At 56.0% G+C, this 68,526-nt stretch overlaps 4 protein-coding genes across 4 annotated transcripts; 2 read left to right on the forward strand and 2 right to left on the reverse strand.

Moving 5' to 3' along the window:
* Positions 1 to 7,675: 7,675 nt before the first annotated feature.
* FHIP1B (FHF complex subunit HOOK interacting protein 1B) lies at positions 7,676 to 15,058 on the forward strand. Its single transcript, XM_029057775.2, has 12 exons — positions 7,676 to 7,889; positions 8,021 to 8,683; positions 9,303 to 9,461; positions 9,720 to 9,806; positions 10,444 to 10,611; positions 10,865 to 10,944; positions 11,287 to 11,459; positions 11,769 to 12,111; positions 12,149 to 12,645; positions 12,912 to 13,090; positions 13,736 to 13,898; positions 14,332 to 15,058. Exons 1-12 carry the CDS (start codon positions 7,752 to 7,754, stop codon positions 14,643 to 14,645), a joined length of 2,964 nt encoding a protein of 987 aa, XP_028913608.1. The 5' UTR covers positions 7,676 to 7,751; the 3' UTR covers positions 14,646 to 15,058.
* A 175-nt stretch (positions 15,059 to 15,233) lies between these two features.
* Positions 15,234 to 16,966, reverse strand: C2H11orf42 (chromosome 2 C11orf42 homolog). The gene is made up of 3 exons (XM_029057774.2): positions 16,771 to 16,966; positions 15,603 to 16,410; positions 15,234 to 15,497 (listed from the first exon to the last, which is right to left on the reverse strand). The coding sequence occupies exons 1-3, from the start codon at positions 16,837 to 16,839 to the stop codon at positions 15,364 to 15,366; spliced, it is 1,011 nt and encodes a 336-aa protein (XP_028913607.1). The 5' UTR covers positions 16,840 to 16,966; the 3' UTR covers positions 15,234 to 15,363.
* A 2,353-nt stretch (positions 16,967 to 19,319) lies between these two features.
* Positions 19,320 to 54,788, reverse strand: LOC103166957 (ankyrin repeat domain-containing protein 50-like). The gene is made up of 6 exons (XM_039914631.1): positions 54,630 to 54,788; positions 48,354 to 48,414; positions 24,121 to 24,610; positions 23,752 to 23,984; positions 20,746 to 22,166; positions 19,320 to 20,702 (listed from the first exon to the last, which is right to left on the reverse strand). The coding sequence occupies exons 1-6, from the start codon at positions 54,786 to 54,788 to the stop codon at positions 19,320 to 19,322; spliced, it is 3,747 nt and encodes a 1,248-aa protein (XP_039770565.1).
* Positions 54,789 to 55,893: 1,105 nt separating this feature from the next.
* Positions 55,894 to 56,838, forward strand: LOC114805474 (olfactory receptor 52L1-like). Its single transcript, XM_029046696.1, has one exon. It carries the CDS (start codon positions 55,894 to 55,896, stop codon positions 56,836 to 56,838), a length of 945 nt encoding a protein of 314 aa, XP_028902529.1.
* Positions 56,839 to 68,526: the final 11,688 nt, after the last annotated feature.

Raw genomic sequence — 68,526 nt, forward strand, 5'->3', positions numbered from 1 at the left:
TACAGATGAGGTAACTGAGGCCCAGAGAAGTTAAGTGACTTGCCCAGAGTCACACAGCTGACAAGTGGTGGAGTCGGGATTAGAACCCATGACCTCCGTCTCCCAAATCCGGGCTCCTTCCACTGAGCCACGCTGTGCCTCAGTTACTGTAAAATGAGGATGAAGACTGTGAGCCCCACGTGGAAGAGCCTAATTCCCTTGTATCTACCCCAGCCCTTAGAACAGTGCTTGGCACATAGTAAGCGCTTAACAAATACCAACATTATTATTATTATTGTTATCCAGCTTTCCCTTCCTCTCTGTGGGGAACCGGGCTTGCTGGACAGAGGTCAGTGGAAAGAGCCCGGGCTGGGGAGTCAGAGGTCATGGGTTCAAATCCCAGCTCCGCCACTTAGCTGTGTGACTTTGGGCAAGTCACTTCACTTCTCTGGGCCTCAGTTACCTCATCTGGAAAATGGGGATGAAGACTATGAGCCCCTCGTGGGACAACCTGATCACCTTATATCCTCTCTAGTGCTTTGAACAGTGCTTTGCACGTAGTAAGCGCTCAACGAATGCCATCGTTATCATTATCCTCTGTGGCTACTCTGGCAGGGGGTAGGGCGGCAGGCTGCCTCCCCTATAATGTGCCTGTGACCCCCTCCCTCCCCCAGGACTGAGGGCAACTGGGTCCGGCAGGGAAGGAAGTGGAGGCGGGGTTTGGTAGCCGGGATAATTATAATAATAATTATGGTATTTGTTAAGCCCTTACTATGTGCCGAGCACTGTTCTAAGTGCCGGGGTAGGTGTGAGGTAATCAGGTTGTCCCCCGGGGGGCTCACAGCTTTAATCCCCATTTTACAGGTGAGTTAACCGAGGAACAGAAAAGTTAAGCGGCTTGCCCCAGGTCACACAGCAGACAAGTGGCGGAGTCGGGATTAGAACCCATGTCCTCCCAAACCCGTTCTCCTTCCACTAAGCCACGCTGGGTCTGTGTCTGGGGTCAGTGGCCCGGGGGACCCTGAGCAGACAGGGAGGTCATTGGGACGAAGGAGAGGAGCCCGTCTGGGTCTCGGGACTCCATCTGGATCTCGGAAGCGCTTTGCCCTTCCCGTTTCTCTTTCTACCTGTGGCGGGTGGCAGGTCGAGAGCGGGCATGGCCCGTTTATCCATCGAGGGCTCTGGGGGGTCGATCAGCCTTCCTTGGGGGTTGGAAGTCGGCAAGAGCCGGGAGCGGTTAGGGGGCTGACCCTGGAGGGGGGCTCCTGACTAACCCCTTCGCCCCTTCCCCCCTTCACCTCCCCTCAGCTAAGCCCCCTTTCCCTCTGCTCCTCTCCCTTCCCCTCCCCTCAGCACTGTGCTCATTTGTATATATTATTTATTACCCTACTTATTTTGTCAACGTGGTGTCCATCCCCTGGATTCTATTTATCCTGATTATGTTGCCTTGTTTCTGTCCGTCTGTCTCCCCCGATTAGACTGTGAGCCCATCTTTGGGCAGAGATCGTCTCTATCTGTGGCCGAATTGACCATCCCAACTGCTTGGTACAGTGCTCTGCACATAGTAAGCGCTCAATAAATACTGTCGAATGAATGAATAGCTCTGGAGGGGGGGCTCCTGAACTGCTCGGACCAGTCCCCGAAGAGGGGCTCTCTGAGGGGCCCGGTACGGGACTGGACAGGGTGGTCTGGGTTGGGGCCGGAGGGAGAGTGTTTCCAAAACAAGGGCCAAGTCCCTGAGGCCGGCGGGACCCCGGGGCTGGGGGAGGGCAGCGTGGCTCAGTGGAAAGAGCATGGGCTTGGGAGTCAGAGGTCATGAGTTCGAATCCCAGCTCTGCCCCTTGTCAGCTGTGTGACTGTGGGCAAGTCACTTAACTTCTCTGTGCCTGTTACCTCATCTGTCAAATGGGGATTAACTGTGAACCTCACGTGGGACAACCTGATTACCCTGTATCTACCCCAGCACTTAGAACAGTGCTCTGCACATAGTAAGCGCTTAAATACCAAAGTTATTATTAGGGTTCGTTTTCCCCATGATGCGCCAAGCTGGGCAGAATTTGCCCAAGTCCAATCCCCAGAATACATTCCTTCCTTGCTCCTTTGGTCGCCCGGGTCCCGCTCCGAGAGCCCGCTTCCGAGAGCCCGGAGCACCCTTGGGTTCGGGCCCAGTCCGTCGAGCGTCTCCTTCCCTGGCGGGGCGTCCAAAAAGCTGGCCCTCCAGATCCAGCCCCCTGCAGCCTGAGCCCCCAGTGCTGTCCACCCCATGGCAAGGGTGGGGCGGGGCAGGGGGAGGCTCGTGGCTCACCCTCGCCCAGCCTGGGCAGGAGGAAATGCCCCCTCAGAAGGGGACATCCTGCTCTGAGCGCCGACGGACGTTGGGCCCGGATGCAGCTTGGCCCCCGCCGCCGGATTGAGGAAGGGCCCCTCCCTCAAGGGATGGAGGCACAGAGGCTTGGTCGGACGTCAGTCAGTCAATCACTAGTATTTATTGAGCCCTTACTGTTTGCAGAGCACTGTATCCAGCACTTGAGACCCAGATTCTGCCCTCAAGTCGTTTATGGTCTAGGAGGGAAAGACAGGCATTAACATTACAGAGAGGATTAGTGGCAGAGTGGAAGGAAATGTACATAAATTCTCAGGGGCTGGGAGTGGGGTGATTATAATAATGTTGGTATTTGTGAAGCGCTTACTATATGCAGAGCACTATTCTAAGCACTGGGGTTGATACAGGGTAATCAGGTTGTCCCACGTGAGGCTCACAGTTTATCCCCATTTTACAGATGAGGGAACTGAGGCACAGAAAAGTTAAGGGGCATGCCCACAGTCACACAGCTGACGAGTGGCAGAGCCGGGATTCGAACCCATGAACTCTGACTCCCAAGCCCGGGCTCTTGCCGCTGAGCCACGCTGCTATCAAAACGCTTAAGAGATTCAAACCCAAGTGTTTAGACGACACCGAAGAAATAATAATAATAATAATGATGTTAAGCACTTACTGTGTGCCAAGCACTGTTCTAAGTGCTGGGAAATCAGTAATTACCAGTAATCAGTAATGGCAGTATAAGGTAATCAGGTTGTCCCACATGGGGCTAACAGTCTTAATTCCCATTTTCCAGATGAGGTAACTGAGGCACTGAGAAGTGAAGGGGCTTGCCCAAGGTCACACCGCAGACGAGTGGCGGAGGCGGGATTAGAACCCACGACCTCTGACCCCCAAGCCCGGGCTCTTTGGAGTAGTAGGGGAGATGGGGAGTAGGGTGGGGAGGTGAGGGGGTGGTCAGGGAAGGCTTTCTGGAGGAGGTGTGATTGTAGGAGGGCTTTGAAGAGGGAGGCAGCGGTGGTCTGTTGGATGTAAAGCAGCGTACTCATTGGAAAGAGCCCGGGCTTGGGAGTCAGAGGTCATGGGTTCTAATCCCGGCTCTGCCTCTTGCCAGCTGTGTGACTTTGGGCAAGTCACTTAACTTCTCTGTCCCTCAGTTACCTCATCTGTAAAATGGGGATTTAAACTGGGCATCCCATGTGGGACAATCTGATTACCCTGTATCCCCCCCAACGCTTAGAACGGTGCTTTGCACATAGTAAGCGCTTAACAATGTGAAGCGGGAGGGAGTTACAGGCTTGAGAGAGGGTTCGACGGCGACAGAGACGAGATGAAAGTTCCCTTGGTGAGTACTTTGGGGTTAGAGGACCGAAGTGTAGACTGTTGGGTTGTAGCCCATTGTGGGAAGGGATTGTCACTCTTTATTGCTGAATTGTACTTTCCAAGCGCTTAGTACAGTGCTCTGCACACAGTAAGCACTCGCTAGATACGATTACATGAATGAATGAACAATAGGAGAGAAGCGAGGTGAAGTATGAAGGTGAAGGCGAGGGTGGGAGGCAGCAGAATGAAATATGGACTAGAGAAGGGCGAGGCTGGAGGTGAGGAGGTCAGTGAGGAGGCCGTTGCAAGTCAAGGCGGGAAATGTTGTGAAGGTAGACGGGACAAGATTTGGTGACAGATTGAATGTACATGTTGAATGAGAGATGAGTTGAGGATAAGGACAAGGTTGCGGACTCGCGAGACAGGAAAGGTGGTGGTGGTGATGTCTACGGTGACGGGGAATGTCGAAGGGGGGGTTGGGGTGGGAAAATAACGAGTTCTGCCTTGGACATAAGTATGAGCCTCACCGACGCATCCAGGTTAGAGAGATTCTGAAGGCTGGAGGAAATGAGAGACTGTAGAGGAGGAGAGAGATTGTGGCTGGGGTAGTGGATTTGGGAATCATCTCTGTAGAGATAGTACTTGGAGCCTTGGGAGCGAATGCGTTCCCCAAGGGAGTGGGTATAGATGGAGAATAGAAGGGGACCCAAAACTGAGCCCTGATGGACTCCCACAGTTAGAGGGTGGGAGGCAGAGAAGGAGCCCACAAAAGAGACTGAGAGGTAGGAGAACCAGGAGAGGACATTGTCAGCGAAGCCAAGGTTGGATAGTGTCTCCGGGACAAGGGAGTGGTCCACGGTGTCAGAGGCAGCCGAGAGGTCGAGGAGGATTAGGATGGAGTAGAGGCCATTGGAGAAGCAGCGTGGCTCAGTGGAAAGAACATGGGCTTTGGAGTCAGGGCTCATGAGTTCGAATCCCAGCTCTGCCACTTGTCGGCTGTGTGACCGTGGGCAAGTCACTTAACTTCTCTGTGCCTCAGTTCCCTCATCTGTAAAATGGGGATTAAGACTGTGAGCCCCACGTGGGACAACCTGATTCCCCTATGTCTACCCCAGCGCTTAGAACAGTGCTCAGCACATAGTAAGCGCTTAACAAATACCAACATTATTATTATTATTTGGCAAGAAGGAGGTCACTGGAGACCTTAGAGAGGGCAGTTTCCATTCATTCATTTATTTATTATTCATTTATGTATTTATTAAGCGCTTACTATATGCAGAGCACTGTATTAAGTGCTTGGAATGTACAATTCGGCAACAGAGACAATCCCTGCCCATTGATGGGCTTACAGTCTAATGGGGGAGACAGACAGACAAAAACAATAGCAATAGAATCAAGGGGATGTACATCTCATTAATAAAATAAATAGGGTAATAATACGTACAAATGAGTGGATGAGCACAGTGCTGGGGTGGGGGGAAGGGAGCGGGGGAGGAGCAGAGGGAAGGGGGGGGAAGGGGGCTTAGCTGAGGGCAGGTGAAGAGGGGGGCAGAGAGAGAGCAGAGGGAAAAGGGGAAGCTCAGTCTGGGAAGGCCTCTTGGAGGAGGTGAGCTCTCAGTAGGGCTTTGAAGAGGGAAAGAGAATGAGTTTGGTGGAGGTGAGGGAGGGCATTCCGGGACTGCGGGAGGACGTGGCCCGGGGGTCGACGGCGGGAAAGGCGAGGACGGGGGACGGTGAGGAGGTGGGCGGCAGAGGAGCGGAGCGTGCGGGGTGGGCGGTAGAAAGAGAGAAGGGAGGAGAGGTAGGAGGGGGCAAGGTGATGGAGAGCCTCGAAGCCTAGAGTGAGAAGTTTTTGTTTCATGTGGAGGTCGATAGGCAACCACTGGAGGTTTTTAAGAAGGGGAGTGACATGCCCAGAGCGTTTCTGCAGGAAGATGAGCCGGGCAGCGGAAGGAAGAATAGACTGGAGCGGGGAGAGACAGGAGGAAGGGAGATCAAAGAGCAGGCTGACACAGTAATCCAGCCGGGATATTATGAGGGCCCGTACCAGTAAGATAGCTGTTTGGGTGGAGAGGAGAGGGCGGATCTTGGCGATGTTATTAAGGTGAGACCATCAGTCTCGGTGACGGATCGGATGTGTGGAGTGAACGAGAGAGCCGAGTCAAAGATGACACCGAGGTTGCGGGCCTGGGAGACGGGAAGGATGGTCGTACCATCCACGGTGATAGGGAAGTCAGGGAGAGGACAGGGCTAGGGAAGGAAGATGAGGAGCTCAGTTTTGGCCATGTTGAGTTTTAGGTGGCGGGCAGACAGCCAGGTGGAGACGTCTTGGAGGCAGGAGGAGATACGAGCCCGAAGGGAGGGGGAGAGGACAGGGGCAGAGATGTAGATCTGTGTGTCATCTGCATAGAGTTGAAGCCGTGGGAGCAGATGAGTTCACCGAGGGAGTGAGTGTAGATGGAGAACAGAAGTGGGCCGAGGACTGACCCTTGAGGAACTCCTACAGTTAGAGGATGGGAGGGGGAGGAGGAGCCCTTGAAGGAGACTGAGTGAACGGCCAGAAAGATAAGAGGAGAACCGGGAGAGGACGGAGTCCGTGAAGCCAAGGTGAGATAAGGTGTGGAGGAGAAGGGGATGGTCTACAGTGTCATGGAGTGGAGGGGCCAGAAGCCAGATTGCCGGGGCTTGGAGGAGAGAGCCCACTCCACCCTCTGCTCCTCCCCCTTCACCCCCCCTCAGCTAAGCCCCCTTTCCCTCTGCTCCTCCCCCTCTCCCTTCCCCTCCCCTCAGCACTGTGCTCATTTGTATATATTATTTATTACCCTATTTATTTTGTGATGAGGTGTCCATCCCCTTGATTCTATTTATTGTGATGATGATGTCTTGTTTTTGTTTTGTTCTGTTTTGCTCTGCTGTCCGTCGCCCCCGATTAGACTGTGAGCCCATCATTGGGCAGGGATGGTCTCTAAGTCTTGCCGGATTGTACATTCCAAGCACTTAGTACAATGCTGTGCACATAGTAAGCACTCAATAAATACTATTGAATGAATGAATGAAAACTTGGTCCAGTGGGTGTAGACCGGTCATTAGCGTGCCTGGAGGGGTCCTTGAGGAGGCTCAGGAAGGAGTTCAGCCGGGAAAATCTTCCATCTCCTTCGCCAGGCCACTTGCCCGGTAGAGGTACACTGGGGTGGGTAGGCTGGAGTCCAGCCCTGAGTGGTCCTGAGGGGTCTGAACCCTAGGCCAGTCGTGGCCTGGTGGTTGCTAGAGGGGAGGAGGGAATCCCATCCCCAGGATTGAAGCCAACAACTCTGTCATGGACCCTCACCCCATATCCGGTCTTCCAGTGGAGTCCCGGGACTGTGCCTCCATCCTGGGGGAGAGGGGTCTCCCCCAATTTTGCGTGCCCCCTCCTCCTCACCCGTTACCCCTCGGGAAGCTTGTGCCTCGATGACAGCCCAGCCACTACTGTCCCACGACGTATTGGGTCAGGGTCCCACGGAGACCGGATACTGGAGGCCGGATTTCAGCGTGGGGTCGGTGCTGGGCCGTCTGGGCTGGGGCAGGGCCGGCTGGGACCCCTTTGCGTCGCCGCGGCTGCTGGCGAAGCTGCCGGTCCCGCCTCCCGCCGGGCTCCCTCGGGGCTCCCACTGCCTCAACAAGGGCCTGAACCGGGGAGCGTGGCCACAGGTGCCAAGGGTGATCCGAGCGCGGCTCGGGGGCGGACCGGGGGCAGTCTTGGGGGGTGGGAAGGCCCTTCAGAGACCTTCCCTCCGGGTGCGTTCTCTTGTGCCCCCAGCTCGGTGCCCAGACATGGCGGGCCGACGGCGCCTTCTCGCTGGTGGATGATGCTACCTGGAGTGACGTGCGCCTAGGCCTGAAGTGACTGCGCCCTCCCCCCCACCCTCCCCCTCTCTTCCCCGCCCTCCCTGACCCTTCCCCGCCCCCCTGGCCCTCCCCTACTCTTCCCGCCTCTCCCCTGCCCTCCCCTACCCTTCCCCTCTCTCCCCGGCCTCCCCTCGCTCTTCCCTGCCCTCCCCTACTCTCCGCACCTCTCCCCTGCCCTCCCTCCCCTCCCCCTGCCCTTCCCCTGCCCTTCCCGGCCCCAGCAAGCCTTGGGCTGGTCCCCATGGAGAGGATGAGTTGGCTCAGCAAGCTGGCCCCCCGCAGCGCCGGCCACCGTGCCCCCCGCGGCGCCAGCCTGCAGACCCCCGTCACCGCTGACCCCGAGACCTGCCTCATGGTTTTCAAGAACCACTGGGCCCAGGTGAGTCCCTCCGGGCCCCTCCCTCGGGCCCGGCACTGCTGGTGGGGCGGGGGCCCGCGGGCCTGGGCAGTGAGGGCGGGAGGAGGGCGCCCCCGGTCGGGCTCACGGTCCGGCCCGGCGGCCCCGGTCAGGTGTTGCGGATCCTGGAGCAGCGGGGCCCCCGCCCGGCCCCCGGCGGCCCGGACGACGCCAGCGCCGTGCGCAACCACACCTACCAGATGCTGACCCTGCTGGCGGAGGACCGGCCGGCCCCCGAGGCGCCCCCGCCGGGACCCCTGCTGGACTTCGCGCTGCGGGAGGACGTGCTGGAGCGCGTCCTGCGCTGGCAGCTGCAGTGGGACGGGGCGGAGGAGCGGCGGGCGGAGCAGCTCAAGCTCTACGAGATGCTCATCAGCCAGGCCCGCCAGCCGCTGCTCCATCACCGGGCCGTGCGTGAGCCCCTGCTGCGCCTGCTGGCCGCCTGCGGCCCCGCCCCCTCCCCTGCCGCCCCCGCCCCGGCCCCCGCCCCTTCCCTGGACGCCAACCTGGTGCTGCTGCTGAACCAGCTGTGCGTGTGTGTGGCCCGGGAGCCGGGCCTCCTGGAGCTCTTCCTGCAGGGAGCGCCGGAGCCGGGCCCCGGCCCCGCCCCCGACGGCCCCCCCAGCCTCCTGCTCTTTTCCCGCCTCGTCCCCTTCATCCACCGCGAGGGACCCCTAGGGCAGCAGGCCCGGGACGCTCTGCTCCTGCTCATGGCCCTCTCCGCCGGCAACCTCACCGTGGGCCGCTACATCGCTGACCATTCCTACTTCTGCCCGGTCAGTGCCTCCCCGGGGCGGGGGGCGGGACGGGCAGCCGACTCACCCGCCCCGGGTCCAGCCGGGTCCGAGCGGCTTCTGGGCTCTGTTTCTTGTCCTGATCTTGTCCCGGGGCCTGGGCCGGGTCGACCTACTGACCCCTGACCCCCACGCCCCGAGTCCCGAGGGCTCACGGGAGAGACTCCGGCGAGTCGATTGTCCGAGTGGGCCCGGAGGGTAAGGGTAAAGGATCCGGGTCCACCGTCTGCTTACCTGAGGACTCCCCTCCCCACCCTCAACCAGCTGCCCACCTCCCGGATGGAACCGGACGGGGGAAGGTGGAGGCCGGAGGTCGCTCCCCCGATCCCTGTTTCCGGCCCCACGGGGTCTCTGCCAAGGTCTCCGGGCGCTGGGCGGGCTCTGAGGGACAGAGCGACCCCCTCCCCCCCTCCGCCCAATCCCCAGCCCCTTCCTCCCCCGCCCCCCACACCACACACACATCCGGTGAGGTTCGGGCCTGGGGTTCGAGCCCCGGGTGGGAGCTGAGACTGGAGAAGCGGGGGCTGATCCCCTCCCCCGTCTCCGCTCCCCATGAGGAACCAGTGTTGGACTCTCTTTCCTCCCTCCCTGTCCCTCCCAGGTGCTGGCCACGGGGCTCAGTGCCCTGTACTCCTCTCTGCCCCGCAAGATCGAGGTGCGGGGAGATGATTGGCACTTCCTGCGGCGGGAGGATTGGCTGGGCGTGTCCCCCCTCGCGCTCTTCATGAGTTCCCTGGAGTTCTGCAACGCCGTCACCCAGGTGGGGCCGGGGACGAGGATGGGGCCGGGGGGGCGGCGTGGGGAGCTGAAAGGGAGGCTGGGGGTCAAGGCGCTGGGCTCCTGAGTGATGCGGTCAATTAAGCGTGGCTTAGTGCCAGACATCCTGCTCAGTATCGGGTGGGGAGCATCTCGCGAAGTGGAGCTCTTGGAGGGGGTGGCCTTGGGGAACTGAGCGCTGAAGAGAGGGACCCAGCAGGACTCCCTGTGACCTCCCCGCTCCCCCTCCCCACCCGGCCAGGTGGCACACCCCCTGGTGCAAAGGCAGCTGGTCGATTACGTCCACAACGGCTTCCTGGTGCCCGTCATGGGGCCCGCCCTGCACAAGGTAAGGATGGGGTGTTTCAGAGGGTGAGCCGCATCGTGGGGTTGGGGCTAGGGGGATGGGACCCGGAGACCTTGTGCCTTATGTGAGGGGCTGGCAGTGTCCCCGCTGCCTGGCCCGCTCCCCTCCAGAGTGACTCCCCCCCCGCCCTGCTTCAAGGGTCGGGTTCTCGGAGGCGAGTCTGCCCGCCGGCTAGGCATCTGTGTATCTCGTCGGCCTGCGTCTGGACGTGCTGAAAACCTATGTAGGTTGGAAGTGTCCGGCCTGGCCCAGTACTGGCCACGGGCTGCCCGGGAGGAAGTGGCCTCTTCCAAATAGGAAGTAGCAGGAAATCCACTCGCACCGGTGCAGCCTTCCCCGGGAGATGCCCCCGCAGAGACCGGTAGTGCCCCCGGACCTCCCGGCCACTTGAGGTTCGGTGCAGGTCGCTTCTGGCCGGGAGCGCCGCAGGACCCCTAGTCCCCTCCTTCCCCCCTGAATTTGAGGGTCGGGGGAGCCAGGCGGCCGTTCGACTCGGAGCCCCGGGGAGCGCGGGTGGGGCTCTGGGACGGCCGGCCCGCGGGCGCGCGCGCGCCCTCCGACTCGGCGGACTCTCACGGCCTCCCCGTCCCGTCTCGTTCCGTCCCGGCCCCGGCCCCAGAGCTCAGTGGAGGAGATGATCGCCAGCACGGCCTACCTGGAGCTGTTCGTGCGCAGCGTCTCCGAGCCGGCCCTTCTACGCACGTTCCTGCGCTTTCTGCTGCTGCACCGGCACGACTCCCACACCATCCTGGACACCCTGGTGGCCCGCATCGCCAGCAACTCCCGGGTACTCCCGCGCCCACCTTCGGGCACGCTTCCCGTCCGCCCCGGTCTGCCCGGGGCGCCCGCGGCCCCCGTCCCACCCGGCACCCCGTCCTCATCGTCCCCGCCCCCTCCTCCATATCTTCAGCCCCTTCCCCGTCCCTCTAGCCCTCACCCCGCCGTGCCCCGGGGCAGGATCTTGGACCGGCGATCGGGGTCGGGGGGTGGTCCGAGGTGGCTGTGAATGTGATGCCCTCTCCTCTCCCTCCCCGTCACAGCTCTGCATGGTTTCCCTCAGCCTCTTCCGGACGCTCCTCAACCTCAACTGCGAGGATGTGCTGCTGCAGCTGGTGCTCAGGTACGGGCCGGGGAGGACCCGGTGGGGACGCCGCCGGAGGTTGGGGGGCCGGGATTGAGCCCCGGGGCCCCCCCGGGGTGACTCCACCCACCGGCCGCCCAGCGGGCTCCCCACCTCCCCCTCGGGTCTGGGGTTCGGGCAGGGTCATCCCTTCCGTTCCGCCTGGGGAATCGAGCCGGATTCCCGGGGCCCCCTCCACAGCTGGTCCGCCCCCCTCCCCGAACCTCCGCCAGTCCGTCCCCGGCGGTGTCACTCGCCCCCATCTCCTCTCCCCGCTCTCTACCCCCTCAGCTAGTGCCCCTCCCCGCTGGCTCCTGACCCCCCCGCCCCCGGCGTCTCCAGGTACCTGGTCCCCTGTAACCACGTGATGCTGAGTCAGAAACGCGCCGTGCGCGATGTGGACCTGTACGGCCGGGCGGCCGACAAATTCCTGTCCCTGATCCCCCGCTGCTGTCGCCACCGCCCCCCCAGCCCCCCGCCCCCGGGGCCCGAGGAGCACGCCGGCCGGGCCCGAGGTGAGGAGGCCGGGCCCGGGTGGGCGAGGCCCCTTGGGAGCAGCCGCTTCGGATCCGGGCGGACTCACCCGCCCGGAAAGGGTGGCACGGGCTCTCCGCGTCCGGCCCCCGGCCCGGGGTTCCACGTCTCCGCCGGGTAAAGGGTAGAGCCAGGCCGGAAGAAGGGGCGGGTGGGCGGCTACGGGGCTGAGGCGGGGATGGGGGAGCAGCCCGGGGCGGGCCAACCTGGCCCTCTGCGGGCGTGGGGGCTCCTCCCTGTCCCCTAGGCCGCCCGGCCCGGCCCTCAACCGCGGTCCGTCCCTCCCCCAGGCCCGGACAGCCCCGGCGTGGACTTGTCGTCTGCGGTGACGGTGCCCCGCCCCTCCACCCCGTCCCGACTTGCCCTCTTCCTGCGGCAGCAGAGCCTGGGCCCCGGCGAGCCCGCCGGCCCCGCCCCTCGCTCGCCGGGCCTGGCCGCCTCGCCCGGGCCCAGCCCGGGCCACCGGCCGGGCCCCGGGGCGGGAGGGGGCGGGGGGGCGCTCAACGAGGAGCCCGGCGAGCTGGAGGGGAACTACCTGGAATACCTGCGGGAGGCGCGGCTCGGCGTGGACCGCTGCGTGCGGGCCTGCCGCTCCTGGTCCGCCCCCTACGACGGGGAGCGGCCCCCCCCCGGGCCCCCCGGCCCCCGCCGCCCCCTGCGGCTCCGGCAGCCCCGGCCCCCGGACAAAGAAACGGAGCCTGCGGGAGGGACAGGGGGAGGGCCGGGAGGAGGAAGAGGAGGAGGAGCAGCAGCTGGGGGGCTTGGGCGGGGCTGGGGGGCCGCTCTCGCTCGAGGCGGGGGACTCCAGCCACCTGCCGCCGCCCCCTCAACTCAACGGGGTCCCCGAGGCCGCCAAGAAGGTGTGTCGGGGGCCGGGGGCGCTAGAGGAGGAGCTGCCGCTCGCCGGTGGAGGCCCGGGGGCCGGAGGGCTGGAGGGCTTCGGACGGGAGCTCCGGGAGCTGGAGGCGGCCCTGAGGAATGGCGGGAACGGGCTGCTCGAGCTGCCCCCGGACCCTCCGCCGGGCCAGGGGGAGGAGGAGGAGGAGGAGGAGGAGACCGCGGCGGCCTACGGGAGCTTCACCGCCCAACCTGAGGTCGAGCCCCCCGGTCACCTGCTCGGCAGCCCCCTGCACACCCCCAGCCAGGTGCCCAGCCAGCCCTTCACAGGTGAGGGCCGCCCCAGGGCGGGCCCGGCAGAGGGAGAGGAGGGGGATACGGTGGTTGGGCGCGAGAGGGCCGGGAAGACCCCGGGGACCCCGCGAACACATCCGTCCCCACTCCCCCTCCACCGGTCCCTCCCGCGGGATCGAGGTTTCTCGGGGCTGCAGCCTCCGGGCCCGACGGGGCGGGGGATTGCCCGTCCGCTCCGGGTCGGGACCGGTGCCCGGCCCGGACCCCGGGGGCATCGCCCTTGTGCCCTGTGCCCGCCGCAGGCCCGTTTGTGGCGGTGCTCTTTGCCAAGCTGGAGAACATGCTGCAGAACTCGCTGTACGTCAATTTCCTGCTGACGGGGCTGCTGGCCCAGCTGGCCTGCCACCCGCAGCCCCTCCTGCGCTCCTTCCTGCTCAACACCAACATGGTCTTCCAGCCCAGCGTCAAATCCCTCATCCAGGTGTGTGTCCCTCCCCGGGCCGACCCCGGGGGGACGGACGCGGAGGGGGGTGTGCGGGCCACGGGGGCCGGGTTAGAGCGGACCTCTGGAGAGCAGCGGCGGAGAGGCGGCGTGGCTCCTAGAGGGTAGGGCGGGGAGACTGAAGGACCTGGGTTCTGGTCCCGGCTCCGCCACCGGTCTGCTGTGTGACCTTAACTTCTCTGGGCCTCGGTTCCCTCGCCTGTAAAATGGGGATCGAGACTGGGAGCCCCATGTGGGACAGGGACCGGGTCCAGCCCTCAGAAGAGCGACACGGAGTAAGCGCTCAACAAATCCCGTTATCATTAGAGGGGAGAGTCGGTGGGCGAGGGGCGTCTAAGGACGCGGTCCGAAGAGGGGAGATGCCCGACGGGGTAGGGACTGCAGCGGGGCTGGGGCGCAGACCTCCTCCGGGGAGCTTGGCCCGAGTCCGGGGGGAGTCCCGACCGGAGCGGGCCGGGGTTCCTCCTGTCCCCGAGGCCCTGCGTAGTCAGAGGGGGAGCCCAGAGGGGAGGGAGGTGCTGGATCCTGGGTCGGGGAGGTCGAGCCAGTCGGCGGCGGGTGGAGGGGTCGTGGGGGCGGAGCTCTGACGGCGGCCCCGTCGGGCGCCGCGTCCCCCTCCGGCAGGTCCTGGGCTCGGTGAAGAACAAGATCGAGAGCTTCGCCGCGATGCAGGAGGACTTCCCCGTGCTGCTGTCCAAAGCCAAGAAGTACCTCATCGCCCGCGGCCGGCTGGACTGGGCCGAGGGCCCCGGGGCCCCGCCCGCCCTGCGCCGCACCGACGCCCTGGGTGAGCCACCCCCCAGCCCGGCCCCTCCCGGCGGCGCGGACGCCACGGGCGGGCCTCGCCTCGCCCCCCAAACCCATTTTCCTGCGTGAACCCACCCCCACCAAACCCGCCCGGGTCCGCTCTCCCCACCCCGCTCCTCCCCTGCCTGCACGAGTCCCCTAGAGGATTCCTCTTCCCGGAATGCCCCGAGTGGAGGGTGAAGCCCAGGCCCCCTGGGCTCTCCCGCCCTCGCCCTCCGGTTGGAGCCTCCTCGCCGAGCCCTGGGTCCCCGAGGGCCTCCGTGACCTCTCCTCTTCTCTCTCCACACCCGCGGGGTTCTCGCGTCGGTCCCGGGGTGCCGCCAGGGGTTCTGAGGCCCGCCGCCGTAACGCCTTAACGCGCCCCGTCCCGTCTCCGCCCCCCGCCTCCCCTCCTCCGTCCCCCCGCCCCGCAGCGAAGAGCCGGAAGCCGTCGCTCGGAGAGCTGCTTCTGCGGCACGCCCAGAGCCCCACCCGGGCCCGCCAGGCCGCCCAGCTGGCGCTGCAGCACATGCGGGAAGGGCCGGTGCTGCAGGCGCTGGCCGGCCCGGGCCCACCCCCGGCCCCTCCCGCCGCCAGAGGCCCGGCCGAGCGGCAGAGCGAGGCGCTGCGCGTGAAGAACGCCGTCTACTGTGCCGTCATCTTCCCCGAGTTCCTCAAGGAGCTGGCCGCCATCTCCCAGGCCCACGCCGTCACCTCTCCCTTTCTGCTGGACGCTCCCGAAGAGTGAGGGGCGCGTGGCCCCCTGCCCCGGTCTCCCCGGGGGAGGGAAGCGGGGAGAGGGGAAGGTAAAGGGGCGGGGCGGGGAGTCCTGTTCTCCCGGGCTCCGCCCCCGCCTCCTTGGGCCCCCCCATCCCCCTCCCTCCCACAATCTCAGCTGCACACGGTGGGGGTCGGACCCCGCCCCTCCACCTCCCCCCCACCCCCCGGGCCGTCTCCCGTGCTGCCCTCCGGCTGTCCCCTCCCCGCCGCCGCCTCCTTCGCTGGACAGTCAGGAGCGGGCGGCGGGGCGGGCCGCGGGCGGCGGCCTCGGCTTTTTTTAAGGGCGGAGGCGGTGGAGAGGGGACTTTTTAATTTATTTGAAATGAATGTTTTATGGAGAACTTGTTGCAATATGTATAAAAGGGAAATCTCTATCCTGCACCGCGTGCCTCTTCCCTAAACCCGCAAGCCGGGCCTCCCTTGGGCCGGGCGGGGTCCGAGCCGTAGAAGGAGGCGCGGGGGCCCCTCCCTCCCCGGCCCTTCCCGCCCCTGCCGGCCGGGGTCCCCGGGAGGGGCCGGGACGGGGGAGGGCCTCGCGGTAAGGAAGAGGCAGGGAGCGGGGGCTAGAGCCGGAGGAGCGGCAGTCGTGGTTTATTGGGGCCGTGATCCGCACCCCGTCCCGCCCCTGGGTCCGGCTCCCGGCCCTCCCGGCCCTTCCCCCCGCTCCCCCCAGCCGGCGGGCCCCCTCAGTCGTCGCTGTCCAACTCGGCGGACGGCCCCCGCAGCAGAGGCAGGGACATGGAGTGGCGGTCGGGGTCCGGGGGGCTGCCGCCGGGGATCCTGGCCCGGGAGCCCCGGCCGCTGTTGAAAGGCCAGCTCTCTGCGGGGGCGGAGGGACGGGGGTCAGCGCCGCCCTCGGGGGCGCCCTCCCTCTGCCCGGCCGGCCCCCGGCCCCCGCCCTCCTCCCCCGGCCCCCGCCTCGTACCCGACGGCGGGCGGGGGACCCTCCGGAAGGGGTTGCGGCCTCTGTAGGAGAGCCTGGCGGAGGGCCCGTCCGAGGGCCCCGGGCCGGGAGAGGCGGGCGGGGCGGCACCGCCGGGGGGCGAGGTCCCGGGGTCGGGGGGCGGGGTGGGCGAGCCCAGCCGGAGCCAGGTGGCCCCGCGCAGGGCCCCGTCCTCCAGGACCTTCTGCGGGCCCAGCGCGCCCCGGGGGCCCAGCGCGAACTTGAGGCAGGAGAAGGCGAGCGGCAGGGCGCGCTGCAGGCGCAGGCGTCCCGGCGGGCGGGCGGCGGGCGCCCAGCTGAGCTGCAGCCAGGAGCAGCAGAAGACCTCGTGGATGAGGTAGAGGCTCCGGAGCCCCCGCGTCCAGGCCGGGCCGGGCCGCAGCGCCAGCTGGCCGGGCCGCAGCAGCAGGAAGGCGGCCTTGCGGTGCAGCCCGCCCAGCTGCAGGCTGATGCGGCACGGCTCCCCGCCCACCAGGCGCGTCTCCTCGTAGCCCGCCTCCCCCCGGCCCTTGGGGCTGGCCTCCCGCGTGCAGTGGGCGAAGGCCTGGCCGGGCCCCCCGCCGCCGCCCCGGCCGCCGCGCCGAGGCGAGCCCTCGTCCCCGGCCGGCGCCAGCAGCCCCGGCAGAGCCCCGACCGGCAGCAGGCGGCGGCGGCGGCGGCCCCGGCGGAGCAGGCGGCCGCCGGGCGGGAGCGGCCGCTTGATCAGGACGCCCAGGAGGTCGTAGCCGCCGACGGCGTCCTCCAGGAAGGGCACGGGCACCACGGCCGGGCCGAAGCACTCCTCGATCACCTGCCCCGGGGACCGACGGCGGGAGGCTGGGCCGGGGCCCCCGGGCGCCCCTTCCCCTGAAACCCGGCCGCCTCCCTCTCCCTCCCCGCCGCCCCGGCCCCTCGGGGGGAGGGCCCTCCTGTGCTGCTGCCGCCTTCCCTGCCCGGGGCAGGGACCGACCCATCTCGAGGGTCGTCTTGCATCTCTCCCGGCGCTTAGTACAGGGCTCTGGCACACGGTAAGCGCTCAATCGGTGGCGTCACGATCGGTTAGGCCGGGAGGGGGGAGGACTCGGCGGCCTCTCCGGCTCTCCCCGAATCGTGGCGGGCCGGGAGATGCGGCGCTCTCGTGTCCGTCGCTCCCCGCACCCCCCCTCCTCACCTTGTCTTTGATGAGGGTCCAGTGGGCGTCGGCCTCGCCGAGCGACAGTGGGTATGAGGCGCCGGCCATGGGCGGGGCTGGGGCTGGGGCTCGGGGGAACCGGCCCCAGTGGGCTGGGGAGGGGGGAGCGGGGCAGAGAGAGGCACCCCGGCTCCAGCTCACTCTTACCTCCCAGCCCCACCCTCGCCCGCCCCTTCCCCTCTCCCCCCCCCCCCCCACCACCCGCCGCCTTCTGAGGTCACAGAGCAAGCCGTTGCCGGGCACCGGGCCTGGGGATTCGGGGCCTCCGGGTCCCCGGCCTTCCGCAGAAGTCATCCTCGCCCTCCCCTTGCCACCCGGCCCCGCCCCCAGCCCATTTCTGCCCCTTTCCAATGTTTTCGCTATCCCTTACCCCTCCTCCCTCCCACTCCCCCAGGTGGAAAGTTCTTCCTCTTGTCACGCCTAGGCAGTTGAGCAACCGAGCGGCAGTTGGGCCCCATTCCCGCTGGTTCTGCCCTTGGCAGACTCTGCACCTCCTGCTCCACCCTCCCAGGGGACCAGCAGTGGCCAGGCCTGACCAGGGCGTCTGGGACTCCGCTCCCCGCCCTGCTCCGCCCCTCTCGCCCCGGAGCGGAGCTTACGGGCCAGGCACGTGAATGACTGAACGAGAACGTAGAGGTCAAACGGGGTCTGCTCCCCCGGGACGGGCACGGGCTTCAGGGCAGCCGGGGAGGGAGCCGACCCTTGGCCCGAGGACAAAGGCCTGGATGCAGAGGCTGCGGTTGGGTGCGGGGGGGGGGGGGGGGGGAGAGGGGCGTAAGGGAGAAGCAGAGCGAGGGGTGGGAAACTGGGCAGGGAAAAGGCCACGGTGAAGCCAGATCCCTCGGATCCCTTCCAGCAGGACACCCCGGACCTCCCCCGGACCTTCTTTCTCTCCCTTCTCTATGTCGGGAGCTCTTGTCGCCGCTCCTCCCGAACTTCCGAATCCTCCCCCTCCCCATCCCCTGCCCTCGGGGCCTGCTTTCTCTGGACTAATCATCTGGTACCGGCTCCCGTCAGGTCGGGGGCGGGTGGGAGAGGAGCAGGCTGGAGGTGGCAGGCTACGCCCCTAGCATGCCCCAGGATAAATGCGGGCACACCAAGGCATGGGGCGCCGGGAATAGGGAGCGAGGGTTGGGGTGGCATGACCGACGTGCATTTCAAAGTCAGTAAGGGTCTTAAGAAGATGGTAAATACAAGGCAAACTCGCACTTCGTTTATGACTCCAGAGCACAGGTGCTTCTCGCGAGGGGGCCGCCGTCCGAGACCCCCGGCAACTTGCGGTCGCCCCGCCTCCCGGGGCGATTCCCCGGCCCTTCCCGCGGGCACTCGCGCACGTGTCGGTCCTCTGAGAAAAAACTAGAGAAATGCGTAGGCATCTGCGGCGACAGCCTCCGGGAGAGAAGGAGCACCGGGAGCGGAAGGAGCGGTCGGCCCCCAGGAGCCGGAGCCGGAGCCCGTGATCCCTCAGGCCGCCTCCCTCCTTTCGGCACCGGATTTGAGGGTGGGGAAAACTTGTCGGAGAGACAGGTCGGAACCTCGAGCTGCCTTCGGTCGACTGGGGAGACTCGGTCCGCTCCTACGGGGCGGATCGGTCGGTCACGGGTACCGAGGAGTGCTCTCGTGGGGGGCTGTAAAAACAGGCCCCCGAAATCCAGGATGGCCACCAGACCGGCTAGGCACGGATTCGGTAGAAGACGACCCCGGTGGATCACAGTGGACCTCAGGACGAACGTGAGATAACTGGTGTTTCGTCAGTGGGACGGAGCAACGGGAGTACGATAAGGCGGAGACGGTCAGAGGTCCTTCGGCCTACCCCAGCCCCAAGCCGGACGCGGGCCGGACCCACCGGGTCGATTTCCAGGCTCCGCAAACAACGCCTGGGGACGGAAGGGGGGTCCGGCGGGGACGAAAAGGATGGCACTGTCGACGACGACGACGACGGAGGAACATCGGCGAAGAGGCCGAGGAGGGAAATGTGAAGACCGGCCAAGAGAAAGCCGGAAGAGGAGGCGACGGCGCCGACCGGGCGGTCTCCGGGGACCGAATCGGAGAAAACCGTCTTGGATTACAGCGGGAGAGATCGCAGGTGGACGTGAGGAAGAACTTCCTGAGCATCAGGGGAATAAGACGGCGGCCGAGAGAGGGCGCAGAGTGTACGTTCACGGAGGTCTTTAAGGGAGGGACGGACGTGGTCGATCCTTGTTTGGGGAGGGGTGGGGTCTTGTCGTTAGTCCGCTCGGAGACGGGAACGGTTTGTTGGCTGGGAGAGATGACGTCTCGGAACTCCGTCTGGCCCCGGGGGTCTGTGCCTCCGGATGTCCTGAAGACCCCTCCCGCTGCCGGGGGTGCGAGGAGGAGGTCGAGATGGAGCGGGGCTCTCCCCTTCCCCCGCAGTGGCGCGGCGTCCCGCGCCTTTGGCCCAGACGGTCTCGAAAGAACGGGGCGCCGCTCGGCTCCGTGGTTTCCGGGGAGCCGCGGCCGGAGCGGCGTCAGAGTCGTCGGAGGCGCGACGGTCCCGGCCCGCTGCCTCACATGGGCGTCTCTCGCAGGGGGCCGGCCCCGTGCGTAGGTCCCTCGAACCGCAGCTTGAGCATCTGCTTTCGGTGCAGCCGAGGGTCCAGCACGCCGAAGGGGTCGAGGGGTCTTTCCTCCCCGCCGCCCTCGTCCCCGCTGCGCCGCGCCGGGCTCGGAGGCGGGGGTCGGCCCGGGCTCGGCTCCCCGGCGCCGGGCGGGAGGGCCGGGCCGCCGCCCGCGGCGGCGGGGGTCTCGGCCGCCGGGCGCCCGCGGCCCTGCAGCAAGAGCCGCACGAGGTCCCCGTGCCCGCTGCGGGCGGCCACCCGCACCGGGGTGCGGCCGCGCCCGTCGGCGCGGGCCGGGTCCGCCCCGTGGGCCAGCAGCAGCCGCGCCACCTCGACGTGACCCTGCTGGGCGGCCAGCCCCAGGGCGGTGGCGCCCTGGGCGCAGGCCTGGTCCACGGCGGCCCCGGCGTCCAGCAGCAGCCGGGCGAGCTCGGCGTGGCCGGCCCAGGCGGCCGAGTGGAGCGGGGGGCGGCCGCCGGCGTCCAGGGCGTTGGCGGCGGCCCCGTGCCGCAGCAGGAGGCGGGCGGGGCCCGGCTGGCCCAGCCAGCAGGCGGCGTGGAGGGCCGTCCGGCCCTCCGGGTCCCGGCCCTCCGCCCCGGCGCCCCGCGCCAGGAGCAGCGCCAGCGTGTCGGCCCGTCCCGCCAGGGCCAGGAGCTGGGCCACGGGCCGCCCGTCCGCGTCCCGCGGGTCCGGGTCGGCGCCTCGGGCCAGCAGCAGGCGGGCGAGGCGGCCGTGCCCGCCCAGGGCGGCCAGACAGAGCGCCGAGCGGCCGTCGTAGCCGCGCTGCTCCACGGCCGCCCCGAGGTCCAGCAGGAGCCGGGCGGCGTCCGTGTGGCCGTCCTGGGCGGCCAGCAGCAGGGGCGGCCGGCCCTCGTTGTCCACCTCGCCCAGGCGGGCGCCGCGCTCGGCCAGGGCCGAGCACACGGCCGCGTGGCCCCCGGCGGCGGCCAGGTGCAGCGGCGTCCAGCCGCGGTCGTCGCGGTGGTTCTCGTCCAGCCCGTGCGCCAGCAGGGTGCGGACGGCCTCCTCGGCGCCGCCGGCGGCCGCCAGCCCCAGCGCCGTGCGGCCCTCGGGGTCCAGGGCCCCGGCGCCGGCCCCGCGGGCCAGCAGGGCGGCCACGGCCTCGGAGTGCCCCATGGCGGCGGCGGCCAGCAGGGCCGTGCGCCCCTCCGCGTCGGCCTCGTCGGGGTCGGCGCCGGCGGCCAGCAGCAGGCCCAGCACCTCGGCCCGGCCCTCGTAGGCGGCGGCCAGCAGCGGGGTCAGGCCGTCGCGGTCGCGCAGCCCCGGCCGGGCCCCGTGGGCCAGCAGCAGGCGCACCACGGCCGCGTGCCCGCCGCCCGCCCGCCCCGGCCCCCGGGTCCCGCCCGTCGGGCACCCCCAGCGCCGCCACCCAGAGCGCCGTGCGCCCGTCGGCGTCGGGCCGGTCGGGCCGGGCCCCGTGCGCCAGCAGCAGCTCCACCGTGCCCCGGTGGCCCATGTAGGCGGCGGCCGTCAGGGCCGTGCGGCCCTCGGCGTCGGGCAGGTCCACGGCGGCCCCGGCCCGCAGCAGCGCCCGCACCACGGGCTCGTGCCCGCCCCAGGCGGCGGCCCGCAGCGCCGTGCGCTCGCCGGCGTCCGCGCGGTCCACGGCCGCCCCGGCCCGCAGCAGGGCGCCCACGGCCTCGGCGTGCCCGCCCCAGGCGGCCGCCCGCAGCGCCGTCCAGCCCTCCGAGTCCGGCAGGTCGACGCGGGCGCCGTGGGCCAGCAGGCAGCGCAGCACCCGGGCGTGCCCGCGCCGCGCGGCCAGGGTCAGCGGGGTCTGGCCCTGGCCGTCGGGGGGCTCCACGGCCGCGCCGCGGGCCAGCAGCAGGCCGGCGGCCTCGTGGTCGCCGCTGAGGGCCGCGCTGGCCAGCAGGGTGCGTCCGTGCTCGTCGCGCCGGTTGACGCAGGCGCCGTCGTGCTCCAGCAGCAGCCGCAGGGCCCCGCCGGCCACCCCCCACGCCGGCCCGCCCGCCGCGGCCGGCCGGGCCCCGGCCCGCACCAGCAGCTGCAGCGCCTCGGGCTCCCACGGCGGCGTCCCCCGCGGCGGGGCCAGGCAGCCGTCCACCGGGGCGCCGCTCCACACCAGCCACAGGGCCCGGTGGCAGGGCCCCAGCCCGGGCAGGCGGGCCAGGGCCAGGTGGCGGGCCAGCCGGCGGACCCCGGCCGGCGCCAGGCGCGGCCCCCGGGCGCCCAGGGCCAGGGCCAGCGCGGCGTGCCCGTCCCCGGCCCGGCACAGGAAGGCCGGCGTGCAGTGCTTCACGTCCTGCAGCCACTCGGCCAGGCTGTGGTGGAACAGCAGGACGGAGCCCCGCGGCCCCTCGGCCAGCAGCGGGGCCAGGGCCGCCAGCCGCGCCTCGAAGTCTTCCCGGCCCGTGCCCGGGTGGCGGGCCCACAGGGCCGCGTAGAGGCGCTCCGGGGGCAGGGGCCGGGGGGCGGCCAGGAGGGCGTCCAGCAGCGGCCGGACCCGGGGGAACCCCCGCCCCGGGAACAGGCGCTGGCACAGCCAGAGGTAGAGGCCGTTGAGGGTGGCGGGCACGTGGCGTGCGTCGCCCAGGCGCAGGCCGCCCGCGGCCACGGCGTCCAGCACCCGCTCCAGGTACAGCAGGCAGCCGCCGCTCTTGACCTGCAGCTGGGCCAGGGCCTCGGCCGCGCCGGGGCTCAGGGGGCCTCCTCCCTCCAGGGCCGCCTCCCGCTCCAGCCGCCGCAGGATGTAGGACTGGCAGTCCCGCCTCGTGCTCGCCTGACGGGGGTCGTCCAGGCTGAGCCGCCGGGCCTCTGGGGCCGGCGGCAGGGACGGAGGGCGAGACGCAAGGGGAGGGAGGGAGACAGACACACGGAGGGAGAGAGGGAGAGGGAGGGAGGGAGAGAGAGAGAGAGAGAGAGAGACACGGGAGAGGAGGGTCACCGGGGCCGGGAGGCGGCGGGGTGGGGACCGGCGGGCCGGAGGGCAGTTTGGCGCCTTGGGGGAGGAGGCCCGGGCGGTCACGATATCGGCCGCGGCATCTCTTAAGCTCTTCCTACGTGCCGGGCGCCGTACCGGGCGCCGGGGCCAAGGCGGGCACCACGGGTCGGACGCGGTCCCCGTCCTGCACGGGGCTCACCGTTTGAGTCCCCGTTTTACGGATGAGGTGACCGAGGCCCAGAGGAGTGAAGTGACTCGCCCTAGGTCACCCAGCGGACGGCTGAGTGGTGGAGCCGCGTTTGAACCCAGGTCCTTCTGACTCCCGGGCTACATCCCCCCCTCCCCCCGGATCGTGCCCCTTGCTCGGGAGTGGCCAGTTCTCCGAAGAGGAGGGGACACTGGGGCCCCGGGCTGGGCCGGCAGCCCCACCTGGAAGCCCCTGTGCTGTACGGCACGTGTGCGCACGTGTGTTGTTCGCCTGCGTGTGGGCGTGCACGCGTGCGCCTTTACGTCCGGGAGGGGAAACGGTACGGGCCCGGGAGTCGGAGGATCCGAGGCCTAATCCCGCCTCTGCCACCGGCCCGCCGCGTGACTCTCGTTAAGTCACTTAACTGCTCCGTGCCTCGGTTCCGTCCCCTCTACGGGAGGGACTCAACCCCCGTTCTCCCTCTCCCTTAGACTCTGAGCCGCGCGTGGGACGGGGACCGGGTCCGATCTCCCGGACCCGGGTGGGTGGGTAGAGAAGCAGCGTGGCTCAGTGGAAAGAGCCCGGGTTCTGGAGTCAGAGGTCATGCGTTCGAATCCCAGCTCTGCCACTCGTCAGCTGGGTGCCTGTGGGCGAGTCACTTCGCTTCTCTGTGCCTCAGTTACCTCATCTGTAACATGGGGATTAAGACTGTGAGCCCCACGCGGGGCAACCCGATTCCCCTGTCTCTACCCCAGCGCTTAGAACAGTGCTCCGCACATAGTAAGCGCTTAACAGATACCGACATCATTATTATCTGAGCGACCCGGCCGTGCCGCGGCGCTCAAAGTGCTGCGCGTAGCGCACTGTGAGCTCTCAAGAAATACCACACGAGTCATCGTGATCTAATAATGTTGGTATTCGTTAAGCGCTTACCGTGTGCCGAGCACTGTCCTAGGCGTTGGGGTAGACACAGGGGAATCAGGTGGTCCCACGTGGGGCTCACAGTCTTCACCCCCGTTCGACAGATGCGGTAACCGAGGCACCGAGAAGTTAAGTGACTCGCCCAAAGTCACACAGCTGACAAGTGGCCGAGCCGGGATCCGAACCCATGACCTCTGACTCCAGAGCCCGTGCCCTTTCCACTGAGCCACGCCGCTTCCCGATCTCCAGGGGGAATCTCTCTCCGGGGGAGGCAGCCCGGAGCCCCGGGGTCGCTGAGGGGCGGGGGGACGGGCGGGGGGGGCGGGATGGAGGCCGGGGGGAGCTCTCACCGGGAAAGGTGGCCTGGCCCAGGGCCCCCTCACTGCGGGCAGAGCAGACGAGCAGCAGCCAGGGCGGTAGCAGGCGGAGGTGCGAGGAGAGCAGCTCGGCGATGCCCCCGCTGCGGCCCGGCGGCCCCCGGCCCCCGAGCCCCTCCCCGTCGGCCCCTTCGTCCACCGAGTCCACCAGCAGCAGGAGAGGCCGGGCCGGGGGCGGCAGGGCCAGGAGGGGCAGCAGCACGGCCCTGCGGAGAGAGGGAGAAGCGGGAGGTGAGTTGAGGCGGGGCGGGGAGGGGCGTCTCGGGGCCGGGGGGGTGAGCCCGGCGGGGGGGGGGGGGGGGGGACCGGGCCGCGGGGTGTCCCGATCTCCGATCTCTTCACCTCTTGAAGGCCTCATCGGGGTCCCTGTCGCAGACGTCAGGTTCCAGGGCGGCCTCGACCTGGGGCTCCGCCAGGCGGCGGCGGTGCTCGGAGGGCAGCAGCCGGCAGCGGCCAATCTGGTCCGCCAGGCTCCGGACGAAGCCCGGCACGGCCAGGGTGGCGGCATCCTGGGCGCGGCAGAAGTGCCAGGCCAGGGCCCGGGCGCCCAGCCCCGCGCGGCGCCCGGCCTCCGAGGTGGGCCACAGCGCCTCGGAGCACAGCGCGGTCTTCCCGCTGCCGGCGGCGCCCGTCACCAGCACGCAGGGCGGGGGCGATGCCCCGGGCGGCTCCCGCTCCCCGCTCGCTCCGTCCAGCCAGTCTTGCAGCTGCTGCAGGGCCCACTCGCGCCCGTAGAAGCTCTTGCCCCGCAGAGGACTGTGGACGGGCATGCCCGAGCTGGGGAGGTGGGCCGTCGGGGGCCGGAAGCCGCAGCATGTCAGGGGGCGGACACCTGGGGAAGGTGGAGTGGACGGGGTCGGCGCGGGACGGCGGAGGAGCCACCTCCCCGAAGCCCCTACCGGCCCCTCGCGCGGACCCCGTCCTCAACCTGGGTGCCCCGAGCGGGGAGAGCCTGGGCCTGGGAGTCGGGACACCTAATGATGATAACTGTGATATCAGTGCGTGCTGAGCGCTGTACTAAGAGCTGGGATCGATAGAATACAATGTTGGTATTTGTCAAGCGCTTCCTATGGGCAGAGCACTCTTCTAAGCCCTGGAGGGGAGATACAGGGTCATCAGCTTGTCCCACGTGAGGCTCACGGTGAATCCCCATTTTACCGGTGAGGTCGCAGGCCCAGAGAAGTGAAGTGACTCGCCCACAGTCACACAGGCGACAAGTGGCAGAGCCGGGATTCAAACCCATGACCTCTGACTCCCCACCCCGTGCGCTCTCCACGGAGCCGCGCTGCTTCTCTAGTAGACTAACAAATCTGCCTCAGTATACCTTAGTGTAGTACGGTAACGAATCGTGGCTCAGTGGAAAGAGCCCGCGCGCGGGAGTCAGAGGTCATGGGTTTGAATCCCGGCTCTGCCACTTGGCGCCTGTGTGACTGTGGGCGAGTCCCTTCACTTCTCGGGGGCCTCGGTTACCTCATCTGTAAAATGGGGATGAAGATCGCGAGCCTCACGTGGGACGACCTGATTGCCCTGTTACCGAACAGTGCTCTGCCCACAGTAAGCGCTTAACAAATACCGACATCATCATTATTATTACCGTGAGAAAACCAAAATAAAAACCAACCCAGGTCCTCAGCTCCGTTTCCCCGGGCGCACGGGTTCTGGTTGGGATGTGGGATCACTCTTCCCCCTTCTCTCCATCTCTCCCCCTTCTAACTGGGCCTGGCCCGGGTCCTCACCCGGCTTTATTTTAGAGCCTCCGAGGACGGAATCACCTGAGACCCAGCGGCGACGGGTGGGGCGTGGGCGAGGCTGACCTTCGACCCGGAAGCCCGGGGGACCAATGACTTCTGCCCTCACCCCAGCCCCTGCCTCAGTTTCCGAAGTAGGTGGGGCCCTCGGGATGGGGTCTGCGGCGGGCGGTCTGGGTATAATAATGTCGGTATTCGTTAAGCGCTTACTCTGTGCAGGGCACTGTTCTAAGCGCTGGGGGAGATACGGGGTGGTCAGTTGGTCCCACGTGAGGCTCACGGTCTTAATCCCCATTTTCCAGATGAGGGAACTGAGGCACAGAGGAGTGAAGGCACAGCTGCCAAGTGGCAGAGCCGGGATCCGAACCCGTGACCTTCGACTCCCAAGCCCGGGCTCTGTCCACTGAGCCACGCTGGTATCTAGTTAGTTGCCCAATTGTACGTTCCCCGTTGCCGAAACGTCCATTCCGAGCGCTCGGTACGGTGCTGGGCACATAGTAAGCGCTCAATAAATACTTTTGAAGGAAGGAATGAATATCCGGCTCTCCGACGGCTGGGCCGTTTCAGAGGTCATCCCATCCATCCTCCTGCCTCCGGGCCAGACACCTCTCCCCTTCCCCTCCGTGGCCCAGGCTGAAGCGCTGTCCGACCCCATTGGCCTCTCTCTACCCCGGCGTTTAGAACGGTGCCTGGTACGTAGTAAGCGTTTAACGGGTACCATTCAAAGACAGAGGGTGGGGGATTGGAACCCAGATCCTCTGCCTCCCGGGGCCTCCCTGCCCTTGTCAAATGGGGATTAAGACCGTGAGCCTCACGTGGGGCGATCTGATGACCCCGTATCTCCCCCAGCGCTTAGAACAGTGCTCTGCACAAAGTAGGCGCTTAACAAATATCAACATTATTATTTCCCCTAAGCCGCACCGCTTCCCGCGGCCTCTCATCCTGACTCCCCCACTGGCCCGCTACGCGACTTTGGGAAAATCACTTAACTTTCACAGGCCTCAGTTTCCTCATCTGCAAAAGGGGGGCTGAACATCTTGTCCGACCCACTCAGGGACGGCCTCTCTCGATCCCCGAATTGGACTCTCGAAGCGCTTCGCACAGTGTTCTGCACACAGCCGGCGCTCAGTAAATAGGATGGAAGGAATGAATCGGGTTGCCTTTTTTGGGGGGGAGGGGGAGGGCTGGGGGTTCTTCCTCAGGCCCGCGGACCCTCCCTCCTGCAGCGGGGTCACCCCAAGCGTCCGGGGGTCCCCCACCCTGCTGCCGGGCAGGGGGTGGGGGTCCGGCAGCCCCCACAGGTGACCCCTCGGAGGGCCCGGGCCCTTGGGACGCGAGGCCGGACAAGGCCGAGGACCGTGTCCCAAGACCATGTCCCCCCCCCCCCACTGCCCAGCTGCAGCCCCCTCCTCTTCCTCGCATCCATTCCGACCCCTTCCCCCCCGTCCCCATCCCCTTTTCCCCGGATCTGCCCGAGGCACAGAGGGAGCAGGGCAGCACCGAGCCGGAGGGGGAGGGGACTCTGTCCTCCCCCCTCCCCCGCGCAGCCCCCTGCGGGGAGGTTCCGGAGCCACGGGGTGGACGCCCGGAGGGGGGTCCGGTCCCGGCCGGGCCCCGCGGGGCTGAGGGGGGGTCGGGGGTCGGGGGTCGGGAGCGTCTTACGGGCGGTGCGGTGCGGTGCGGGGCCGCTCCCTCCTCCCGCCGCCGCTGGTCCCTCCTGCTCGGCCGGCCGGCCTCGGCCCAACCCCGGGGCGGGGCCCCCTCTGCCTGCTTCCCTCCGTCCCTCCCTCCCTCCGTCCCTCCCGGCCTCACCACCCCCGCCCCGCCCCGCCCCGCCCCGCCGCAGCCACCCGCACCATCCCCGGACACAGCGGGGGCTGGGGCCGGGGGCTGCCGATGGGCTAGGGGCGGGGACTGGGGGCTGCCGATGGGCTAGGGCCGGGGGCCGGGGGCTGCCGACGGGCTAAGGACGGGGGCCGGGGGCTGGCGACGAGCTAGGGCCGGGGGCCGGGGGCTGGCGACGGGCTAGGGACGGGGCTGGGGGCTGGCGATGGGCTAAGGACGGGGGCTGGGCGCTGCGATGGGCTAGGGACGGGGGTTGGGGGTTGCCGATGGGCTAGGGACGAGGGCTGGGGGCTGGGGACTGGCGATGGGCTAGGGAAGGGGGCTGGGGGTCGGGAGTGAAGGGTCGAGGGCTGGCGATGACCTAGGGACGGGGGCTTGGGGTCTGGCGATGGGTTAAGGACGGGTTGGGGCTGGGGGTTGAGTGAAGGGTCGGGGGCTGGAGTGGGGCTGGGGCTGGGGGCTGGAGCTAGAGGCTGGTGATGAATTAAGGCTAGGGGCTGGGGCCGGGGGGTTGGGAGTGGAGGGCTGGGGGTTGGTGATGGGTACGGGCCAGGGGGCTGGGGGTGGACGGCTGGGGCCGGGCCCGGGGGACCGGGACCAGAGGTTGGTGATGGGCTGCGGACCAGGGAGCTGGGGTTGGCGGCGGGAGCTGGGAGTGGAGGGCCGGGGGGTGGGCTGGGGCTGGGGCCTGAGTGTAATAATAATAATGATAACGTTGGTATTTGTTAAGCCCTTACTATGTGCAGAGCACTGTTCTAAGCACTGGGGGTAGATCCAGGGTAATCGGGTCGTCCCACGTGAGGCTCACCGTCAATCCCCATTTTACGGATGAGGTAACTGAGGCTCAGAGAGGTGAAGTGACTTGCCCACAGTCACGCAGCTGGCAAGTGGCAGAGCCGGGATTCGAACCCGTGACCTCCGACTCCCAAGTGCGGGCTCTTTCCACTGAGCTATGCTGCTTCCCTAGAGGACCCTGGGCTGGGGGCTGGGAGTAGGGGGTGGTGGGGGTGGCTAGCCATGGGCTAGGGACAAGGGCCTGGGCGTGGGCTCCTGAGGGTTGGGTCCTGGGAGCAGGGCCTGAGGGATGGAGACTGCAAGTTGGGGGCCCCTGCAGGGGCTAGGGGGCTGGGGCTTGGGGCTAGGGATGGCTGGGAGCTCTGCCGTGTGACCTTGGGCCAGTCATTTCACTTCTCCGGGCTTCACTTCATCTGGAAAATGGGGATTGAGACTGTGAGTCCCGTGTGTGTCCAACCTGAATTGCTCGTACAGTGCTTAGTACAGTGCCTGGCGCCTAGTAAGCGCTTAACAAATAACTGGCTTAGTGGAAAGAGCAGGGGTTTGGGAGGCAGAGGACGTAGGTTCTAATCCCTGCTCCGTCACTTGCCTGCTGCGCGACCTTGGGCGAGCCACTTCACTTCTCTGGGCCTCAGATACCTCATCTGTAAAATGGGGATTAAGCCTGTGAGCCTCACGTGGGACGTCCCGATTACCCTGTATCTACCCCAGCACGGTGAACGGTGCTTGGCACATAGTAAGCGCTTAACAAATACCATAATAATAATCGTTCTTATTATCATAAATAATAAATACCACAGTTATTATCTGCGACCAGGTCCTGGGAGGAGGGGCCTGGGGACTGTGAATCAGGGTCTGGGGAGCAGAAGGGTTGCTAATTGGGAGCGGAAAATTAGGAAGCGAGGCTAAGGATGGAGGCTTCCCCCCTCTCCCTTTCCTCAGACCTGGTACATTCAGAGCCACAGCCGCAGAGGGAAGGGTCGTCTGGGGGCCAGCAAGTCACCTGGTCGTTTCCTGCCGTCGGGTGGGATTGGGGCAGGAAGGGTGTGGGCTGGCGAGCGGCCAACGTCCCCCCCGGTCGGTGTGGGGCCAGGGGAGAAGGGGCCAAGGGAGCAGGTGACCGCCACCTCCATTCCTCAGGGGAAGGGGGCAGAGGGGCTCCGTGCCCCTGGTCTCTGACCACCCGCACCTCTGTCCGACTCATCCTCCTGGGCAGGCTTCTTATCGACTCTCCCGAGTGCTTAGTCCAGTGCTCTGCGCACAGTAAGCGCTCAGTAGATACCTTTGCTTAAATACGATTATTGCAATAAATTTACAATAAATACGATTGCTCGATCCTTGGACTGGGTAGATCTCCTTCCCTCGTTGGGTGGTGGAGCCTCGTGGGGAAGAGGTGCGGGGTGTGTGTGTGTGTGATGGGTGGGTCTGTGAATGGATGTTTCTGAATGTGGAGAGATGTATGCTTATATTTGCCCTCGCTCTTGGATTTGCACCTTTTATTTGTCCCTCCCTCAGCCCCAAAGGACTTACGCGCCTGGCCATAATTTATTTATATTAATTTCTCTCTCCCCCTCTAGCCTGTGAGCTCACTGTGGGCAGGGAATATGTCTCCCAACTCTGTTGTATTGTACTCTCCCAAGTACCACGGGAAGCAGCGTGGCTCAGTGGAAAGAGCCCGGGCTTGGGAGTCAGAGATCACGGGTTCGAATCCCGGCTCTGCCACTTGTCAGCTGTGTGACTGTGGGCGAGTCATTTAACTTCTCTGTGCCTCAGTTCCTTCATCTGTAAAATGGGGATTAAGACTGTGAGCCTCCCGTGGGACAACCTGATGACCCTGTATCTACCCCAGCGCTTAGAACAGTGCTCTGCACATAGTAAGCACTTAACAAATACAAACATTATCATTACTTAGAGAAGCAGCGTGGCACAGTGGAAAGAGCCCGGGCTTGGGAGTCAGAGTTCATGGGTTTGAATCCCGGCTCCGCCGCTTGCCAGCTCTGTGGCTTTGGGCAAGTCACTTAACTTCTCTGTGCCTCAGCTACCTCATCTGTAAAATGGGGATTAAAACTGTAAGCCCCACGTGGGACAACCTGATCGCCTTGTTTCCCCCAGCGCTTAGAACAGTGCTTTGCACATAGTAAGCGCTTAACAAATACCACCATTTTTTTACTTAGTATTGTGCTGTGCACATGGTGAGTGCTTAATAATGACGGTTGATTGATTTGTACGCCTCAGTAGGGTGCCTGCCTGTGTACATGAGTGTGAACGCGTGTGTCTCTCTGCGTAAGTATGTATGTGACTCTCTCATCGATTTGCGTGGGTGTGTATGCATGTGTGCCTGCCTCGTCTTTCTGTGAGAGTGTGTTTCCGAACGTCTGGATGTATATCTGTGTGTGTGATGGTGTTTACGTAGCTGTGTATACGTGCTTCTCGCTTTACATTTTAAGTCTATTGGGGTGGTTTGTCTGTGAAGGGGTACACAAGTGCTCTCAGCAGCATTTTGGAGATCTGCCCGAGCGTTCGCGTTTGTGTGTTGTTTGTGTGTATGTTTGTGAGTTCGTGTGTGTACCCAGGCTTGTCTGTGCTGTGTGTCTTTGGGTGTACTGGAGTACCTCGGTGAGCATCTGTCTGTGTTATTCTGAAAATAAATACGGTGGATCGATTGTATGTGTGGGTGTGACTATGGGTTTATGTGGCCTAATGGAAAGAGCCCAGTCCCGGGAGTCAGAGGACCTGGATTCTAATCTTGCTTCACATCCTTGGGCCTCAGTTTCCTTATCTGTGATATGGGGATTAAAGCCGCGATCCTGATGAGGGTCCGACATGATTACCTTGTATTTACCCCAGCGCTTAGTTCGGGCTTTGGCACACAAGCGCTAAACAGATACCACTAATCTTATTATGATTATTATTATTATGAGGTGTGCCTGTGTGCGCAGTGGTGATTACACACCCTCTGTGTACACACAGCCAACTTCCCCCATCCCCCTGCTCTTCCTGCTTCCCTCTGGCCATCTGAGTAGCTCAACCTTCCCCGGCCTCCCCTTGTTTCCTGGTTCTTCATCCCCACTGGGGATTGAAGTTTTTCTGGCTTCCTTTCCCCTCCCCCCAAGTCCTCCAGCTGGCCCTTCCGGCCCAATATATCTGTAACTTGTTTATTTCTACTAATGTCTGTCTCCCCCCTTCTAGACTCTAAGCTCACTGTGGGCAGGGAATGTGTCCGTTTATTGTTGTATTGTACTCCCCCCAAGCGTTTAGTACATTGCTCTGCACAGAATAAGTGCTCAATAAATACGATTGAATGACTGCTCTGAGTCTGCCCCACTGGCTCCCGTGCCTAATGGCTCCTTGGCTGCTGACCTGGCCTCATGTGACGGACTGAGGTTAGACATAAATCATATTTCCCCCCGCTTCAAAGCCCTGCTGAAGGCTCACCTCCTCCAAGAGGCCTTCCCAGACTAAGCCCCCCTTTCCTCAGCTCCCCCTCCGCGTCACCCCGACCCGCTCCCTTTGCTCTACCCCCCATCCCCGCCCCACCGCACTTCTGAATATATGTACGTAGCTAAAATTCTGTTTACTTATATTGTTGCCTCTTTACTTGTTCTGATGTGAATATATCCATAATTCTATTTATATTGATGCCAGAATATATATTTCTATTTATTTCTATTGATGCCCGTTTACTCGTTTTGATGTCTGTCTCCCCACTTTTAGTCTGGAAGACCAGTGTGGGCAGGGATTGTCTCTCTTTATTGCTGAACTGCACTTTCCAAGCACTTAGTACAGTGCTCTGCACACAGTAAGCGCTCGATCAATACGACTAAATGAATGAGCATGAAGAAGGGATAGTAATAGAAGTATTTTTCAAAGTTTCCTAGAGGCCAGGCACTGTGCTGTGTTAATCATGACAAGATAATCATGACAGACCCAGTCTCTGTCCCATATGGGGCTCGCAGTCTAAGGGGGAAGGAGAACAGGTATTTGATCCCCATTTTACAGATGAGAAAAGCGAGTCAGAGTAAGAGGTAAGTGACTTGCCCCAGGTCACACAGCCGTGGCGGAGTAGGGATTAGAACCCAGTCCTCTGTCTCCCAGGCCCGGGCTCTTTCCACCAGGCCACATTGTTTCTCCCGGATTGGTGGGAGAGGGAGGCACGGGAACAGGACGAGTTGGGGGCGGGCGGGAAGCAGGCTGGTCATTTTCCATCCTGGAAATATAATAAGTGTGGTATTTGTTAAGCACTTACTATGTGCCAAGCACTGTTCTGAGCACTGGGGTAAATACAGGGTAATCAGATTGTCCCACGTGGGGCTCACAGTTTTAATCCCCATTTTACAGATGAGGTAACTGAGGCACAGAGAAGTTAAGTGACTTGCCCGATGTCACACAGCTGACAAGTGCCGGAGGCGGGATTAGAGCCCACTACCTCTGACTCCCAAACCACGCTGTTGCCACTAAGCCACGCTGCTTCTCTAAATCTACCCGTGGCTCTAGTCAAGATGGTTCCATCTCGTGGTCACGGTGGAGACAGTAGTAGGCCGTCTGAGCCTCTCTTTCCAGGGCTCCGACCATCCTGGATTACCTGGAGAGAAATAGAATCAATTGTATCCAATAATAATAATGGTAATAATAAAAAAAAGTGCCAAGCCCTGTTCTAAGAGCTGGGGGAGATGCAAGGTAATCAGGTTGTCCCACACGGGGCTCACTCACAGTCTTAATCTCCATTTTACAGATGAGGTAACTGAGGCACAGAGAAGCTAAGTAACTTTTCAAAGTCACACAGCTGACAAGTGGCGGAGTCAGAATTAGAACCCACGACCGCTGACTCCCAAGCCTATGCTCTTTAATAGTAATAATAATAATAATAATGATAGTAATAATAATGATGACATTTGTGAAGTGCTTCCTATGTGCCAAGCACAGTCTAAGCGTGCTGAGAAGCAGAGTGGCTTAGTGGAAAGAGCCAGGGCTTGGGAGTCAGAGGTCATGGGTTCTAATTTCGCTTCTGCCACTTGTCAGCTGTGTGACTTTGGGCAAGTCACTTAGCTTCTCTGTGCCTCAGTTACCTCATCTGTAAAATGGGGATTAAGACTGTGAGCCCCACGTGGGACAACCTGCTTACCTTGTATCTACCCCAGGGTTTAGAACAGTGCTTGGCACATAGTAAGTGCTTAACAAATACCATGATTATGCTCTGCTCGTAGTAAGCGCTCAATAAGTACAATTGAATGCATTAAGCATTGGGGTAGACACAAGGTAATCAGGCTGGACACAGTCTCTGGGACTCCCATGGGACTCATAGTGTAGAACAGTGCTTGGCATGTAGTAAACGCTTAACAAATGCCATTATTATTATTATTTTTATTGATGCTCATTTTGCAGATGAGGTAACTGAGGCACGGCGAGGTGAAGTGACTTTCATTCAATTAAATCGTATTTATTGAGCGCTTAATATGTGCAGAGCACTGTACTAAGCACTTGGAATGTACAGTTTGCAAACAGATAGAGACAATCCCTGGCCAACAACTGGCTCACAGCCTAAATGGGGGAGACAGTCAACAAAACAAAACAGAGCAAAACAAAACAAGTAGTCTTCACCCAGCCAAGTGGCAAAGTCGGGATTAGAACCCACATCCTCTGACTCCCAAGCCCGTGCTTTTGCCATTACATCATGAGCGCTTTCTCTGTGCCATGCACTGTATTAAGTGCTTGGGACAGGACAACTCAACAGAGTTGGTAGACTCGTTCCCAGCCCATAGCGAGCTAACGGTCTAGAGGGAAAGACAAGAAGAGGGAAGGAGACAGGGTCTGTTTCAGACACGTGGCTGCCCAGAGGCAAGAGCGTCTTTTCCGCCCCTTTCCAGAATGCACGTGCCTCTGCAATATATTAGACGTGCAGCGAGGATTGATAATGTCATGCAGTAGATGCTTGTCTACTTGTTTCGTTTTGTTGTCTCTCTCTCCCCTTCTAGACTGTGAACCTGTTACCGGGTAGGGATTGTCTCTATTTGTTGCCTAATTGTACTTTCCAAGTGCTTAGTACAGTGCTGTGCACACAGTAAGCGCTCAATAAATGTGATCGAATGAACGAATTAATTGAATGACAGTAGTCTGCTTAAGCCCTGGACCTTCTCTGGGTGGATCCAATCATTCTATGAATCACTAGTATTTACTGAACTCTGCAGAGCACTTGGGAGGGCACAGTTCAGGTCATAGACATGCCTCTGGCCCTCAGAGAGCTTACGATTTGTGCGGTTGTCCTATGTGGACACCGATGATGGTAAAACTTCTCTCTTTGATTCAATAATATGGGTCATGGGTTCAAATCCTGCCTCTACCACTCGTAATAATGTTGGTATTTGTTAAGCGCTTACTATGTGCAGAGCACTGTTCTAAGCGCTGGGGTAGGTGCAGGGAAATCAGGTTGTCCCACTTGGGGCTCACAGTCTTCATCCTCATTTTACAGATGAGGGAACGGAGGCACAGAGAAGTGAAGTGACTTGCCCACAGTCATACAGCTGAGAAGTGGCAGAGCTGGGATCCCTGTGTGACTGTGGTCAAGTCACTTAACTTCTCTGGGCCTCAGTTCCCTTATCTGTAAAATGGGGATGAACACTATGAGCCTCACGTGGGACAACCTGATTACCCTGTATCCACCCCAGTGCTTAGAACAGTGCTGTGCACATAGTAAGCGCGTAAAAAATACCAACGTTATTATTATTAATAATAATAACTGTGGTATTTGTTAGATGCTTACTATGTGCCAGGCACCATACTAAGCACTGAGGTGGATACAAGAAAATCATTCATTCGTTCAATCGTATTTATTGAGCGCTTAACTGTGTGCAAAGCACTGTACTAGGCACTTGGGAGATACAACACAACCACAAAAAGACACATTCCCTGCCCACAACGAGCTCACAGTCTAGAGGGGAAGACAGACATTAATACACATAAATGAATAAATAAATCAGGTTGGACACAGTCCCTGTGCCACTTGGGGTTGACAGTCTTAATCCCCGTTTGAGAGATGAACCAACGGAGGCACAGAGAAGTCAAGTGACTTGCCCAGGGTCGCACAGCAGACAAGTGGCGGAGCCTGGATTAGAATCAGATTCTTTTGACTGCTAAGGCTGTGCTCTAGCCACTAGGCCATGCTGCTTTCAACCCACAATCCTGGCCTCATCGGACCCACAGAAAAGGCTTCCTCTTGTGTTTTCATGCTAATATTGGCAGTGCCTGGCACTATTTTCTCTTTTGCTTCCTTCTCACTTGTTCTTTCTAATCCTGGCACCATCACTTGCCTGCTGTATGACCTTGGGCAAGGAACTTCATTTTGCTTTGCCTCAGTTTTTTCATCCTTAAAAATAGGGATAAAATGCCTTCCCTAGAATCCGAACCCCGTGGGGGACAGGGACTATGTCCAATCTGATTGTATGGAATTTACTCCAGTACTTAGCACACAGTAAACACTTACCAAATCCACAATTGTTCTCTTTATAGAATTCCTTAAGCGCTTACCCCTTTTTAAGCACTGTTTTAAACTCTGGGGTATATAGAAGATAATCAGGATGGACACCGTCCCTGTCCCACCTGGGGCTTAGAATCTAAGCAGGAGGGAGAACTCCTGCATGTTGTGGGCAGGGAACGTGTCTGTATATTGTTATATTGTACTCTCCCAAGTGCTTAGTACAGTGCTCTGCACCCAGTAAGCACTCAATAAATACTTTTGAATGACTGCTCTGAGCCTGCCCCACTGACTCACCTGCCTAATGGCTCCTTGGCTGCTGACCAGGCCTCATGTGAGGGACTGAGGTTAGACATAAATCATACTTCCCCCCTTCAAAGCCCTAAAGAAGGCTGACCTCCTCCAAAAGGCCTTCCCAGACTAAGCCCCCCTTTTCCTCAGCTCCCCCCACTGCATCACCCCGACCCACTCCCTTTGCTCTCCCTCCAACCCAGCCCCACTGAGTGAATACCACAATTATTATTGTTATTATTAATAAAATGGGTCCAGGGAACAATGGTTTTCTCTGTGGGCCAGAGAGTGCTGGTCCCTAAACTATTGTACATGCGAGCCAGTAAACTGCATTGTTGCGGACCTCTTGATGTGTTGTTCTTGGACTGGTAATTTGACCAGGGCTATGGGGCGGTTCTTTCCTTTTGGGGGTATTCTCTCCTAGGAACCCCTATATATTGCTGACGGGAGATAGTGACAGAGAGGAGTGGTGAGATTTTAGATAGATTGTGCCAGATAATTTCAGTTTTATCAATGTGGTAAATGGCCAGGCCACAAGGGTTAAGAGATGGGATTGCAGCGGAACAGGGGGTTTGAGGAAGGAGTTAAGCGTCTGGAACAGGTAGCTCATTCTGGGAATGGGAGTTGATAAGGATGGAAAAGTGTTAATGTCAGATGGAGGAGAGGACACAATTAATCAGGGGAGGGTGAAGTTGGTATGGACAAGGACAGCCAGGTGTCTGGATTTCTATGAGCAGTGTTTCATGGACCTAAAAAAAGAGCGGAGGAACCATAGTGTAGAGGTGATCTAGGGCTGCAGGTTAGTGGTATGAGGCTGGTGGAGGGGCAGGAGAGCGAGGGAGTTGAGTTCAGTGCAGAGGGCAGTGTTAAGAGCATCAGTTTCCAGGACTCTACCGATCTCGGCTGCGGGAGGGAGAGTCAAGCAGAGGCATACCCGTTCCATTCCTAGCTTGGGAAATGACTAGCGGGTGGAAGGCAATGAATCTGCTACAAATCAAAACTCACCTTTGCTGGGCAGCGGCAGCAAAGGAGAGAGTCAAAAGTAGGGACTCAAGTTTACAGTGCAAAAGAAGGCAATGGTAAACTACTTCTTTATTTTTACCAAGAAAAGTCATGGGTTCTAATCTCAGCACTGACATTGCCTGCTGTGTGACTTTTGGCAAGTCACTTCACTTCTCTGTGCCGCAGTTACCTCATCTGTAAAATGGGGATTAAGATTGTGAGCCCCAAGTGGGACAGGAACCCAATTTGCTTGTATCCACCCCAGCACTTAGTACAGTGTCTGGCACAGAGTAAGCGCTCAACAAATGCCGTAATTATTCATTCAATCGTATTTATTGAGCACTTAATAATACATATCATTAATTAATAATCATTATTATTATTACCATTACTATACTACCAGAGCGATTGAAGATGGAGGTGGGACGTTCTGGGAGAGATGTCTCCCTGGAGTCACTATGGGTCAGAAACGACTCGACAGCATAAGACAAGTTTGGTATGGGGACCAAATGGAGCATGATGAACTAGAAAATTGGTGGGGGTCAAAAGATTGGTGGTATCTGTGGGGGAATAGGATAGATCTGTGGGGAGTGGGTATGAGGGAGTGGAGCCAGGTGAGGAGGTTGTGGTCATTAGGGAGTTTTTTGAGTGGATGAAGGCAGAGATTTTACAATGACTAGAGATGATCGGATCGACCGTGTGTCCAAGTTGGTGAATGGGTGAGGAGAGGTGGAGCTGGAGGCTATCTGTGTTGAGGAGTGCGAGGAAGCAGGCAGTGGAAGGGTTGTCGGGGACCTCCACATGGATCTTGAAGTCCGCAAGGAGCAATGGAGGGATAGAGAAAGGGAGATGGATCGAAATAGTTCAGAAAGATGGAAGTGGGGCCTGTTAGATGACTGTGACAGATAACGGTTGTGGGTGGTAGAGGCTGGTGATATGGACCTCAAAGGAAGAGAAAAAGAGGTACGCAGAAGGTGGGATGGTATGAAAATGGCATTGGGGAGAGAGAAGGAAGCTGACTCCTCCCCTTTTCCCACTGAGTCTTAGGAAGTGGAAGAAGATGAAGGCCCCTCTGGAAAGATTGTCAGGGGAGAAAGTGTCATGTGGAGAGAGCCAGATTTCAGCCGTGCTGAGGAGGAGCAGTGATTGGGTCAGGGACAGGTCAAAGATGAAGGGAAGCTTCCCCTTGATGGAGTTGGGGGTTTGAAAGCTACACTTGGCTGAGGCTGTGGCGAGGGATGTGGTGGGAAGAGATAGAATTAGGAGTTGGATGGGAGTGGGCAGATGGGCAGGTGTTGGGGTAGGGGGATGAGGGATGGTGCTCTTCTAGAATATGAGCACGTTCTTGGGTAGGGATTGTCTCTCTTCCTCAATTGTACTTTTCAAGCTCTTACTACAGTGCTCTGCACACACTAGGTGCTCAATAAATATGATTGAATGAATGGTTGTGGGACAGGATAAGAGGGTTGAAGAGGATAGGCATCTCCTCCTCTGTTGAGGTCCCAGGCCCTGGCTGTGTGGAGTAGGGCCTGGGTTCTCTGTTATCCCTTCTTTCTGTCCATCTGTCCTGGGGGTTTGCTGACTCTTTCCATGGCTCGTTCCCTGACCCCCCGGCTTGCGGGGGGGCCTGGTGCAGGGTTGGCATGCCCTCCCCCTGGCATGTCCCAGGTCCCTGGCGTCCCAGGGAGAATTGGGCTGGAAGGAGGCATCAGTGACCTTCCCTCTGATGTGCTCCCTGTCCCCTTGTATGTGTGGGGAGGGGCCAGGGGAGCAAAACCCCTTTCTCCCTGGGGTGGACGCAGATCCCCGTCGACTTTAAGACACCCGATTAGCTCTCTCCCTCCTACCTTACCTCACTGATCTCCTATTACAACCCAATCCACGTACTCCATTCTCCTAATGCCAACCTAATCACTGTACTTCGATCTTGTCTGTTCCACTGTGACCCACATCCTCTCTCTGGCCTTGAATTTCCTCCTTCATATCTGACAGTCCGCCATTCTTCCCATCTAAAAACCCTCCGAAAACCACATCTCCTCCCACAGGTCTTCTCTGCCTCAGATCTATCTCATTTCCCTTATCCACTCTCTCCTCTGTGTCAGCTGCGCACCTTATTGTACCCCTTGTTTTATGCCGTCAAGTCGTCTGCGACCCATAGAGACGCCGTGGACACATCTCTCCCAGAACGCCTCGCTTCCATCTGCAGTCATTCTGGTAGTGGATCCATAGAGTCTTGGTAAAAATCCAGAAGTGGTACCATTGCTTCCTTCCACACATTCAACTCAAGTCTCCGCCCTCCACTCTCTCCCATGCTGCTGCTGCCCAGAACAGGTGAGTTTTGCTTTGTAGCAGATTGCCTTCCACTCGCCAAGCTAGGAATGGAATGGGTAGGCCTCTGCTTGACTCTCCCTCCCACAGCTGAAACTGGTAGAGGACTGGAAACTCTCCAGGTGTGATCCTGAGAGGGGTTTGTACCCTTGGGCACTCTGATATTCATGCCAGACCTCAGCAATTTTGTACATATCCTTAGCAGCGTGGCTTAGTGTAAAGAGCCCGGGCAAGGGAGTCAGAGGTCATGGGTTCGAATTCCGGCACTGCCACTTGTCAGCTGTGTGACTGTGGGCAAGTCACTTAACTTCTCTGTGCCTCAGTTACCTCATCTGTAAAATGGGGCTTAACTGTTAGCTACACGTGGGACGACCTGATGACCCTGCATCTACCCCAGCGCTTAGAACGGTGCTCTGCACGTAGTAAGTGCTGAACAAATGCCAACATTTTTATTATTATTGTACTCTATTATCTGCCTTAGCTGAAATTTATTTAAATGTCAGTCTCTCCAGTAAACTTTAAGCTCCTTGTGGATCAAATCTACTGTGGCTTAGTGGCTAGAGCCCGGGCTTGGGAGACAGAGGTCGTGGGTTCTAATCCCGGCTCCGCCACTTATCAGCTGTGTGACTTTGGACGAGTCACTTAACTTCTCTGTGCCTCAGTTACCTCATCTGTAAAATGGGGGTTGAGCCTGTGAGCCCCACGTGGGATACTCTGATAACCTTGTACCTACCCCACTGCTTAGAACAGTGCTTGTCACATAGTAAGTGCTTAACAAATACCATTATTATTATTATTATGCCTTCCTATGGCCTTAGGACAGTGCTCTGCATGCAGTGATTCATTCATTCATTCATCCAATAGTATTTATTGAGTGCTTACTATGTGCAGAGCACTGTACTAAGCGCTTGGAATGTACAAATTGGCAACAGATAGAGGCAGTCCCTGGCCTTTGACGGGCTTACAGTCTAATCGGGGGAGATGGACAGACAAGAACAATGGCAGTAAATAGAGTCAAGGGGAAGAACATCTCATTAAAACAATAGCAAATAAATAGAATCAGGGTGATGTACATCTCATTAAAATAAATAGGGTGATGAAGATATATACAGTTGAGAGGATGAGTACGGTGCTGAGGGGATGGGACGGGAGAGGGGGAGGAGCAGAGGGAAAGGGGGGAGAAGAGGGTTTAGCTGTGAGAGGTGAAGGGGGGGTAGAGGGAGCAGAGGGAAAAAAGAGGGGAGCTCAGTCTGGGAAGACCCCTTGGAGGAGGTGAGCTTTAAGTATTCATTCATTCATTCAATAGTATTTATTGAGCGCTTACTATGTGCAGAGCACTGTACTAAGCGCTTGGGATGAACAAGTCGGCAACAGATAGAGACAGTCCCTGCCGTTTGACGGGCTTACAGTCTAATCGGGGGAGACGGACAGACAAGAACAATGGCACTAAACAGCGTCAAGGGGAAGAACATCTCGTAAAAACAATGGCAACTAAATAGAATCAAGGCGATGTACAATTCATTAACAAAATAAATAGGGTAACGAAAATATATACAGTTGAGCGGACGAGTACAGTGCTGTGGGGATGGGAAGGGAGAGGTGGAGGAGCAGAGGGAAAAGGGGAAATGAGGCTTTAGCTGCGGAGAGGTAAAGGGGGGATGGCAGAGGGAGTAGAGGGGGAAGAGGAGCTCAGTCTGGGAAGGCCTCTTGGAGGAGGTGATTTTTAAGTAAGGTTTTGAAGAGGGAAAGAGAATCAGTTTGGCGGAGGTGAGGAGGGAGGGCGTTCCAGGACCGCGGGAGGACGTGGCCCGGGGGTCGACGGCGGGATAGGCGAGACCGAGGGACGGCGAGGAGGTGGGCGGCAGAGGAGTGGAGCGTGCGGGGTGGGCGGTAGAAAGAGAGAAGGGAGGAGAGGTAGGAAGGGGCAAGGTGATGGAGAGCCTTGAAGCCTAGAGTGAGGAGTTTTTGTTTGGAGCGGAGGTCGATAGGCAACCACTGGAGTTGTTTAAGAAGGGGAGTGACATGCCCAGATCGTTTCTGCGGGAAGATGAGCCGGGCAGCGGAGTGAAGAATAGACCGGAGCGGGGCGAGAGAGGAGGAAGGGAGGTCAGAGAGAAGGCTGACACAGTAGTCTAGCCGGGATATAACGAGAGCCCGTAATAGTAAGGTAGCCGTCTGGGTGGAGAGGAAAGGGCGGATCTTGGCGATATTGTAGAGGTGAAACCGGCAGGTCTTGGTAACGGATAGGATGTGTGGGGTGAACGAGAGGGACGAGTCAAGGATGACACCGAGATTGCTGGCCTGCGGGACGGGAAGGATGGTCGTGCCATCCACGGTGACGGAGAAGTCTGGGAGCGGACCGGGCTTGGGAGGGAAGATGAGGAGCTCAGTCTTGCTCATGTTGAGTTTTAGGTGGCGGGCCGACATCCAGGTGGAGACGTCCCGGAGGCAGGAGGAGATGCGAGCCTGAAGGGAGGGGGAGAGGACAGGGGCGGAGATGTAGATCTGCGTGTCATCTGCGTAGAGATGGTAGTCAAAGCCGTGAGTAGGGTTTTGAAGAGGGGAAGAGAATTAGTTTGGCAGAGGTGAGGAGGGAGGGCATTTCAGGACCGCGGGAGGACGTGGCCCAGGGGTCGACGGCGGGATAGGCGAGAACGGGGGATGGTGAGGAGGTGGGCGGCGGAGGAGCAGAGCGTGCCGGGTGGGCGGTAGAAAGAAGGGAGGAGAGGTAGGAAGGGGCGAGGTGATGGAGAGACTTGAAGCCTAGAATGAGAAGTTTTTGTAAAATGGGGATTAACTGTGAGTAATTGCTCAGTAAATACCAGTAATTGATTGATTGATTGATTGATTGATAGGGAGAGTACAATCGTAGACATGATCCCTGCCCTCAAGGAACTTACAAGGAGGAGACAGGCTCCCTCCAGACTGTAAGCTCCTTGTGGGTAGGGAATGTGTCTACCATTTCTGTTATGTTGTACTCTCCCAAGTGCTTAATACAGTGCTCTGCACACAGTAAACACTCAAAAAATGCTATTGATTGATTGACAGACATTAAAGTGAATTTCAGATAGAGGAGAAAGGAACTGAGTATAAGGTTTTTATACGCAAGTGCTGTAGGGTGGGGTGAGTAAGAGGTTAGGGAGCATGGATTCAAGTGTGTGGGTGATGAAGTAGGGAGGGAAATGCATAGTCAAAGGACAATAGAGGCACTAGGCAGGTAGAGGAAAAAGTGAAACGGTACATAACTATTATAATATTGATAATTGTGGCATTTGCTAACTGCTTACTGAGTGTCAAACACTCTTCTAAGAGCTGGGGTAGAAGCAAGGTTATCAGTCCCTGTCCCACATGGAGTTCACAGGCTAAATCAGCGTGAGGAAGTATTTAATTCCCATTTTTCAGATGAGGTAACAGAGGCACAGAGAAGTTAAGTTCATTCATTCATTCAATTATATTTATTGAGCACTTATTTTGTGCAGAGCACTGTACGAAGCGCTTGGAAAGTACATTTCGGCAACAGGTAGAGACAATTCCTACCTAACAATGGGCTCACAGCCTAGAAGGGGGAGACAGACAACAAAACAAAGCAAGTAGACAGGCATCAGTAGCATCAAAATAGAAAACAGAATTATAGATATATACGCATCATTAAGAAAATAAATAGAATAATAAGTGTGTACAAATGTACACAAAAGTTAAGTGATTTGCCCAAGGTTACACAGAAGACAAGGGGCAGAGCCAGGATTAGAACCCAAGTCCTCTGACTCCCAGGCCCATGGTCTTTCCCCTATCCGTTTTGTTTCTTTTGGACCATATAATTGGACCAATGGGTTCAGGGTTTGTCCCAGGAGACAAACTGGGCTGGAAATGCTCAAGAGACCAGTTGAGCTGAATATGCTTCAATGAGGCAGAAGCATTTGTTTCCTCTATAGAAGTGGACCAGATATACCCTGGAGAGCCCTTCCATTGGTTAACTTTTAAGACCAATTGGGTCAAGATTCCTTGGAGAATAATTGGACCAGAGACCAACCAACTTGCTCATCCCAATAGAACAATTACATTGTAGCCATTCCAGATGGTCCCTCCAGAGCAATTTGTCCGGATGCCACTTGGAGCCTAATTGGGCTAAGCAATTGGGTTGGACAGTCCCCAGAGACCAGTTTCTCTGGAGCCTTCCAATTGGGCTGGACAATTCCTAGAAATAATTTGACCTGAAAGTCAAAAGGATAGGTCACTTTCTGGAGATTGATCGTTCTGCCCCCTCACCCTCCACCCCACCCCCGGAAAAAAATTAGGCTGTCGCTTCCTGTTGGCTAATGGTCCCAGATAGTTCCAAATTAGAAATCAGGCTAGACAATGTGGCGACAAGTTGGTGCAGGCATGACAAAAGATACTAGCTAGGCTGTACATCCTGGAGACTAATTGGGCAGACAATTTGTGGAGACCAATTGTACTAGATATTTCTCTATGATCCGGTGGACCAGGCAGTACTGGACTGACACCTTTCTCAAAACCCAAACCTTCCAAGTCCCCACTGAAACTCTACCTCTAGTCTGGGAAGATTTCCCTTTTCCCCGCTTCCCAACACAAAGGGGAAAGGTTTGGGTTGGGCTGAACAAGTTCCAAGTTACTCACTCACTCACTCACTCATTCATTCGTTCATTCATTCATTCATTCATTCATTCAATCAATCGTGTTTATTAAACATTTACTGTGTGCAGAGCACTGTACGAGGCGCTTGGGAAAGTAAAATAGAGCAATAAAGAGTGACAATCCCTGCGCACAACGAGCTCACAGGAAGTTGTCCAAGATGGGTCTCAGTGAGTAAGTACATTGATCCTCAAAACCTTTCTGACCTGTTTCAGGTCCAGTGTGTCCTAGCGGAAGGAACCAGGCGCTGGGAGTCAAAGGAGCTGGATTCTAATCCCAGCTCCTCCATGTGCCTGCTCTGTGATTTTGGGCAAGTCACTTAACTTTTCTTTGCCTCAGTTATCTCTTCTGCCAAACGGGGATTCAATACCTATTCTCCCGACCCTTTAGACTATGGGCCCCATATGGGATCTGATTATCTCGACTCTACCCCCGTGCTTAGTACATTTCTTGGCACATAGTCAGTGCTTAACAACTACTATTATTACTATTGTTGTTATCATGAGGCTCCCCTTTAAACTGTGAGCCACCTGCAGAACAAGGACTGTGTCCAACCTGATTGATTTATATCTACCCCATCACTCAGGAGAGCTCTTGATACATAGTAAGTACTTAACAAATGTCACAATACTATCACTACCACTGCTATTGTTGTTATGTTGTCGAGTCGTGTCCAACCCATAGCGACGTCATAGACACGTCTCTCCCAGAACGCCCCATTTCCATCTGCAATCGTTCTGGTAGCGTATCCAGATAATTTTCTTGGTAAAAATATGGAAGTGGTTTACCACTGCCTCCTTCCACACAGTAAACGAGTCTGCCCTCGACTCTCTCCCAAGCCGCTGCTGCCCAGCATAGGGGAGTTTTGACTTGTAGCAGATTGCCTTCCACTCACTAGCCACTGCCCAAGCTAGGAATGGAATGGATAGGCCTCTGCTTGACTCCCCCTCCTGTAGACGTGACTGGTAGAGTACTGGAAACTCTATTATAATTACTATCATTATTATTAATATTAACCACCATGCAAGGAAAGAATGTGCGCCATGGGTCAGAGACAGGAGAGTTGAAAGTGAAGTACAGTAGGGAAGTGATACTTCAGCCTTTGGTCCACACTGGCAGCTCATTTGCAGAGGGTTCTCACCCCAAATACCCCTGCCTTTATATGTGGTCTCTTCTTTATCAGTTCCTGCTTTCACACCATCTCTTTCTCTCTAACCAGAAATATTTTGATTATCTAACAGAGAAGTGATCACTCTCAGGCAGAGTGGAATGGTTCATATCATTAAATAGATTCCCTGACATAAGCTTGCCTGTACCTTTGCTCTGCACACAGTAAGTGCTCAATAAACACCACTGATGGATTGATAGTAACCTAAACTTTGCCTCTGACGGCCTCCCTCCCCACCCAGAGGTTCTGCCTCCAAGGATGAGAAGGTAGGATGGCTGGGAGCAACAGGTATCCAATTAATAATAATAAGAAGAATAAAAATGATGGTATTTGTTAAGCGCTTACTATGTGCAAGTACTATTTCTAGGCGCTGGGGTAGATACAGGGTGATCAGGTAGTCCCATGTGGGGCTCACAGGCTCAGTCCCCATTTTACAAATGAGGTAACTGAGACACCGAGAAGCTAACTGACTTGCCCCAGGTCACACAGCAGACGAGTGGTGGAGGCGGAATTAGAACCCACGACCTCTGACTCCTAAGCCCGTGCTTTTTCCACTATGCCATGCTGACCCCAGGCTGAGACTTGAGGAAATGGACCGGGGCTGGTAGAGGCGACTGATGGGCCTGAATGGGGGAGACTTAAAGGGCCCATGTGGATAATAATAATAATAAAATGGTATTTGTTAGTCACTTACTATGTGCCAAGCACTGTTTTAAGCTCTGAGGTAGAAACAAGTTAGGTTGGATACAGCCCCATCCCACATGGGGCTCACACACAGAGACCGTGTGGGAAGATGGGCAGAGGTCTGGGTGAAAGTACTGTCCCAGACTGTTGGAGGAAGCAGAAAGGGATTGTGAGGCCAGATGGCCAGGGAGGGAGTTTGTGAGGGGAGAGGCTGAGAGGGGCTGTGTGGAGACCGTGGTGAGAACAATACCCCAACACAGAGGCAGGGCCGGAGACAGGGGGATGAAAGGAAATGATCACAGTGCTGAGCCCGAGTCATTTCCGGGTACCAGATGCACGTGCGGGATCCACCTGAGCTCTTGGAGCCTGGGGAGAGCAGCCCCACTCTCCCAGGATCTCTGAGCTCTCCAGAGTCCCCTTGGGTCTTCCAAGCGGCTCCACCATTATGGCTCTCCAGGGGCAGGCTCTGCTACTGATAACGGGCCCTGTGGTGCTGAGGGGCGGAGACGACCGCCTGCCCGGCCAGACCGACCCTGTGATCCCTGCCACAACCTGCTGCTGGGGGTGAGGGTGGGGGTCCAGGCCTTCAGGGGAGGAGCAGGGGGATGGAGGGAGGAGAGAGCAAGGGCAGCGGGCAGACAGGATCCAGGAATGGTGACTAGTGCCTGGCTAGCTGATGTGCTCTGCCCAGCCCCATTCCTGGGAGGTGAGAGTAACGCCCCGGGCACTCTGGGGTTGGGGTCAGAGAGGCATTTTCTGCCAGGCTGAGGGACCTCGGGTTTCCGCTACTCTCTTAGGGGACATAGGCACTCCGGGGAGTGGTTGGGGAGTGGGAGTCAGAAACTTCCTTAGGTCAGACTGAGAGCTCAGCTCATCATCAGGGTTTAGATCTTTAGGGTTCAGCACATATTTAGCACCTAAATCCCACTGACCACCAGACCCTACTGCCTCAGAACCCAGCCAGACAGACGGGTTTGTTGGGACTCCAAAGGACGGGGAGAGATGCAAGGGGCATCAGGAAAACTCCCCTTCTTCCTAGGTAAGACTCGACTTCTTGAGTTCTCTTCGACACCCCCTCACTCCCCAACCCCAGCGGCTTTTGCTTCTCTTTCCCTCTTTCTCTTTTAAGGGAAGCAGCGTGGCTTAGTGGAAAGAGCCCGGTCTTGGGAGTCAGAGATAGTTCGAATCCCAGCTCAGTCACTTGTCAGCTGTGTGACTCTGGGCAAGTCACTCCACTTCTCTGTGCCTCAGTTATCTCATCTGTAAAATGAGGACTGAGACTGTGAGCCCCACGTGTGATGACCTGATAACCTTGTATCTATCCCAGAGCCGAGAACAGTACTTGGACATAGTAAGCGCTAAACAAATACCATCATTATTATTATTATTTCTCTATTTCTGTCTAACTCTGTTTTTTTTCATCAGTTAGTCAATAGCATTTATTGAGTGCTGAGTGTACCGTACTAAGACATAGGAGCGTTGAGGGGAGTTAGTGGACACGATCCCTACAATCTAGTGCGGGAGGAGGAACGACAGTAATTGGCAAATAGGAGGAAGGGGAAGTAGATATGAATATGAGTTGAATATGTAATTCAACATCTGCAGAGGTACAATGGGTGTTTGTGATCAATTACACATATGTGTAAACAGTGTAGAAGCCCTGAAATGGTAGTTGTGAGTTATATAACCTGGTCTGGGGGAGAGATGAGAAATTAATCTGGGAAACCTTCCTAGATTTAGAAGGGCTTTGAAGATGGGGACAGCTGTGGACTGGTGGATTTGAAGAGTCGAACAAGGGAACGGAGGCGGGCAGACAACAAAGAGAAATGGTAAAGAGATTAGTTTGAGAGGAGTGGAGATGGTGAGCAGGGATATGGTGGGTGAAGAGAATGGCTAAGGAGGGAGAGAACTGATTGAGTTTCTGAAAGCCAAGAATTTCTGTTAGATGCACTGGTTTTTGACTAGAGGGTAGATGTGCAGAGAAGGACATTTTAGAAGTAACATCTGGGCAGGGAAGTGTGAACAATAATAATAATAAAATAAAAAATAAATTGTGGTATTTGTTAAGTGCTTACTATGTGCAAAGCACTGTTCTAAGCGCTGGGGGAATACAAGTTGATCAGGTTGTCCCACGTGGGGCTCACGGTTTTACTCCCCATTTGACAGATGAGGTAACTGAGGCACAGAGAAGTTAAGTGACTTGCCCAAGGTCACACAGCTGACTAGCGGCGGAGCCGGGATTAGAACCCGTGACCTCTGACTCCCAAGCCCGTGCTCTTTCCACTGAGCCACGCTGCTAATAATGTTGATGCTTGTTATTATTATTATTGTATTATTTGTTGTGCCTTTAACTCAGGAGTTTATGCCAGATTGAATAAGGGGATTGACAGGGAAGGAGGAAAGTCAGGAAGAGTGACAAGATTGTGGTTTAGAGGGATGGGAAAGATAGTGGTGTTGTCAACTGGGATGGGAAATTGAGGTGGCTTTGAGGATTTGGGAGGGAAGTTCAGTCTCTTCTGTTCTGCCTCAGCCTCACTGCATTTTTCTCTCTCTTCTCTCCTTCTTTCTTCCCAACCGCCCCATCTCAGTTTCTCACCTTCTGATTTTTCTTTGTGTCTCTGCTCCCCATCCCCACCCGTCTCCAGAGTCTGTGATGACTGCCAATCCAACCAGTAATTCACAGTTGAGACCCAGACTCAGGAAGTTGAGCATCTCACTCTTATTTTTTTAAATTGTATTTATTCAGCGCTTACTATGTGCCAGGCACTGTACTAATCTCTGGGGGTAGATACAAGCTAATCAGGTTGGGACCCAGTCCATGTCCTACATGGGACTCCCAATCTTAATCTCCATTTTACAGATGAGGAAACTGAGCCACAGAGAAGTGAAGTGACTTGCCCACAGTCACACAACAGACAAGTGGTGGAGCCAGGATTAGAACCCAGGTCCTCTGCCTCCCAGGCCCGGGCTCTTTCCACTAGACCCTGCTGTTTCTTTTGCCAGGGTCTGGGATTTTCCTGGAGTTAACCCTATGATAACAGGACCAGGCAGTGACTAGCTTGACCCTAGAGTGGATGCCACAGAATATAGCAGCAGCCTCCTCCTCCTCTGCTTTGCTCAAGCTCCTCCTTTCCTGGTGGCAGAGCATCTGGGTCAGGCTGGGAACCCTGCTGCAGCTACTGTTTGGACCTCCCTAGTGGAGCAGTCTTTCTCCGAACACCTGCCCTTCCTCCTCTAGTGATGACATATATCATGGGATGTAAACCCGTCAAAGGGCAGGGACTGTCTATCTGTTACCGATTTGTACATTCCAAGCACTTAGTACAGTGCTCTGCACATAGCGCTCAATAAATACTATTGAATGAATGAATTTCTTAAGCACTTACTGGGTGCCAAGCACAGTTCTAAGCACAGGAGTAAATACAAGATAATCAGGTCAGTCACAGTCCCTGTTGCACATGGACCTCACAGTCTAAGTGGAAAGGAGAACAGGTATGTAACTGTATCAAAATCCACTGTATATGTATATATATATATATAGTATTTGTTAAGGGCTAACCATAGGTCTAATTCCGGCTCTGCCACTTGTCTGCTGTGTGACCTTAAGCATGTCATTTCACTTCTCTGTGTTTCAGTTACCTCATCTGTAAAATGGGGATTGAGACTGTGAGCCCATTATGGGACAGAGACTCTATCCAACTCCATTTGCTTGTATCCACCCCAGCAGTTAGTACAGTGTGTGGCACATAGTAAGGGCTTAACAAATACCAATATTATTATTAAGCACTGTACTAAGCACTGGAGTAGATACAAGATAATTGGGTTGGACACAGTCCATGTCCCATATGGGGCTCATAGCTTTAATCCCCGTTTTACGAATGTGGTAAACGAGGCACAGAGACATCAAGTGTCTTGCCCAAGGACACAGAGTAGACAAGTGGCGGAATCGACTCTAGAACCAGGTCCTCTGACGGCCAGGCCCGTCCTCTTTCCTCTAGGCCACACTGCTTCTCAGGTATTGAATTCCCAATTTACAGATGAGGAAACTGAGGCCCAGAAAAGTTAAGTGACTGGCTCAAGGCCGCACAGCAGGCAACTGATAGAGCCGAGATTAGAACCTAGATCTTTGAATCTCAGCTCTGTGCTCTTTCAGGCAAACCAGGCTGCTTCCCTATGCTAGCATTGCGGGATTTGGGGCACCACAAATCCAAGTTTGCCCATCCACGTTCATCCACTTGTATTTAATGAGCACTTACTGTGTGCAAAGCACTGTACTAAGCCCTTGGGAGAGTACAATATAACAGTAAAATCCTTCGTGGTTTTGGAAAGTCCAATCCTGCCCCTTCTCGGCTTCTTTCTTTCCCAGTCGAAGAGCCCTTTTAACCATCTCCTTCCAGCTCTGACATGTCCTTCCTAAAATGCAATGACCAGAATGGTTTGCAGGATTCCAGATGCGGTAGCGTCACACGCTTTCTACAATGGCCCCGGGAGACCAGACAGCCAGGGAGTGGCCGGCAGAGCAAGTTAGCTCTTCCTTTCTTTTTCTTTCAACCTCCACGTTCCTACTCTGGTTTTAGTCCAGGAAAGTTGGGAAGAGGCTTCTGGGGGAAGCATGATTCCCTTATCTGACAGGGAATAGACTGCAAAGTAGGCTTTCATAGCCCATTTTCCTACTCTTTCACTATAATAATAATTATGTTGTTATTAAAAATGTACTAGTGCCAAGCACCATACGAAGCACTGGGGTAATCAGGTTGGACACAGTCCCTGTCCCATATGGAGTTCAGAGTCTAAGGAGGAGGAATACGATTTAACCCCCGTTTTACAAATGAAGACCTGGGGCATGGAGAAGTTAAATGACTTGCCCAAGGTCACACAGCAGATGGGAAGCAGAGCTGGGATTAGATCGCAGGTCTTTTGGCTCTGAAGTCTGTGCTCTTTCTGAGCTGCTTCTCATTATCTACCACTGACGCTTCAATACTGAACTCCTTCTAATCGCCAGTACTTTCCACATGGGAAGTGAGAGCCCCATTCAAAGTCAGATCCAGACAAGGAGAAAGCAATAAACAGGGTAAAACTTTTCTCTTTTCTTCTGTGCTCTTCTACTTTCCTGACCTAGAAGGGGGGGCTCCGGGACGAGTAAGATTCCCCTGCTCCAGGATTCCTGTTCAGCATGATGCAGACTGTGGGTTTAACTGTGGCTTTTCACATTCGAAAGTTTGAAAATGTAAAGGTATTCTCCCTCCCTTAGCAACACTCACATTCATGGATACAACCTGGCTGTTGGCAACACCAGCTCCAAAATGAAGGATGCTTATTTTATGTTATTTCTAAGCACTTACTATGTGGCAGGCACTGTACTAAGCGCTAAGGTAGATATATATGAGATAATTAGGTTGGGCGCAGTCCCACTGAGGCTAACAGTCTCAATCCTCATTTTACAGCTGAGGTAACTGAGGCACGGAGAAGACAAGTGACTTGCCCCAGGGTGGCACAACAGACACGTGGCTGGACCATGTTCTTTCCACTAGACCACACTGACATTTTTGGTCTGCTCTGGGTTTTTGATGCTATTCTGGATGAAGCTTAGAATTTTTCTGGTCTATATGCCCTTATGAGCATAGGGCCAAATGTTTATCCAACCGCATCCACAATCATGTATATGACTTTACATAAACATATAAGCATATCTGTCCTTAGCTTTGAACGAATGGGGTGCTTATGAAAGAGAGGTCTGTGATCTAGGTAGGGATGAGAGGACTGACGGGCAATCGCCAATCTCTTCCATTAGCCTGAGAGCAAATCTTCTATCACTGTGTTCACTGTGGCATGTGAAACAGCGTGGCCTATGGGTAGAGCACGGGCCTAGGAGCCAGAAGGACCCGAGTTCTAATCCTGCCAGCTAATTAGATTTAATCTAATCTAATCCTGTTCTGACAACTTAACAAATACCATTAAAAAAGGTAATTAGATTCTAATCTAATCCCATTTCGCTGGGTGACCTTGAACAAGTCAGTTAACTTCTCTGTGCCTCATTTACCTTACCTATAAAATGGGCATTAAAGATGTGAGCCCCATATGGGACATAGACTGTGTCAAACCCACTTACTCCTCTGACTTCCAGGCCTGTGCTTTATCCACTGGGCTATGCTGCTTCCCAGTGAGAAAGAAGGGCATGAGCAAGAGGTTGACACTTTGAACTTAAACATTTTTATATTCCACCCTCCCCCAGCTCCACATATCCATCTATAATTTATTTTAATGTCTGTCTCCCCTCTATACTTTTGGGCAGGGATCATCTAAACTTACTTTTTTGTATTATTCTCCCCAAGGTGCTTAGTAAAGTGACTTGCCCGCAGTAAGCGCTCTATAAATATATTTCCTTGTTTGCTTGATTCATGTGAAATGGTCTGAAACTGTATTTTTCCATGTCTCTAAAACATTTGATCAGGTCTCCCTGCTTGCCATACTGTGTCCCCCATACTGTAGCTTCTTGGGAACCCTCACCAGTGAAAATGTGCTACTCTAAGATGGATTCAGATTGCTGCTGTTGGCAAAATGAGGGCATAGTTGGTAATCATTATGAGAAGCAGCATGGCCTAGTGGAAAGAGCATGGATCTGGGAGTTGGAGGAACTAGGTTCCAATCCAGCTCTGCTACTTGTCTGCTGTGTGACCTTGGGCAAGTCACTTAACTTGTCTGGGCCTCAGTTCCCTCATCTTTAAAATGGGGATTTTAGTACCTGTTGTCTCTCCTACGAAGACAGTGAACCCTATGTGGCACTTGATTATCGTCTATCTACTTCAGCATTTGGTACAGTGCTTGGCACATTCATTCATTCATTCAAACGTACTTATTAAGTGCTTACTGTGTAGTGCTTAACAAATGCCGTAGTTATTATTACTGTTATTAATCCAGTCCTACCATTTGAAGTTGTGTATGGTTTGTATGTGACATGGCTGAAATGGCTCATTAAACTTTTGTGGTAGCTGATCCCTCTCACGGTGCTTAGAACAGATTTGATACACAGTAAGCACCTAACAAATACCACAGAAAAAAGATTGGACCCCCCAAAAACTTTTAGAGACATTCAACTTAGTATAAGGCTGATCAGTTAATCAATCAATCAATCACTGAACAGTTGTTTTGTGCAGAACACTATATTAAGGCTTGAGAGAGAACAATACAGTTGGAAGACATGATCTCTGCCCTAAAGGACCTTACAGTCTAAAGGAAGAATGAAATTAAAATAAATCACAGGTAAGGAAAGCAACCAAGTTTTAGGATATGTAACATAAGTGCTTTGGGGGAGGGGGTGATGAGAAGGGTTTAGGGAGTGGGATGGGAGCTTTAAATGGGGTAAGAATAAGTGGGTAAGGGACTAAGGAGGGGAAAAGTGCCATTATTCCCAAACTCTTGCTGCCAATCTCCCTAAAGCCAAGGTGGACTTTTTAATTCTGTCTTCTATTTTTTGGTTTATCTATGAGCTTGGTTGGATAATGTACTGGCCAGGCAGCAGAATTTAGTTCTGAACTATAAATCGCTACTCTCCCCATCTTCAAAGCCCTATTAGGTACTCACCCCAACCAGTCTCCCCTATAGGACTTAAGTACCTAACTTTCAACTCCATTGCTTCCTCCTACCTGAATTTATTTTAGGTTCTGCCTGCCCAACTAAATTTCAAGTTCCTCGAGGGCAGGAATCGTGTCTCCTAATTCTACTGAACAATAATAGTAATAATTATGCTATTTGTTAAGTGCTTGCTGTGTGCCAGACACTGTATTAAGCCCCGGGGGCGGATACAAACAAATCGGTTTGGACACAGTCCCTGTCTCATGTGGGGCTCACGGTTTCAACTCCCATTTACAGATGAGGTAACTGAGGCTCAGAGAAGTGAAGTGACTTGCTAAGGTCACGCAGCAGGTAAGTGGCAGAGCTTGTTTAGAAGCCATGACCTCTGACTTCCAGGCCTGTGCTCTATCCACTACACCTTGCTACTTCTCTAAATGCTTCATACGGTATTCTGCATGGAGTAAGCACTCAATAAATGCTATTAATTGATTTGGTTTGGTGTATGTCTTTTTGGGTACGCAGTGGTGCACAACCTTAATTTTTCTATGGTCAGTTAACAGTGGTGTGCTGATTCTGATAATTACTAATCATTAATTATTCATGTCCCCTTGTGTCTGCACCCCAAGAATCCCTTAACTTCTCTTTGCCTCAGTTATCTCATGTGTAAAATGGGGATTAAGACTGAGTGCCCCAAGTGAGACATGGACTGTGTCCAATCTGATTATCATGTATCTCAGTGTTTAGTACAGTACCTGGCATACAGTAAAGCACTTAACAAATACCATTTTTTTAAAAAAGAGCATAATCGTGCATGTAGCATTTCCTGAGTAAGGCAAGGGTAACAGTATTTGTGAAATGCTTATTATGTGCAAAGCATGGTACTAAGCACTGGGGTAAATACAAGATAATCAGGGCAGCCACAGTCCCTATTCTACATGGGGTTCACAGTCTAAGTAGGAGGGAGTTTTGGGATGAGTCACCAAGTTTTCCAAAGACACTCACAACCTGTTGAATCGGAAGACTTTCCCAGTGTATCGGAAGTACATTTTGATTCCAATTTCCAGGCCCCTTGTCACATCCTTGAGCATGAAGGCACAGAGTAGGTTGAACACAACACTGCTTCATTCTCAAGGTGACATGAGCTGGTAAAACAAGACACTTTCAAACACGATCAGATCCTAAAGATTTTGAGAACTCTCAGCAGCCAAATATGCTCTACAGTTGTCAGACCCTAAGTCAGTTGAGGGTGTGAAATGTTTTGTGCCATCTACGGGGTTTACTCCCTGCAATTACTCTATACCTGTTGTGTGGCAAAAATCGTGACTGGTCTGCTGTATCTTGGTCTGAAGGCATGTTTCTCTTTAAACTGGGCCTGCGTAGCCATATTCTTCTGTAGCTGGTCCAGAAAGATTCTGGTCAGAATCTTTGTGGCTATGGGAAGACTTGAGAAGACAGGCATTACTGTATATTGGAGACACAGAGTCCTTGTACTGGAAAAATAAGTAAAAATTGCAGTATTTGTTAAACCTTTATTAGGTGCCAAGAATTGTACTAAAAGCTGGGGTAGATACAAGGTCCCCCATGGTGTTCACAGTCTAAGAAGGAAGGAGAACGGGTATTGAATCCACATTTTGCAGATGAGGGAACTGAGGCCCAGAGAAGTTAAGTGACTTGCCTGAGGTTACACAGCAGACAAGTGACAGAAGCAGGATTAGAACACAGGTCTTCTGACTCCCAGACCTGTGCTCTTTCCACTAGCTCGTGCTGCTTCTGGATTGGCACTTTATGCTCATTTAAGCCATTTCCCTGCCTCCTTTATGTCCTAAGTCATTCCACATAACTGCAGATCCTCCAAGGCAGGGGACCCGAAAGGTTGATTTGATTATCCATTCTAATGTTCAACAGTTTCAGTTGATTGTATTTACTGAACACTTACTTTGTGCAGAGTAGTGTACTAAACGCTTGGGACAGTACAGTGTAACTGCAAACAGAGTCGGTAGGCATGTTCCCTCTCCACAATGTGCTTACATAATAATAGTAATAATAATAATTATTATTAAAAAATGAAAACTACCTTGATTTAGTGCTTGGCACTAACAAAGCACTCAACAGATACCATTATTATTATTATTATTGTAGTGCCTTTATCCCCAAAGCGCTCTCACATTACATCTCATTTTTGCACTCACAGCAACCCTGTGAAGTAGGTAGAAAACCAGTTACCGTATCCCCATTTTACAGATGAGGAAACTGAGATACAGAGAGATTAGGTGACCTGGCCACGGTCTCACAGTGGAACGGTGACACAACTTGGACTTGAGGCTGGGACCTTTGGCTTCTAGACCAAGTCTCTTCCTCGATTCCACCCTGCCTCTCCTGAAACCTATCAAAATCCTTCCCGTTGCAGTTTAAGCTCACTTTCTCTTAATGTCTCCTCAGAGGGTTCTAACTTCTGCCCCCCCACCCCAGGCTGGTAGATCACTGTGGCTTCTCTATTTAACTATTTTCCCTCTTTGCCAGAGAGTTAATGCTTCGGTCTCCCATTGGGACCGTCTTGATATATCATGACCGTGGCCTGCGGTAACTCCAGCTCAAGGCCGCTGTCCTTCTGCCTGATTGGCATCCCTGGAATGGAAGACATTCAGCATTGGGTGGCAGTGCCCTTTTGCATTATATACATCCTGGCTCTCCTGGGAAACTTCACCATCCTCTTCATCATCAAGATTGAGCCAGCACTGCACCAGCCTATGTACCTGTTCCTGTCCATGCTGGCCATCACTGACCTTGTTCTGTCCACTTCCACCGTGCCCAAGATGCTTGCCATCCTCTGGACCCACAACCGGGAGATGGGGTACCACACTTGCCTAGTCCAGATGTTCTTCATTCACGCCTTCTCCTCCTTGGAGTCCGGAATCCTGGTGGCCATGGCCCTGGACCGTTTCGTGGCCATCTGCCATCCCCTGCGGCACACCACCATCCTGAACACGGTGGTGATTGGGCGGATCGGGCTGGTGGTGTTGGGGAGGGGGCTGGTCCTCATCACGCCCTTCCCCATCCTTCTGCAGTGGCTCTCCTTCTGCCGGGGCACCGTCGTCGCCCATTCCTACTGTGAGCACATGGCCTTGGTGAAGCTGTCCTGCTCTGACTCCACCGTGAACCGCTTCTACGGGCTGATGGTGGCCCTGCTGGTGGTGGGGCTGGACGTGCTGGCCATCACGGCCTCCTATGTCCTAATCCTCCGGGCCGTCTTCCGCGTCCCCTCCTGGGACGCCCGGCTCAAGGCGATGGGGACCTGCGGTTCCCACGTCTGCATCATCCTGGTGTTCTACGTCCCGGGAATGTTCTCCTTCCTCACCCACCGCTTCGGCCACAACATCCCCCACCACGCCCACGTCCTGCTGGCCACCCTCTACCTCCTGGTGCCACCCGCGCTCAACCCCATCATCTACGGGATCAGGACCAAGCAGATCCTCCAGAGGGTGCTCAGGACCTTCTCTGTCCAAGGGTAGAGCTGACCTCCCTATCCCCAGCCCAGGGCCCCTGACCATTTTAGGGGACCACCCGTCTTGGAGGGGACCCAGAAGAATTGACTTTGAGCCTCATCTGTGGCACCGGACAGCCATTCCGCCCTCCTCCTCTAAGATCGACGTTGAGTTGATGCTCCCCTCTGATTCCCTGGCTGATAAGCAGTTAGGCAAGGCACGTGGTGACGGAGGAGAGCCGTGGCTTCTGCTTGGGAGGAAGAACACGTGATGACCTCTAGGCTGATGACCCCCAGGTCACAGTGGGGAGCAGAGCTGGTGATGGGGAATCCTGGTTCAGACTAGAGCTATTCAGGGAGGGCAGAGGCTACGGAATAAGGCATACACAAAATCCTTTCGCTTATCAGCGCAATCACTCATTCAATGCCTCAACCTCTGCTCTCTCACTGCTGACCCTTCCTGCCTGGCACTCCTTTCTCCTTCATATACGACAGACCAATCAATAAATCAATGGTATTTACTGAGTGCTGAGCTGACCATGTGCAGAGCACTGTGAGCTGACCATCTGCAGGGCATTGTATTGGAAGAATATAATAATAATAATGTTATTTGTTAAGCTCTCACTGTGTGCTAAGCACATAGGTAATCAGGTTGTCCCAAGTGGGGCTCACAGTCTTCATCCCCATTTTCCAATTGAGGTAACAGAGGCACAGAGAAGTTAAGTCTCTTGCCCGAGTCCCAAGCCCGTGCTCTTTAATAATGTTGGTATTTGTTAAGTGCTTACTATGTGCCGAGCACTGTTCTAAGCGCTGGGGTAGACACAGGGGAATCAGGTTGTCCCACGTGGGGCTCACAGTCTTAATCCCCATTTTACAGATGAGGTAACTGAGGCAACGAGAAGTTAAGTGACTTGCCCAAAGTCACACAGCTGACAAGTGGCCGAGCCGGGATTTGAACCCATGACCTCTGACTCCAAAGCCCGTGCTCTTTCCACTGAGCCACGTTAAGCAATACAATAGATTTGGTAGATATGATCCTTTCCTTCAAGGGCCGAACAGACCACTCCATTTTTTAATGCTTGGCATACGGTCAGTGCTTAACAAATTCCGTAATAATAAAATCACTGGTCTTCCAGAAAGCTTCTCCTGACCTCTCACCTCACCTCCCTAATGTATCCTCCTTCCATTCTTATATTACCTATGCACTTGGGTCTGTGCATTTTGATATTCACCCCATCCCCAGCCCTACGGCACTTATATGCTTATCCTTACGCTCTATTGCCTCCGCATCTGGATTTATTTTAGCTTCTGTCTCCCCTGCTAGATTTGTAAACTCCTTGGGGTTAGTAGTAGTAGTAATAATAATTATAGTAGTGATTGTGGTATACTGCAAGTTCCTTGTGGGCAGGGAACACATCTACCAACTCGGTTTTGTTGTACTCTCCCAAGCACTCGGCACAGTGCTCTGCACACAGTAAGCACAGGGAATACGATCGATTTGTTGACTGATAGTAATACTATTTATTAAGGACTTTCAGTGTGCAGAGCACTGAACTAAGTGTTGGGAGGGATCATGTCTAGCATCGCTATCGTACTCTCCCAAGTGCTTGGCGCAGTGCTCTGTGCACAATAAGGGCTCAATAAATGCCACTGATTGATTGTTTGCTGTGTGGAGAGCACTGTACTCGGTACTTGGGAGACTACATTCTAGTAAGTAGAATTTAGAGTTTGCAGCCCACAGGGCAGCTGGATTGGGATGGACAGGACCTGGGAACTAGGACAACACATTAAGAATTCTATTAATAATGGTTCCTGTGAAGCACTTATGATGAGCCCTACCCTCTAGGACCTTGCAGACATTATGGTAAATTACAGGTAGGGGAAGACACAGAGTAAAAGAATATGGTCATAAGTATGGTGGGGATGGGGAGTCTTTAGTGGGTATGGACTTAAGTGCTTAAATGAGTCAGTGGGGAGGGAGAGCGGTAGGAGAGGTGAGAGGTCAGTCAGGGAAAGCTTCCTGGAGGAGATGAGATTTTGTAGGGCTTTGAAGATGGAGAGAGTGATGATCTGTCAGCTCTGAGGCAGCAGGGAGTTCCAGGCAGGAGGGAGGATGTGAACCAGGGATCGATGGCAAGGGAGTTGAAATGAAGGTTCAGCCCGGTCTCTGTCAGCTCTGTGCAAATTTAGGGGGGTGCTATCATCACTGCTGGGGGTCAAGGTACAGAAGGGTTGATGCTGTGGGAAGTGGGGCAGGACAGCTGTCTTAGCAGCCGCTGCCAGGGTGGCTGGTGCTGAGGGACTTCCCAAACCAGCCAGAACTGGGGGGAGAGAGTGGGTGGAGAGAGAGGACTGTGAGGAGAAGCCTCCTGTGGGGCACCAAAGGGAGACTCAGGTTCTTTCAGCGTAATCTTCAGTCCAGCCTCACAGGTCACCAGCAGGGCCTGCCTCAGGCAGTGAGCAGGGGAAACCGACACCTCTGGAGGCATTGTCTGAGGCGGGCAGGGAGAGGGATGGGGAGCTGTGAGGCGATGGCAGTTGAAAGTCTGAAGGTGTTGGCTCTTGGCCGCGGTGGCCCCGCTGTGGACGGGAACCTGAGAGGGGAGAGTGGTGGCTCTGGAGTAATGGGGCAATGGTTAGAAGACCTCTGGAGAAGCGTTCGGGGTTTAGGAATCAGAAAGACTTCTGTGCTCACACAGCATAACATAATGACGGGCCCGTCTGAATCTGGTCCTGGGGACTAGGGAGGGGGAATTGGCGGGGCCAGCACCCCCTTCCCGTGGGACTGGACATTCTCAGTCCCTCCCATGGCCATACCTGGGCCCCCTGCCCCTGAAAGAGCACGGGCCTGGGAGTCAGTGGACATGGGTTCTAATCTTGCTCTGCTACATGCCTGCTTTGGTTTCCAGGCCTAGCCATCATCCCACTATTCCAGGCTCATTACTGAGCTAAACTACCCAAACAAAATACGGCGTTGCCTTAATTTCCCAGGATTTGTTCAGGGCACAGCCTCTCCAGGGTTCTGAGTCTGGTGAAAGGGGATGAGCTGTTCTGGGACTGAGGATTGCACCTTGTGAGCAACAGGCTGTAAAGAGAACATGTCTAATCTTCGGAGCCGTTGACAGGGGTGGCCTCCAGGAATCATGGAAGAGAGCCAGAGAGAGAGAGAGAAAGAAAAACAAACTACTGCTGGACATTTTAGAGTTTGCAGCCCACAGGGCAGCTGCATTTGAATGGACAGGACCTGGAAATTGAGACATCACATTAATAATGGTATCTGCTAAGCACTTACTATGTGCCAAGCACTGTACGAACCACTGAGATAGGTAAGATAATAAGATTGGTCACAGTTCCTGTCCTATATGCAGTTCACAGTCTAAGTAAGAGGGAGTAAGATTTAATTCCCAATTTAGAGATGAAGAAACTGAAGCATAAAGAAATGAAATGGCTTGCCCAAGGTTACACAAGAGACAAGTGACAGAGCTGGGATTAAAACCCAGGTCCTCTGACTCCCAGGCCCGTGCTCTTTCCTCTAGGTTACGCTGCTTCCCATGCAGTCATAGTGAAGACGATGTCACCTGTGCACATTCATTCAGTGGTATTTTTTGAGCGCTTACTGTGTGCAGAGCACTGTGCTAAGCGCTTGGGAAGTACAATTTAGCAACAAATAGAGACCATCCCTGCCCAGAGTGGGCAAACAGTCTTTAAGGGGCAGACAGGATACACTACTATTATTTCCCTGATCTGTAATTTATTTTCATGGCTCTCCACCCTATTAGATTGTAAGCTCCTTGAGGCAGGGATCATTTTATTTTTAACTGTATTTTTAAGCACTTCTCTGTGTCAAGTACTGCGCTGAGGGTCAGAGCAGGTACAAGATAATCAGGTTGGACTCAGTTCCTGTCCCATATGGGGGTCCCGTTCTAGGTAAGAGGGAGTAGGATATTACCCCCAATTTACAGATGAAGGAACTGAGGCACACAGAAGTTCAGTGGCTTGCCCAAGGTCACTCAGCAGATAAGTGGTGGAGGAGGATTAGAACCCAGATCCTTATGGGCAGGAAATGTCTCTACCACCTCTGTTGTATTATACGCTCCCAAGCACTTAGTATAGTGCCTCACGCAATAAAAATATAAATTTGTTGGATTTGGTAAGCACCTACTATGTGCCGGGTACTGTACTATGGGCTGGGGTTGATACAAGCAAATCGAGCAGGACAGAGATCTTCTTCATCGATCCCCCACCGCACCGGAATCTGCAGAGCAGACTTGACTTGGTTAGAAAACCAAAGAATCCAAAACTGTAGCCTCCTCTTAACTCTCCAGCCTCTGATTCCCTCGCTCGCTTTCTTCTTCCATCCTGGAACTCCCTCCCCTGACCCAAATCTGCTAGAACAGCTCTTTTCATCTTTAAAACTCCCCCTCTCAGCTTTCATGTACATATCTATAATTAATTTTAATATCTGCCTCCTTCTCTGAGCTCCTAGTGAACAGGGAGTGTGTCTACCAACTCCGTTGCATTGTACTCTCCCAAGTGCTCAGTACAGTGCTCTGGACACATCAAACACTTAATATATACCATCGACTGATTGGATGCTTTCCCCAATCAATTTCCAACACTTCATCACATCATCCTGATTCGCTTTGCGCTTGTGGTATTTTAATCCTACCTTCCACACTTGTGTTCATCCATGTATTTTTATTTATTATTATTATTTTAAAATTATATTTATTTTATTCATATATTTTTATACACAGTCAATTCTTTATTCAGCAGTTTCATCCTGATGTATCTCTCTTCACCTTTAGGCCATAATCCTCTTGAGGGCTGGGAACATGTCTATGTATTCTTTTGTGCTCTCCCAAGCCCTTAGTTCAGATCCTAGGACTCAAGAAGAGTTTAATAAATACTAGATTGGTAATTAGTCCTCTCTGCCTTAAGACACGATTTAGTTTGGTACGAATCATTGAAAAAATCTTAAAGAGAATAGGATTCTGAGAACCAGTGGGCAAAACTAATACTGTCAGACTAATCTAATCCGCATCAAGGCAGAGTGATGGCCCTGGCAGAGTCCAAGAGAGGAATGCTGATGATGCTTCTGCACCTAACAACAACAGCTGAATGCGCTTTGCTCTCCCGGGGCTATTCGGGGGCTTCCCCTGCCCTACACTGGGTTCCAGAGAGGACAGTGCCGGACGGGATGGTCAGGCAGGTTGGGGACTGGGGCCAACCCCAGAGGTAGGAGAGGAAGAAGTATGGAATGCCAAGTGGGATTGTAGCCAGAGCCTGGAGATGCCCATAAAGGATAAGGGAAGGATCAAAGCACTTTGCGGACTGGAGCTGGGAACCCTGGGTGACGCTGCCATCTGCCGATAGACTGACAACTTGCCAAAATGCGGGAATGTCCTTTTAGAGACCGTCACTTAGGCATATAATAATAATAATCTTGGTATTTGTTAAGCGCTTACTATGTGCGAAGCACCGTTCTAAGCGCTGGGGGGATGCAAGGCGATCGGGTTGTCTCAATGGGGTACACAGTCTTAGTCCCCATTTTACCCATGTGTACGACCATCCTTCCCGTCTCTCAGGCCCGCAACCTCCGTGTCATCTTTGACTCGTCTCTCTCGTTCACCTCACACATCCGATCCGTTACCAAGACCTGCCGGTCTCACCTTTACGATATCGCCAAGATCCGCCCTTTCCTCTCCACCCAAACGGCTACCTAACTGCTACGGGCTCTCGTTATATCCCGGCTAGACTACTGTGTCAGCCTTCTCTCTGATCTCCCTCTCTCGCCCCGCTCCAGTCTATTCTTCACTCCGCTGCCCGGCTCATCTTCCTGCAGAAACGTTCTGGGCATGTCATTCCCCTTCTTAAACAGCTCCAATGGTTGCCTATCGACCTCCGCTCCAAACAAAAACTCCTCACTCTAGGCTTCGAGGCTCTCCATCACCTTGCCCCTTCCTACCTCTCCTCCCTTCTCTCTTTCTACCGCCCACCCCGCACGCTCCGCTCCTCCGCCGCCCACCTCCTCACCGTCCCCCGTTCTCGCCCATCCCGCCGTCGACCCCTGGGCCACGTCCTCCCGCGGTCCCGGAACGCCCTCCCTCCTCACCTCCGCCAATCTAATTCTCTTCCCCTCTTCAAATCCCTTCTTAAAGCTCACCTCCTCCAAGAGGTCTTCCCAGACTGAACTCCCCCCTTTTTCTTCTGCTCCCTCTACCCGCCCCCACTTCACCTCTCCGTAGCTAAACCCTCTTCTCCCCCCTTTCCCTCTCCTCCTCCCCCTCTCCCGTCCCACCCCCTCAGCACCGTACTCGTCCGTTCAACTGTATATATCTTCATCACCCTATTTATTTTGTTTAATGAGATGTACATCACCCTGATTCTATTTATTTGCCATTGTTTTTAAGAGATGTTCTTCCCCTTGACTCTATTTATTGCCACTGTTCTTGTCCGCCTGTCTCCCCAGATTAGACTGTAAGCCCATCAAAGGGCAGGGACTGTCTCTATCTGTTGCCGATTTGTACATTCCAAGCACTTAGTACAGTGCTCTGCACATAATAAGCGCTCAATAAATACTGTTGAATGAATGAATGAATAACTGAGGCACAGGGAAGTTAATAACGTTGGTATTGTTAAGCGCTTACTATGTGCAAAGCTGGGGAGGATACATGGTGATCAGGTTGTCCTAGTGGGGCTCACAGTCTTAATTCCCATTTTACGATGTGGTAACTGAGGCCCAGAGAAGTTAAGTGACTTGCCCAAAGTCACTCAGTTGACAAGCGCCGGAGTCGGGATTTGAAGCCATGGGCTCTGACTCCCCCGCTCGTGCTCTTTCCACTGCACCACGTTGCTTTTCACAAGCAACATGGCAAGCAAGTGGCAGAACAGGGGTAAGAACCCGGTTGTCCCGACTCCTAGACCCGGCCTCCTTCCTCCAGATGCTGCTGTCTCTCTTCAGATGCTCTCTATCTAACCCCAGCAAACTTATTTTGCCAAGATTATCACTTCAGTTCTCAGGACCTCATTTGTAATCCAGTTGTCCAAACTGGTATTTTGTTTTGTTTGCACATGGAAACAGCTCTCAGGTCTTTCAGAGTTAGGCTTAGATTTCAGAGCCATCTTGGCACCGTCCTATCTGGCAGCCACTCAAGAAGTGGCTTTCTCGATCCAACTCTCTCCTTTACCAAGAGCATAGGCATCAGCGCATAGGGTGCTCTTTGGAAGTGGCAGTGATCAGTCTATCAATCAATCAGTGGAATGTCTTGATTCCTTGAGAATGGGTTATGTAACTACTTTTTATTGCTTTTAAAATCATCTTGCAAGTAAGTGTTCATACTTCCAGCCCATCCCTCAGGGGCACTTCATCTCCCTTACCCGCCAAATCCTCTTAAAGCTTGTAGCAATACGCATCTAATGATAATAATAATATTTGTTAAATTCTTACTATGTGCCAAAACCTGTGCAAAGTGCTAGAGTAGATACAAGTTAATCAGGCCTACACAATCCCTGACCCACATGGGGCTCATAACCTAAGTAGAAAGGAGGACAGATACTGAATCCCTATTTTACAGATGAGGAAACTGAGTCAGAGAGAAATTAAGTGTCTTGCCTAAGATCACACAGTGGATAAGTGGCAGAGCTGGGATTAGAACCCAGGTCCTCTGACTCCCAGGTCTGTACTCTTTCCACTAGACCATGCTGCTTCTTGTCTGTTCTATTTACTAGGCACAAACTTTCAGGTAATAACAACTCCAGAAACCCCCTCCTACCAAACCAGATCCCTTCAAGATCTCCTCACACTCCTTTCCAATTGCTTTCATCTACAGTGCCAAGGAGAGGGGACATCTATTGAAGTTGACACTGGCAGGTTCCAAACTAATGAAGGAAAACACTTCTTCATGCAGTGGGGTAAGCATTTGGAGTTCTTCCCCTGGGAAGCTGTGCAACTGAAAAAAAAAAGCCGTAGGTCTCCGAGATGTTTAGAGAGATTGATGAACAAGTGTCTTGGGCATGATTTCCCTAGCAAAAGCCTGAAGGTTTGTGTTGGTGGGAGAGAGCAGGGGTTCCTGCCATTTGCTTATTGTCTCACATTTCCTCCAACCTCTGAGACATCTCTACTTGGATGTCCCACGGTCACCTCAAACTTAACATGTCTAAAAAAGAACTCCTAATCTTCCCACCCAAAGCCTGTCCTCCTGCTAACTTACCCATGGCTGTGAACAGCACCACCAACCTTCCTGTCTCACAAGTCTGTAACTTTGGCATTATCCTTGACTTTACTCTCTCATTCAACCCACATAATTCAATCCATCACTAAATCGCGCTGCTTGTGAGGAAGGAGGGCATTCCAGGCCAGAGGTAGGACGTGAGCCAGAGGTCAACGGTGGGACAGGCGAAAATGAGGCAGAGTGAGAAAGTTAGCACCAGAGGGGAGTGTGCGGACTGGGCTGTAGGAAAGAAGGGAGGTGAGGTAGGAGGGGGCGAGGTGATGGAGAGCTTTGAGGCCAATATTGAGGAGTTTTTGCTTAATATGAAGGTTGATAGGCCTCCACTGGAGATTTTTGAAGAAGGAGGTGACATGCCCAGGGTGTTTCTGTAGAAAGATTAGCCGGGCAGCAAAGTGAAGTATAGACTGAAGTGGGGAGACACAGAAGGTTGGGTGATTAGAATGGATGCCGTTGCAGTAATCCAGTCAGGATATGATGAGAGATTATACCGACAAGGTAACCTCTTGAATGGAGAGGAAAGGGCAGATCTTGGCGACATTGAGCAGATGGGACCAGCTGGTTTTGGTGATGGATTGGATATGTGGAGTGAATGAAAGAGTGGAGTCAAGGATGACATCAAGGTTGTGGGCCTGTGGGACGGGAAGGATGTTAGTGCCAACCGCAGTGATTCATTCATTCATTCAATAGTATTTATTGAGCGCTTACTATGTGCAGAGCACTGTACTAAGCGCTTGGGATGAACAAGTCGGCAACAGATAGAGACAGTCCCTGCCATTTGACGGGCTTACAGTCTAATCGGGGGAGACGGACAGACAAGAACAATGGCACTAAACAGCGTCAAGGGGAAGAACATCTCGTAAAAACAATGGCAACTAAATAGAATCGAGGCGATGTACAATTCATTAACAAAATAAATAGGGTAACGAAAATATATACAGTTGAGCGGACGGGTACAGTGCTGTGGGGATGGGAAGGGAGAGGTGGAGGAGCAGAGGGAAAAGGGGAAAATGAGGCTTTAGCTGCGGAGAGGTAAAGGGGGGATGGCAGAGGGAGTAGAGGGGGAAGAGGAGCTCAGTCTGGGAAGGCCTCTTGGAGGAGGTGATTTTTAAGTAAGGTTTTGAAGAGGGAAAGAGAATCAGTTTGGCGGAGGTGAGGAGGGAGGGCGTTCCGGGACCGCGGGAGGACGTGGCCTGGGGGTCGACGGCGGGATAGGCGAGACCGAGGGACGGCGAGGAGGTGGGCGGCAGAGGAGCGGAGCGTGCGGGGTGGGCGGTAGAAAGAGAGAAGGGAGGAGAGGTAGGAAGGGGCAGTGATGGGAAAGTCAGGGAGAGGACAGGGTTTAGGAGGGAAGATAAGTAGCTGTGTCTTGGACATGTTGAGTTTTAGGTGGCAGGCAGACATCCAGGTGGAGATGTCCTGAAGGCTGGAGGAGATGTGAGCCTGGAGGGAGGGAGAGAGAACAGGGGAGAAGATGTAGATTTGGGTATCATCTGTGTAGAGATGACAGTTGAAGCTGTGGGAGCAAATGAGTTCACCAAGGGAGTGAGTCTAGATAGAGAACAGAAGATGACCAAGAACTGACTCTTGAGGAACCCCTACAGTTAGGGGATGGGAGGGGGAGGAGGAACCCACAAAGGAGACAGAATCAACGGCCAGAGAGATGAGGAGAACCAGGAGAGGATGGAGTCAATTAGATACAGGATGATCAGATGGGACCCCATCCCTGACCCACAAGAGCCATTAAGTCTAAGGAGAGAGAACAGGTATCTTATCCCTATTTTTCAGTTGAGGAAACTGAGTCACAGAAAGTGAAGTGGCTTGCCTAAAGTCACACAGCAGGCACGTGGCAGAGCTGGGATTAGTGCCCAGGTCCTCTGATTCCCAGGCCTGTGCTCTTTCCACTAGCAGCCAGTTGGGCATCATCCTTCCCTGCTGTTGAACATGAATCAATGTTAAACTTCTGGAGAAGCTGTGCTTGTTTCTGAGAAGTGCAATCATTTTCCTGTGTGAAGATCTGGGTTGGAATGTCATCAGGTCCGGGGGTGGGGTGACAGTGAGTGACAGGATTCCTGCAGCTCCCTCTTTGCCCACACTCCAATTACCCCATCACCCCGAGGCTCCTACTTCCACTAAGATGGGCACCACCAGGAGGCACCCAGAGGGCCAGGGTTGTAGGCGGCCACAAAGGACCAGGGTGCATCAGTGACATTTTTTAGGGGGGAGATCACCCTGCCTTCCAACAGTAAGAAGCAAGAGGCAATATCAATCAATCAGTCAATCAATCAATCAATCAATCAATCATATTTATTGAGTTCTCACTGTGTTTGCAGAGCACTGAAACTAAGCACTTGAGAGAGTACAATATAAATGATAATAATAATGTTGGTATTTGTTAAGCACTTACTATGTGCCAAGCACTGTTCTAAGTGCTGGGGTAGATACAAGATAATCAGGTTGTCCCAAGTAGGGCTCACAGTCTTCATCCCCATTTTCCAGATGAGGTAACTGAGGCACAGAGAAGTTAAGTGATTTGCCCATGGTCACACAGCTGACAAGCGGCAGAGCTGGGATTAGAACCCATGACCTCTGACTCCCAAGCCTGGGCTCTTTCCACTAAGCCACGCTGCTTTGGTAGGCATATTCCCTGCCTACAGTAAGCTTACAGTTCTAGAAGTCCTGGAGGCAAGAGTAGATGTGGGCCAGGTGAAGGCCAGATGAGAGGTCAGAGCTACAGAAATATATTTGGGAGCCATATATATTTGGGAGTCATCCATGTGGAGATGGCAGCTGAAGCCTTGAGGGAAGACTTGGGGATACAGAACAGACCTTCAAGGGACACCTACGGTAAAAGGTCGAGAGGCAGGGAACAAAACGGAGCAGTCGGAAAGGTAAGATGAAAGCTGGGTTATTACTGTGCCAGGAAAACTGAAGTCTGAGAAGGTTTCGAGGAGGACGGAGTAAGCAACGATGTCAGAAGCAACTGAGGGGAGGATCAGGATGGAATAAATTCTTTTGGGCTTGACTATATAATGAGGTCAGTGGAGATCTCAGAAAGCCAGTCTCAGGAAGTGAAAGGATCAAAGGCCTATTTGCAATGACTCGAAAACGGCAATTGTGGAGCAGAAATTAGGGCATCGAGTGTATCTGATCTATTCTTGGACTTTGGATAGGAATAGGAGGAAGGTGATGGAGCAATAATGGGAAGAGCCTGAGGGTTCAAGAAGACTTTTTTAGAATGGGGAAATCTGGAGCGTGTTTGAAGGCTGGAGGAAAGGAATCATCAGAGTAAGAAGCCAAAAATGGCAACAAGGAAGGGGAGGAGACTAGGAAGGAGTGACTGTAAGGATGTGAGGGGAGAGAAAGGGTCAGAGGTACCAGTAGAAGGGATAGACTTATAGAGCAGGTGAGAGATTTCCTCTTGAGAGACTGTTGAGAAGCAGGAGAAAGATGATGGAGCTGGAATGTTGAAGAAATGGTCAGAA

The sequence above is a fragment of the Ornithorhynchus anatinus genome, chromosome 2 (assembly GCF_004115215.2).
Source record: "Ornithorhynchus anatinus isolate Pmale09 chromosome 2, mOrnAna1.pri.v4, whole genome shotgun sequence".
Lineage (NCBI taxonomy): Eukaryota > Metazoa > Chordata > Mammalia > Monotremata > Ornithorhynchidae > Ornithorhynchus > Ornithorhynchus anatinus.

Bases quoted from the DNA above. Each gene is read 5' to 3' on its own strand.
- FHIP1B (XM_029057775.2), top strand. From the start codon at position 7,752: ATGGAGAGGATGAGTTGGCTCAGCAAGCTGGCCCCCCGCAGCGCCGGC. The intron at 9,462-9,719 runs GTGGGGCCGGGG...CCACCCGGCCAG, and splicing joins TCTGCAACGCCGTCACCCAG to GTGGCACACCCCCTGGTGCA. The intron at 9,807-10,443 runs GTAAGGATGGGG...CCCCGGCCCCAG, and splicing joins TGGGGCCCGCCCTGCACAAG to AGCTCAGTGGAGGAGATGAT.
- C2H11orf42 (XM_029057774.2), bottom strand. From the start codon at position 16,839: ATGGCCGGCGCCTCATACCCACTGTCGCTCGGCGAGGCCGACGCCCAC. The intron at 16,411-16,770 runs GTGAGGAGGGGG...TCCCCGGGGCAG, and splicing joins GGACCCTCATCAAAGACAAG to GTGATCGAGGAGTGCTTCGG. The intron at 15,498-15,602 runs GTACGAGGCGGG...CCGCCCCCGCAG, and splicing joins GGTCCCCCGCCCGCCGTCGG to AGAGCTGGCCTTTCAACAGC.
- LOC103166957 (XM_039914631.1), bottom strand. From the start codon at position 54,788: ATGCCTGTCTTCTCAAGTCTTCCCATAGCCACAAAGATTCTGACCAGA. The intron at 24,611-48,353 runs GTGAGAAACTGA...CACCTTCCCCAG, and splicing joins ACACAAAGAAAAATCAGAAG to GTGTCCGCCCCCTGACATGC. The intron at 22,167-23,751 runs GTGAGAGCTCCC...CGCCGGCCCCAG, and splicing joins GGGCCAGGCCACCTTTCCCG to AGGCCCGGCGGCTCAGCCTG.
- LOC114805474 (XM_029046696.1), top strand. From the start codon at position 55,894: ATGACCGTGGCCTGCGGTAACTCCAGCTCAAGGCCGCTGTCCTTCTGC.